At 35.6% G+C, this 72089-nt stretch overlaps 1 protein-coding gene across 2 annotated transcripts; it reads right to left on the reverse strand.

The window, feature by feature from the left end:
* Positions 1 to 1089: 1089 nt before the first annotated feature.
* LOC149933304 (mitogen-activated protein kinase kinase kinase 7-like) lies at positions 1090 to 48131 on the reverse strand. 2 transcript variants are annotated; one of them, XM_090156390.1, is made up of 17 exons: positions 48066 to 48131; positions 38043 to 38176; positions 35987 to 36097; positions 32491 to 32562; positions 32383 to 32428; positions 12880 to 13018; positions 11992 to 12116; positions 10251 to 10379; positions 8818 to 8875; positions 8342 to 8463; positions 8127 to 8287; positions 7495 to 7654; positions 5686 to 5850; positions 4051 to 4121; positions 2422 to 2537; positions 1335 to 1425; positions 1090 to 1274 (listed from the first exon to the last, which is right to left on the reverse strand). In XM_090156390.1, exons 2-17 carry the CDS (start codon positions 38088 to 38090, stop codon positions 1158 to 1160), a joined length of 1731 nt encoding a protein of 576 aa, XP_090012516.1. In that variant the 5' UTR covers positions 38091 to 38176; positions 48066 to 48131; the 3' UTR covers positions 1090 to 1157. The 2 variants fall into 2 exon arrangements, with proteins under 2 accessions (XP_090012516.1, XP_090012515.1); XM_090156389.1 differs by lacking the exon at positions 48066 to 48131 and adding an exon at positions 41729 to 41971.
* Between the last annotated feature and the right edge of the window lie 23958 nt (positions 48132 to 72089).

Here is a 72089-nt window from a genome sequence, read left to right on the forward strand (position 1 = left end):
ATTTTAAGTATACTAAATAATATACTTTAAATTTTTAAACTAGGATATTTCATTTCAAGTAAAATTAATTCTAAGTACGAGTGTGCAAAAAAACTTAACTGAGTCAAAAATAGCCTAGCATCTAGAGCCAGCCATGAAGTCTGGTGATTTTAAAACTTGCAATCCAGCATGGCAGCTGAATAAAGTCATTTTTGATTTAGTGTTTGAGTAGCCAGCAAGAGACTCATTAGAAATTTAGAATATTAATTTATAAAATTAAAACTGAATTTAGTACTTAAAATGAATAAGAGTAATACTGCTTATAAAAACAATGTTGGTGATACATTAAATGGAAATCTGGTAAAGAAAAAGGAAAATTTTGAAAATAGGCACTGGTATGCATGTTTTATGTGCCCAAAATTAGCTAAATATAGCGCACTTCAAGATATTAAAATGTAATTTTTACGCGTAAGCGTTTGGTACCTTGCTTCAACTGATATACAGGGTGTCAACTAAAAAACAAAAATTATAAATAACTGAAAAACTTTTTTTTTAAATTTCTATGAAACATTTACTTGTGTAAAATTGAATGACCTTGAACCATGCCTTAAAGGTCATTAAAAAACTATCTCTAGAACCGTTGGGTTTACAGATTTGGTGCCAATAAGAAAGTTGTTGATCACCATATTATTAGTTCAAATAACTTTGATTTGACCAATCAGAAGCCGAGAAATTGAAGGATAATGAATTGAACCTGATTTCTGTAAGTTTGGTTGTCATGACAATAAGAAAAATAATTAAAGCCTTCTATGACATTTCAATTGAAATGTTGAACAACACATTGAACTCCGTCATTAAACAAGCTCAAGCATGTATCGTAGCCGACGGTGGCATAATTGAACCGTTGTAAACTATTCAGTATTTATGTGATTTAGTCACATTAAAACTAATCAGATTATTTTATTATCAAACACTGAATTCATTCACTTTCAATTTCTCAGCTTCTGATTGATAAAATTTTGTCAAATCTAAGTTATTTATATATTCAACTTAGTATATAGAATCAGAATATTTGATTAAAAATATTTATTTGACTATAGATACACATCGAGTAATATTGTATAACACATTAAAACCTGAATTTTAAAGACCTAATCCAAACTGAAAGTTATTTGTCATCAGGGGTTTATTAAAACCCACTCATCAGAATTTTTAATATTAGTGGGTTCCTGATGTTGTGCTTTTATTAATTCTAATTGTTTCTTCAATTTATGACGGAATTTCAGAAGACTTTCCTGTAAATTTGAATATAAAAATTAAGTGTTTAGCAATTAAACAAGGATAGTTTTCTTTACCTCTTCACTTAATAACTGCTTATGTTCTTCAATAATATCAAGTAGAGGATTGCTTTGCTGAATTAAACCCAATTCATTTTCAAGATAATTACTATAAATGAAAACGCATTCAATTTGAGACATACTTGGAAATGAAAATTTATTGCTCCATATGGTTAAATAAATTGTGTTTTCTAACAGCAAACCATTAAAACCCATCTTTAATATTTGCTCAAATATTTCATAAAAATCTGATGAAAATTGCAAGTAGGTAGAAAGTCAAAAACTGGCAAACCCACCTAGAAGCAATAAACACAGAAAACCCACAAAAGTCAAAAACAACCGAAAGTTAAAACTAAAAATTTTAAATTTTTTGGCGATTGTGGATATAATATAAATACAGTTGGGATTTATCGTTGTATGAATGTTTGACTCTATCTGAGTATTTCTTGAGCATGCTGATAGGGTCTTAGACTCTATTGGGCCCTTTCAACTAGGGTAATTCTTTGAACCTAAAGCCCCTCTTATAAAAACATTTAATTTAATTTTAATTGTTATTAAACATAATATAATCAATAGAAGTTAAAACACTTGGTCTTTCAAACCTGTGCGAGGAGTAATATCCTAGAGAGAACAGAATAATGATAAATTTGTTACCATTTGATTGGCTGCGTAAACAGAAATTGTGAAAATTACATTTCTCATACCTGCCAATTTTTTAGCCTCATTCTAACCCTATACCTTAAGGGTAAGTGCATATTCAGTGCTCGAAATGGACGGAACGCCGTTCCGTTTAAGTTTTTCTTCATATCATTCTGGGTTTGAAAAGATTATTTTTATTGCACTGCTCCCGATTTTCAGGATAAATGTAAGCTTAGAAATGAAACACGCTCTGGTTCGTGAATAAGTCCATTTCGAGCACTGTGCATATTAACCATATATGAACCAGGACTAGAGAATTTAGAAGCTGGTAATAAAATCTTTTTCTTATTTAAAATTGAAATCTTTTAAACTTCTCACCATATAAAAGTACAGATGATTATTTTTAAGTGGCATTAAGTTATTTACTAAATTCAATATTCAATTTAAACTACATTTACTTTCTTACTTCCTTTGTTTGAGTTGAGAAATTTCCATTCTAACTTGTAATAGCTCTTGCGCTTTTTTCCGGTGTCGTTCAAATAACTCTTTGGACTCAGGGCATGAAGGTGCAGGGTGCAAAGGCTGTCATTTAAAATAAAATTTTCTATTACAATAAAAAAGTATAAAAATTTTTCCGTAATCAGTATGCCACTTTCTACTCCATCTCTCTAAAATCTAATTTATTCAATAACCTTCTTTTGTGTAGACTTCTGTCTTAAGAAGTATCGGGGCAAGACTGTACAGATTTTCTCTGACAGCCAGGCTGCCCTTAAGTCTCTTAATCAGTTTAATATCAATTCTATAAGCTCGTTCTTCGCTGTTTGGATCTCCTTTGAGAACTGGGTACCCATAATAGGGTTCAACTCTATTGGGTGCATTATGATAATGAAAGGGCCAAGGAGGGTGTGGAGGCAGGGCCGGATTAAGTGGGTCCAATATACGCGCCCCTAAAAAACCAAAGGAGACTTAATACTTTTGTTTATTTGTTATGTTATATTATGTTCCGAGAATAAATTTTCGTTATTTATGAACACTACAATTCCCAATTAAGTTTTCGCACTTTCGTTTCAGCCCAAAACCAGTATAACTCAATGGTTTCGGTAAAAATGTAAAATAATGCGTCAAAATACAGGGAATTATAGACCATAGATATATCCCGAAACCAACTTTGGTTATTGGGGCCCGCCAGTTATGTTTTTTCCCATTTAAGCTTAAATGGGTAAAAACTTAACTTAAATTTTAAGCGCTTTTTGCCAATTTTTTTGGGGGATTTTTAGCTTGAAAATCTACATACTTGCCATAATTTTAGTTACATTTTGATAAAAACTGTAACTTTAGGAGGCACTTGTCTATTCTACTCCATGTTTATGGTTGTGTTAAGAAATTTAAATTTTAATTGAGATTTTATGTCAATGCGCGGGATCCATAATCCGCATACAGCATATTATGGTATTTGAATTTGGCGAATAAGCATATACCACCATCTATCTCCAAATATATTATATATGGGCAATAGGGATTAGAAGTTGGGCATTTGTTTGGCACTCGAAGGTTCAGTTATAGGTTGTTTGCCCGATCAAAGATTGTGTGTAGTTAAATGTCTGTGAAATATCATTAATCTCCTCCTCAAGCTACTCCACGACTATTATTATTTACATGTAGATTAGCAGATACAGTAAATTTTTTAGTGCCCCCTCCTTAATCCGTCCCAGTGTGGAGGGTAGGTTCTTGGGTGCTGAACCTGCTATTCCAACACAAAATGGCCAAGTTTGCAGTCATGTGCAGGGTGCTATGGCTTAAAGACAGGTCAAGCTTTAGAAAGGCGCCGCTCTTGCTCTCTAAGTGTAGTATCAGTGTGTTTACTGGCCTACTTTTAGGTCACTACCATGCTTAATAGACAACTGCATCTGATTGGCAACAGTGAGACTCCTATGTGCAGGGCGTGCCTTGCAGAGGAGGAAACTTCCTCTCATGTCTTTTGTGTCTGACTTTTATGCGGCTCAAAGGTTTGAGCATCTTGGTATGCACAGGTTGGAAACAAGAGATCTTTCACAACTTAATTAGTTGGGTAAATGGCAAATGATAAAAGTCAAACCTGCAAATTTGGTTCTAATAGTAAATGAGCATTCAGCTGAGATAGATCTGGAGTTTCATCACCTGATCCAGCTAAAAAGATAAAAATTAATATATTGTATTAAACAGTTTCCCTATACATTAAATATTGAAATTTTACTCCCAAATGAATTCCAATTAACTGCTAAATATTTAATTTTATCCAAATACACAAGTGTTTTGATATAATATAACAGTGATTAAATTTAACTAAGATTTCATTTTATTCAAGATTAGATTACAGGAAAAGAGCCATTAATTGTATATAAATCAAAAATTCAATAAAATCAAATCAGATTGAAATAAAAAAATTGATTTGATTTTTTTTTTAAATAAGAAGTGGCAACCCTGGGAAAAACTAGGAACAAGAAGGGCTTAAAGCCCTAGGTTTTTTTCTGCCTGTCCCCCTTTAAATTAACTTAGTGGAGCACAAATACCCTGGTGGTAGGCCGACCGCTGAACATGTTGGCCTAATTTAAAGGGGGACAGGCAGAAGAAAACCTAGGCCTTTAAGACTATAGACAATTTGATTTAAATCAGGTTTTTTAAATCAAATCATTGATATTATTCATGTAATGTCTTTCTATGCAAGAATTGAAAAATGGCACAAATATAAGTTTTGTAACTTATAAAATAGTAAATTAATTTAATCAAGAATAAAATTTACATAACGGAAAGATTGCAATTGAAGAAAAAACGCTGCTTCAAACCTGTGTTTTTTGTTTGCATTTCTTCAGACAGAAAAAGTTTAAAGCCGTAGTTTTAATTCATGAATGGTAAACCTTCATTCTTAGGAACTTATATACCAACCTACATGCATTTCTTATTTTGATGGGTGGAGCATCGCATTTTATTTTAATATATTAAAGCTAGTGGTGGCTTCAAAGAAAACTCTTTGAATGCTTTTCAGCATCACACGAAAAAAACCCATAAAGTATCGCCCACAATCGTTGCTGCAGTGTGAAATATTTTAATTTTATCACCCAACGAAAAGCTCCAGCAATTTCTCAGTTTAACCAGCTAAAAAATTACTCCTAAATCTTTAAGAATAAGTTTAATAAAATCTCTGTTGATAAACATTGTAGGTGTATAAATTTTAATATTTTAACTTGTTTTTGTTCAATTGAAAGGATGAATCTTAATTTACGATGAAAGTGTGCTTTAGCATTGGTCAGTCAATTAGAGACTAGGATCTGAATAGTAATGCAGCATACCCCGTTACAAATATGCGGCAGTCAGCATTCCCTTTTTTAAGCTTTGAAAATCTAATACATAATACACTAGGTTGGAGGAGCTGCAGATAATGACAGCTTTCATACCATCCAGGTAAAGCCACTTGCTTTAACTCATTTTGTTCAGTAAACAAGATTACCATTTAAAGGGAATATAACCTGCAAAGCAATCTTTATGGAAGACCCCTTCAATTTTTCAAATATCCCTGTACAGTGGCGCCTAACATTTCTAAAGCCGAAGGCAAGAGCGGCCAGAGCTGCAAACGTTGGTGTTCCACACCAAATACCTGAGGTTATATTCCCTTTAACAAAATAAAACTTCAGCCTTGTAGTTAAAAATAGCTTTATAATGTACAGCAATGGGTATGATAAATTTTGGTACTCACACGATGAAGAAGGCCAAGATGATTTCCGATTATTATTAGCCTCCTGAAACAAGTTTGGTTGTTTAGATGAAACTTGATGAAGTTCATCAGTAGATTTACTAGGTGTCTGGTTTTGAGTAAATTCATTGCTTAGTGGTGTTCCACATGAGCCTGCTCTTCGGTGACCTATACAATGAAAAATTTTTAAGTATACATACTAAGTATTTTTCTAATTTTTACATTTATGTCTTGTTTTTGAAAGTCACCTGGTAATTGCATTATATTTATAAAACATGCATTTTTTAATAAACCTTGATAAACAAAAGTTTTTAACAGGGATGACATGAGTGCTTTCTGTACATAAATAATTGACCTAAAAGAAATTTCATAAACATGGTCTGGTTGTACTTAAATTCGGGGGTTTGGTAGACCTTCATGTAACTTGAAAAACCCTGAAGGGAAATGTCTCCATAGGCAACCGTTTTGCCATGGTAACCAAAAATGTTTTTGACAACACAAAATGGAAATTTTCCCATTGAAAATAACATGGGAATCTGATCAATTTTACCCCCCCCCCCTGTAAAATTTTTTTTTGAAAATGCTAAAAATAGAAAATATAAATATAAAATAATGAAAAAGTTCGAATTTGATTAAAATTTTTACAGGGGGTAGCCTTAAAATTGGTTAGATTCCCATGTTATATTCAGTAGGGAAATTTCCATTTTGTGTTTTCAAAAACATTTTTGGTTGCCATGGCAAAACGGTTGCCTATGGAGACATTTCCCTTCAGGGTTTCTCAAGTTACATGAAGGTCTACCAAACATCCGAGTTTGATCAAAATCGGTGTGTTACACCTCGGGTAGTCTCCTTGTTAGTGTATTCAATTTTAAATGCAAACTGAAAATTTTACTCATTTTATAATTTTTATGCATAGTCTTACAGATACTATTATTTCTGTGGTGTGTTAATGATATAACCACTTGTAAAATGCATTATTGGATACTTTTGTTAAAATGCCAAGTGACAAAAAAATTTTCTGCTACACTATTTTCATGATTGATCTAAGGAGTGATTTCAAATCGGGTTACAAATTTCAATACCAGTTCCAAAAACTGCTTCCTTTAAACATAAATATTGCCTTTTTTGCAACTAAACTAACTTAAAATTTTCAAAGCAAAAGAAAGTAACAGTTGTTTCTGTTGCTAAAAACTGCATAGTGGATAGTGCTTCAAAAATTTACAATCTTGGTAAGAAACTTAAATATATAAAATATGTGGATTTTGTTCTAAGAACTTTACAAACAAAAACTATTAACTATTGAAATTCAAAATCTTAGGTTTTTAATGAAAATATATACTTTGAGGACCATTAATTCTCTACAGATATGCTTTTGTGCTTTAAAATTTTTGTTAAAGTATCACATGAAACATGGCCAATATATTATTCAAACATCTGATTGAAAAATTCGTCACTTAATGCTTTTGTGAACAACCTAGTAAATTTTTCAGTGACACAACACTTATATGTGTTAGGTAAAAAGAGTATTTACATGCTTCTGGTCCAAAACATGAAACTATATGATTGGGGGGAGCTAAGATACCATTACAAACATTGTTAAAGATTCAGGTTAAACTAAAAATATTTTAGTATAAAGAAGTCCTAATAAAGGAGAAAAATATATTAGCAATAGCTAATATCCAAGTATGAAGCTGGACCTGAATCACTTACTAGAATTAGCAATCTTGGATAATTTTTTTTTTTTACTATATTCTACTGTAGGTAATTTTTGGTAATTCTGACTGTTGTAAAAATTAAATAAAAATATTAAACCTTTTTTGGGCCCAGATTTCTGTTCGAAAATTGTAGACAAGTCTGCAGATCTTCTCTTATTAGCATCTAAATTGGAAAAAATTATATCTTGGTCGGTTTTTTGAATATTTTCTTTGCTTGATGAAAGCGATGCTGGAGCGCTTGTCCGAGAAGGTCGTACCTGTTAAATTAAGAATTACTGCCTCAAATCCAAAATACAAAAAAAAATTGTACAATAGATGTTTCAAACATGTAGACAAATATACATAAAAGCTTTAACTTTTTGGGCATGCACTCTTAATATTTTAGAACACGGTGGCTTTGCATTGCACCCTGGAAATATAAAAACAAGTGTAATTCTCCAGTTTCCTTTTTCCACTTCACTAAACTTTATTACACCCTTTTTTTATCATCACCTCTCGGGGCACCAACACGCCTTGCTCCCTCAGATTAATAGGTTTGTGTAAGCCTATATTAGAGTTCATTTAATTTAATTTCACTAAAAGGAAGAGGTATGAATTAAAATTTCATGTTAATTGGGCTTAGTAACTAATCCAATGACATGAAACAAAAGCAAAATATCTATTTATAGCAAATATTTTTTCACAAAAGGACACCATTAAGCACTTGACACTGACTGCTAAGGAACTTACAGAAACTGACGAGACAGGTAAAGATGGAAGTACCATAGGAGCCATTATATTGGTTGCCATGAAAGTTGACGAATGAGAGTTCATGGACTCTGTGATGCTCGCACCTGTTACGTTCATGTGTTGATTTTCTGATGTAAAGTCATCGTGGATTTCACCCCCATCTAAAAGAAAAAAATAGTTTAATAATGAAAATTAAGACTTCACATTTAACTTACAAAAATGTGAAGTTGGGAAGATAATAGGTTTATCAGCTCCATGGAAAAAGTTTGATAAGACCTTCAGTTTTTCTTCTACCTCGGACATAGATGGTCTCAAAGCTGGGTTTTTATCCCAGCACCTTTCAAAATAACAGTAGTTTCTTATTGATAAATATAGTTAGACAGCTTAGTCTACGTGTTGCTATTGGCCTTCATTACCAAGATATTTTTTTAATCATTTAAGAAGTTAATTTTATCAGAATAAAATTCAATATTTTATGAATTTAGCCTGTTAAGTGGTGATGATATTTACCCACAAAGGGTGATTTTACAAATTTTTTCATGCTTTGTTTCAGCATTAAACAAATAAAATTTAGAGCGACTTTTGCTTTTGAAACAATTTAAAAATACCACACAATCATATAAGTTAAACCCATCTCCACAATCAAGGCTAAAATACCAATAGTTCATGGATATATAGTTCAGAGCCTCACCTGGTCATTAAAGACTCCAGGGGCTTTGGGCAACCTTGGATAAGAGGTGGTCTTATACCTGTTAAGAAATTTTTTTAACTTAATAGAAAACCAAATATAAGAATAGGATTATTTTTTCCGCCACAATATTACCAACAAGGAATCCCCCCGCTAGGGTGGTGATAGTTATATAGTGGTCACTCTAGCTTGGGGAGTGGTATGGTTTTTTTGACATAATTAGGAAAACCCCTTCAGACTTTAGTAGACAGGCGGGAACCCCTCCAGGTTCCGATTGAGTTTAACAGTAAGTAACTTGCCTCTTTCTTTACACGTGGATTTATGTTCGTTACAGAATACTAAATATTTAATAAAACCATGTGTACGGGGATTTTATTTTTAGCGAGAACGCTCAACTGTATTAAAATCTTTGATCCAAAATAGCTGTCATTTATGTTTAATTTTTTCTATTCCATTTAAAAATTTTAACAAAATTACTACAAAGTTGTACATTTATGGTGGATCAAAACATTTTGGTTGTGGTGTTAAGAACAAGTTGTAGCTCATGTTGTGTGCTGATTTTATAGTGTGGATGTTAATATTTTAATTAACAAAGGCATTAAGAGATGGCACACTGGTTTTACACCACAGGCTAAGTCAGCCCCGCTAGCTCCCAATGACAGAAGAACATTTTGAATGATTTATAATTATGGACGGACTTGATAAAGAATAATTGATTTGCACACAACACAAGACAATTTTTTATTTAGGTTCTACAATTTTACTTACTAAAAAATTGAAGGATAATCCAAACAGAATTATCTTTTCTAATAGCTGAATTAGCAAGGTTGTACATATGATTTAAGTCAAATGTTTTTTTAATCATTTACTTATAACTTATGGAAATTTTAAAAAATATTCTCTGTATAAATGCCAATCTAGAGCATGCACACTGACAAAAACTGACAATTGTAAGCTCACTGAATTTTTTGGACAAATTATAAAGTTAGTTACAAAATCATTAATTCATACATCCATAACAAGGATAGCAAGCTATTGAGCTGGGAATAATTAGGACTTTTTCTGAAACCAAATGAGAAAACCAATTGGCTATTGTTCTGCCACAACTGTATAAAAAGTAATCAATTGAAATGTAGTTATGTATTTCTGTACAACTATTAGAATCATCTACTATTATATTAAATTGACTGCTCGCTATAAAAATGTTTTATGACAAAAGAAACATAACTCGAGTGCTGACCTTTATGGGTCACAGTTCAGATTTTTTGACATTCTGTTTAAGGCAAAATTGCCTGTTTGAAGGTTTTTTGCTTTTTATTTCTGCAAATCATTTTTTCTTTGGTGTTTATAAGGGTGCAAAAAGTCTTATGATTTTTGCAACAAATACATTATTCACACCAAAATATACATACCACTAAAACAATATAAAAACATACCACTATGAACTGCCCACATAATTCTAAATGCTGGTCCACCAATTTCATTAAAAGGTTTTCTTCTCGTGAGAATCTGCCACAGGATTACTCCCCAACTAAATACATCGCATTTTTCACTATAATTTCGACCTGCAAAAATTTATAAATAATATCAGACAAATTTTAACAAAAGTAGCAGCTGTTTTGCTCAATAGCACCTCAGTGTAAGTAAGCAGGTAATAAAAAATATTTAGCTTGAGCATAATAATAATAATAATAATAATAAAAAGCTTTTTATTGGGATCATCTTATAAGTTAAAAACTTATTTGCATAAGAGTCCCTATTTAAATTAATTAAAAGTACATCTATGATACACAGTAGGAATAGTCAATTCCAAAATATAGACTTTAGAGATTCAAATAAATTTATCTTAAATATCTTTTAAATTCTGCTATTGTAGTGCTATTTTTTATTTTATTATTTAAGTTATTCCATAATTTTATACCCCTATCTTTGATACTTTTAGACTTATATTTCGAGTACACATTATTGACATAAAAGTTTGTAATCACATCTATAGTTATTTTTGTGGTATTGTGATCTTCAAACCAGTCCAAAACATAAGGTGGTTAAAATTATAAATATTAGCTTTTTTTTAGCTTCAGTAAGCGAGGAATACTTTTATTGTTTTGCAATTAGTTAATAGCAGTATTAATTTGGGCATCAATTTTATCTATATCATTTTTATTAGAGATTGCATAGAAGATTATAGGGCATTCGATAATCGGTTTTATTAGGGCATTATAGAATATTCTTAAGATTTCATTATTTAGATAACACTGTAGTGGTTTAAGGAGCCACATTCTACTTCTAAATTTTTTTAATGGTACAATCGATATGTTTATTCCAAGTTAAGTTTTGTTCAATCCATAGACCCAAATATTTATAATTCATAGTTCTTTCTATTGTACCATTACGGATGTGTTTTGTATTTGCTGCTGTTTCACACATAGCTCGATTTGGAGAGAAAAGAATGAATTTGGTTTTTTCATATTAATGCATAATCCTTTCGATGATAGTTTATTTTGAGTGCGAAAATATCTTCTTCTGCTTTTTCAATAAGTAACTCCAAATTCGGGTGCACAGTATCTATGGCATTATTGTCAGCATACTCGTTAGACATTTGGGTCAGTGCATTGTGGATATCTGGTGTGTAAATATTAAAGAGGGTTGGGCCTAATACACTACCCTGAGGAATACCATGTATCACATGCCTTGTTTCAGAGGTCCTACCATTATGCGATACTATCTGATTGTTTTTCATATTAAGCTCCAGATTCCTCCAGGAATTTCATAACATAGCATAGGGTTTTACGCAGTATTTTTTCACAAATCATTTTAGCAGGGTGAAAATTTATCTCTACTCCAAGACTTAACATGCTGAAAGTATATCAATTTACTATGCCCTAAATGTAGATTAAGAGGTATATAGAACTATACAACGTAAAATTTTTCACAAGTATTAAATTTTCATAACTTTAATTTAAACGTAACTTAAATTTTGAAAATTATTTTATTGGAATTAAACATTGAATCAAATATAAGTTCTAATTAAAAAACTATTATTTTAATGAACAAAACATTAAGATTTAAAACGCTTTTAATGCTATGAATGTTAAACTGCTTATGTTCCATGAACTGAATGTGATGAGACAGATATAAAAATTAATCTTTCTCAACTATACCTTTTTTAAAACTTACTTTCAAAAACTTCAGGGGCCATCCATGCTGCACTTCCTTTGCTATTGGTCATAACTGTTTGCAAATCACAGGCGGTTCCAAAATCACAGATTTTAAGCACAGTTCCACCCATGATCAACAGTAAACTAAAATGTTACAGAATAGTGTAAATTAGAATGTTAAAAAAATATATAAGAAATCAACTTATTTTAGTCGAGATCATTTAGGTTTTGAAATAGTGATTTGGTTTAAATTAATTTTGTCAATGTTAAGGAGTTATTTCATTAATTTCAGGCAGTGTAAATTAACTTTTTTGACAAACACAATTATGAAATGCTACCGAAAACAGAGATGGCATTTATTTTATTACTTTGTAAATTAATGATCAATATTTTCTATTTAAATTGCCTTTTTTTATTTATGAATTTTTATGGAATTATTTGCTCATTTAGTTTAATATATATTCAGATTATTTACTATTTAATAATTTGGCATTCTTCTTGAGCTGGAATCATTAAAGTATTTTCTACCATATCTAATTAATTCCTACATTGAAAGTGTGTGATTTATGAGAATATTTTTAAAATTAATTCAATTTCAAATCATCTAAACTTGTGTTTTGTTTTAAGTCTTTAACAAAGATGTTAAAGAGAGTTAAAGAAGTGTAAGCCCTTTAAGCATAGTCACAGAAAATAAAAAAGTTCATTTTTAAACTAGGCACATAATTTTGGTATTTTCCTTTTTCTTAACTCAGTATGTACAGTAAAAAAGTATCAACACAAGAGAAAAAATTGCTTAAAAGTAATGTAAACCAGTGTTTAAAAAAACGCGGTTTAAACCAAAAATATTTAATCATGGAGTTTTTTTTGTTATATTCCAAATAATTGAAAATATTAAAATATGACTCACTTGGGAGGTTTCAAGTCTCTGTGAATAAGTGCTTTGGGCTTCATATTATGTAAATAAGCTACTGCACTAGCACATTGTAAAGCCCAGCTTATAGCATGAGCAGCAGTATATATTGGTATATCTGGTGTTTGGTGTAAAACTGGAAATAATTTAAAAAAATGATATAACTGCAAACATGTACTAACGTCGTAAGTTGAAAAGGAAAGATGTAATACAATAGATATTTGAAAATTTTTGAATCTGCTCCAGGCCCGTATACGGGGGCGGGGGGGGGCGCCAGGGGATGCTCAGCGCCCCCAATTGAGTACTTGAGCATCCCCAATCTGACTGACCCAAAAAAAATCAATTGCTCAATTACCGAAAGATATGATCTAAAATATTTGTATATTAATCAAAAAGGAAAATTACTTTTACTAGAGAGCTAGTATCAGTAAATATTTGAAACCATTTTACTAAAGTTCATGAAAATTGCTTTCGCGCGTCTCACTGCACCAGAAAAACTTTTCAATTGTAGAACCAGCTGATCAAAGATGTTTCGACGGATATTTTAGGGCTACAAACGGATTAGTATATTTACTAATTTCATAGGTGGGGAGATAAAAATTACTCTAGGTATTGGCACCCCCAAAAAGAATTTGAGCGTCCCCGAGTTTTGGCGGCTGTGTACGGGCCTGATCTGCTCATGTTGCCTTAGCATTAAAATTTATTTTTGCATTCAAATATTTCCCTTCTTAAACTGAGCATAATAATTACCTTTATTGGAGTAGGTAATAATAATAATAATAATAATATTAATAAGAGCTTTAACTTGGATATTCTCATCAGTATACACGGTTTTATGCGAGAGTCCGTTACTTAAAATTAAATTAAATTATATATTCATTTCCAAAAAATGTTTTTTTAACCTATTTTTACAAAACCATGAATTCCTGAGGCTCATTAAATTCACTCTGAAACTTTTATTACTGTATTTGTTAATCTTGTTTTGGACATTAAGGTAAGTCTCTCCGGCTCTTGGATTATAGACAGAGTTTTGAACATGCATTGTTTTGCAGATACCTGAAATATACTTTTGGTAATTTTGGTGGTATATTTTAGGGACAATAATTAGAGTATGGTATTTTGCTCTTTGGGAAAGGGTCATCCAGCCTAACTCGTTGCAGGCTTCTGTGGCTGACAAATTTATTGGTGTTGTGGTGTAATACTTGTAATTTCTTGAGAGGGGTCCATGAAGTTAGCCCCGCCATATTCCCAATTTGAAAATTAACTTTTGCACCCCACATGCACCGTTGTGCACCACCAAAAGTATTTTTGCACCGTCTCGAAAAGGCGGGAAATTTAAAAATTGAATTCAAAAATTATTATTACCAGCCTGGATAGGTGAGAATGTCAGCACCCACATCTGATATCAATAATATTTATGTGTCCCTTACCAAAAAATAAGTTGGTTTTTAGTTGGTATTCACATTTAAGTTGATATTAAGTTGGTTTTAAGTGGTCAGCATATTTCAGTAAACTAGTTAAGTTGGTAATAAGTTGGTTTTAAGTTGGTATTTAGTTGGTTTTTAGTGGTCAGAAAATTACATATTTTTTTTTAAGTTGGTTTTAAGTGGTCTTTATTAAGTAACATTTTAAGTAAGTTTAAAGTTGGCTTTAAGTGGTCTTTATTAAGTAACATTTTAAGTAAGTTTTTAGTTGGTTTTAAGTTGGTGTTAAGTTGTTTTTAAGTAGGTTTTTAGTTGGTATTTGTCTCAAATACCAACAGAGATATCTCATTGTGAAGCAGGGTTTAATAAATACGGAGGATAAAACATAATGTGTTTATTTAAAACTATAATTTAACATAATGAATAAATTAATAAATATTAATTATTAACTAATTACAACCATACTCGAGGGAGAGGGAGTGCAATGACCCAACTGCATCAAACGTAAGCTAGTCAAAAACTGCCATCATCTACGCATGCTACACGATAACAAAAACCGCGTCAAATATGACGTCATCAATTTGGATGGCGGCCAATTTAAATAGACCGTGAGCGTCACTATTTATGTTAAAGCTAATATGTATCGAGGCTTTTGGGCAATTCAGAGTTGTTACAGGACTGTAAGTTTGAAATTCTTTTTGTTCGCAAGATGTGTTACTGCAAGTGTCTCTTATGTAGTTGCAAGTTGTAATAATTTCAGTTCTTTTAATTAAATCTGAGGTGACAAAGTCGCATCGAATTTTCTTCACATTGAAAGGATACGCTTGTAACCGATTTTTTCCCTAACGGGAAACGTTAGGCCAGACGAACATAAGATTATAGAAAAGAAACACAACAGGCCCGTAAGGGAATTCAGTCTCAACAATATTTTATTTGGTTTCAAAGAGAATATCCATTTACCCCTTAAGAGGCGGAGATCATTTCGCATTACCACATATATTTACCAGTACAGACAGAGCCATATTCCTGGAAGCCAATCCAACGTCAGTTTTCTAATCGAGGAGCTCAGCAAATCTAACCCCTCTCTACGAGAACCTCCACCTCTCTCCTCCTTCCACCCCCGGCGCACTCTCTTATACCGGATTGTAAAAAACTAAAACGAAAAGCTGTCTGCTTCGAGGCCTTTGAACAGTTGAAGAACAGGTCTGCCAGGAGTACGGCTCTCTCCGTTGTCTGCGGACGCTCAATTAGACGTTAGTATTTTTTAGTAATAAGAAAGAGAAAAAAAAACAAACGCGTTAGGTAAGTCAGAGTGTTACCTGGTGCAAGGGAGCCTAGGCCCCTCTACCAGTGGTTATGTAGGCTTAGGACTAATACGGCGGTTACACGCTTCTTCATCTTCGCAGATGGATATCAAAATTTTGGCCCTCTCTCGGTACAGGTCGGCAGTGACACCTTTTGCCATTATACTTTTTACAAATTCAAACATTACGAGTTCACTTTGGTCAATTAGTTTTTCATTAAGTCGTAGTCGCAAGACGAAACACAAAGATTGAGCAATCGCGTCAAAAGCGTGTTGCTTATTGAATAGCGAATTTTGTCGATTTTTACGGCTTGAAGGGATTTTATATTAGCGTTTTTTAAAAAATCAATAATTAGAATGTCATGAATTTTTGAAAACTCAGTTCTTCTCATTTCCAGTAACGTATCTAAGTATGACTTTCGTGGCCTTCGCTTCAAAGGGCTTTTCCCCATGTTTCGCCAGTTTTCTTTGGCGTTTCTTTCCTCCTCTCTCTTATTATCCTCCGTGGGTTTTCTTCGCCCAGTACATTCAATTCAATTCAAATTATTTAATTATCTTTAGACATTTTTGTTCAAATTCGAGGGCCAAGTCATCTTGCGACTTATAGCCCTCTTTTTTAGATAGGAGTAAACATTTGTAAATAAACAAAACAAAAAAAATTAAAAAAAAATTAAACAATAAAATTAAACAATTAAACTTGTATTGTTTCTTCATTTTCCTTGGAGGTTCCCGGTATTTCTTCAATAACCTGTAGATCATCTACTAATTCTTCATCATCGTTCCATTGCAGCACTTCAATGTTACCTGCAGGAACTTTATATTTATTTACGCCAAGCTTATCTTCATCAAAGGTTACATGCTTGGTTTCTATCACTTTTCCTTCCTCCGGATACCGTACCCTATAGCCTCGAATATAAATGGACCCCCAATTTGGCACGATTCTAAAATTTGTTTCTCCTGCGTTGAGCCGGAATATGAACAAATGCTAGAATACCAATGCGTTTGAGGTGATTGACACTTGGGTTATGACGCATCCAATATTCAAGTGGTACTATGTCTAATTGTGCCTTTCGTAATCGATTTCGTAAATAAGCTGCCTGTTGTAATTAGCTGACCTTGACCCCCGTATAATACAGCGCGACCTCTAGTGATAACTTATGTCTAAAATATTCCTTGAGCCTGTTGGCAGCCTTGTTGTTCCTCCTTAGTAAGTTGAGATGATAGGTTAGGCTAGAGGACGTTATGCCGAATTCTAAATGTTGGATGTGTAAATATATTGTTTATAGTAATAATTTAATTAACCAGTTTTATATTGCAAAGCAAGTCTGTTGGTAATCGTTTACTTTCTAACATGGTACTTTGTCTAATTGTGCCTTTCGTAATCGATTTCGTAAATAAGCTGCCTGTTGTAATTAGCTGACCTTGACCCCCGTATAATACAGCGCGACCTCTAGTGATAACTTATGTCTAAAATATTCCTTGAGCCTGTTGGCAGCCTTGTTGTTCCTCCTTAGTATGTTGAGATGATAGGGTAGGCTAGAGGACGTTATGCCGAATTCTAAATGTTGGATGTGTAAATATATTGTTTATAGTAATAATTAAATTAACCAGTTTTATATTGCAAAGCAAGTCTGTTGGTAATCGTTTACTTTCTAACATGGTAGCAGAGGATAATTTGGGAAGTAACGATTTCTACCCGCTGGTCGGCAAGGCTTCGCAGCCGACGTCCACATTGTCAGAAAAAATTCAAAATGGCGGATGGCCGGCATACTGATTCTTCCGCAAGTACCTTTACGTTTTTGAAGGCGGACATGCGGATGGTCTTATGTGACTTCAGTCTTTGGGGAATTATTGATGGCACTGATCCAGCACCCACAGGTGAAAGGGTTACGCCAGCCCAGACCAAGGCTTATTCCGACCGTAATCAGAGGGCGTTGTCTAAAATTTATCTTGCGGTGGATAATCCTCATAGGGGGATAATTGGTTCTTGTAAGACTGCTAAGGAGGTTGGGAACCGAAGTCGAGGGCCCGTATAGCGGCGGTAAGATCGGAATTTCTTAGCCTGTGTTATTCCCCACCAGAGTCTATGTCTGCTTACATTGCCAGGGTGCTTCAAGTGGTGATGATGAGATAGCTTACCAACTAATTCATCGATTGCCACCCCAATATGAGAACACCGTAGTCCGGGCCTACGCATTAGAAGATGGCGAATTTTTAACAAAGAATGTTTAAGCATTATTGGTGTCAGAATATGAGCGGCAAAGGCAGATCGAATTGGAAGACGCGGGGGAGCCAGCGGTACAGTCAAGTTTTTCTTCTCACCTACGTTCTAGTCGACGGAATTCTAGACGGGGTGCTTCACAGCAACGGGGACCCGAGTGCTATCATTGTCATAAAGTGGGGCACATTGCACGAGATTGTTATGCTAATAATGAGGGACCTCTATGTACTATATGCAATAAAAAGGGCCATACTTCGCGAGATTGTCGCATGGCCCAACGATATCAAGCTAACAGATTTCATTCCCAACAGAGCCATCGAGGTCAAACTTATAGGAATAGAGGCCGAGTCGCACAGTCATTTTTTGCGTCCGCAACATGTATGGTGGCGACGACCGACAAGGACGGTTTTGCATATGATTCGGCGGCGACACATCATTTTTGCAACAGAAAAGAATGGTTTTATAATTACAGGGATATGGAAGCCCCGATAGACATTGCACAGGGGAGTGCCAAGGCGATGGGTACAGGTGACATTGCCTTGATGGTACGATGCAATGGGACTAGTAACCTAGTTTATTTGCGAGATGTTATATACGTCCCAAAGTATTTCAGAAATTTACTCTCTGCAAGAAGGGTTGATCAATCTGGTTTTTCAGCCGTAATTGGGTCCCGCTGTATCAAGGTTTACGATAAAACGAAGAAGTTATATATGACGGCATCTTTACAGGCGAACAACCTCTACATTCTAGATGGTCATGTGGTAACCGATCTGGATGATATCCCACCACTTCAAAAAACATGGGTAGACAAGACCAGCCTTATTAGCATTACGGAGGACACAGAGCTTTGGCATCGTCGGCTTGGTCATCCGAGTATACAGAGATTGCAGGATATAGAACGAAATTATATGGTTGAAGGTATCCCGAAGATCAGTCAGACCATGCAAATATGTCATCCTTGCAGATTCTCAAAAGCAACACGATCATCATCAAATCCAATTCCAGCGATCACAACTACTCTACAATTGGAGCTTGTACATAGCGATGTTTGGGGGCCAGCACCCGTTGATTCCCAAGGGGGAGCAAGATATTTCATAAGCTTCATGGACGACTATTCCCGGAAGGTTACAGTATATACGATGTGCAGAAAGAACGAAGCATTTGATAAATTCAAGATTTATCGGGCATGGGCTGAAAAACAAACTGGACAGGCTTAGAACCGATAACGGTTTGGAGTATTGCGCACATATCTTTGAACGTTACTGTGAGGAAGAAGGAATCCAAGTCGAGAGGACAAATTTATATTAGCCGGAGATGAATGGCATTGCCGAACGCCTAAACCGAACTTTAATCGAAGGAGTGCGAACCCTATTAGAAGATGCTCAACTCCCACAACCCTTGAGGGATGAGGCATTATATTGTCAAGCTTATTTAGTCAATAGACTTCCACATACAAAGCTCAAAGGCATTGTCCCAGAAGAATGATGGTCGAATAGGAAACCCTCGATTCGTCACTTGAAGTGTTATGGATGTCTAGCATTCACGGTTGTTCCAAAACCATACCGAAATAAATTTGCCAGGAGGGCCAAGCTAGGGATTATGGTTGGTTACGCGTATAAGACCAAGGGCTACCGTATTTGGTATCCGAGCGAGAGGCATGTCATTGAGACCAAACATGTAAGGTTTTGTTATATATGTAAGGTGATGAAAGTAAAAAGCTTTATCGACAATATTAAATTAAATTTATTAAGTTAGACTAAATGAATTGAACATGGTTAACAGAGAGAACAAAAATTAAAGTCTATATCCTAACACGAGTTATCAGAGCAGCCGGCCCTAGTTAGTTGATTACCGGTTTGCCAGGCATTGCAGGTCTGCCGGGCATTAATACCGAAATAGCAAAGACTAAAATTTCATAAATATATTTAACAGGTTAGAAGAAACAAAGCTTGGGATAAAGTCACTAAATGAAACTAAGGATGTGAATTACCAAAATCATTTCAACGTTTTAGGGGAAGCTGCTCCGGTAGAGGAAAGCATCCAGGAACAACCGCATGCAGAAGCCATTAAAAGCAAACCCAAGGATGAGGTCCAGGGACACCCTGGGGAAACGAAAAACCCAGATCAGGGACGACAGATAGCGACCGATGAGTCCGAGGAGGATGAGGGGGATGAAGAAGTTAAGTTTCAAATACCAAGAACACCACACACAGTTGATATGACAGCCTGGACACGGATGGAGAAGAAACGAAAGACTGGGAACAGAATTGATGTATACTATAAGAAGGATAAAGTAACATTACGTTCTCCCAATGATGTTGTCCGGTATTATGAAGGTAGTAATGAGATCTATGATCCGCAGCTATTCGATTTTAAGCCCAAAGGGCAGAACGGGAGTAACATAGAGGCTCATTGTTTGGAAATACCACTGTCATACGATGAAGCGGTACAGATCAAGGAAGTTGATCAATGGAAGCATGCCATGCAGGTTGAATATGATACGATAAAAGAACGTGAAGTTTGGAAGTTAGTACCAAAGCCTCAAGATAGAAAAATTGTGGGCAGTAAATGGGTATACGATATAAAGCGCACAGCTGATGGAGCGGTGGCCAGGTTTAAAGCTCGATTAGTGGCTCAAGGCTTCACCCAGAAATTTGGACTTGATTTTTAACACACCTACGCACCGGTGGTCAACTTCACTTTGGTCAGATTGTTTCTGCTCATTTTTGCCGTTTCACTGGGATGGTTCAACCGACACCTAGATGTTAAAGGGGCATATTTATATGGCACGTTAGAAGAGGACATCTTTATCTCACAACCCAAAGGTTTCTTAGAGGCCGGGAAGGAAGGCTTCGTCTGGCATCTCCAGAAAGCCATTTATGGCCTCAAGCAAAGTGGTCGACAGTGGTACAATGAGCTGGACGCGACCCTGTTGAAAATGGATTTCAAAAGACTGTGTTGCTGTAACTGTATATATAAGATGGGTACTAACGGAATCCTTATTGTTTACGTTGATGACATCATTGTCCTAGCAAGAGATGAACAGACCATGCAAGACATTGTAAAGATGCTGAAAGCACGTTTCGACATAACTGACCTAGGAGAACTTAAATATTTTCTCGGAATTGAGTTTTAACACACCAAAGGGCGGATGAAAATACATCAAAGCGGGTATATAACAAAGATCGCAAAAGAATATAACATCACTAAAGACCCCACATTGACAATGCCTTTACCCACGGGTGTATCATTAACTAAGAGAGATTGCCCAGAGAGTGACTACTTGGAAACATCGTATAGAAGAATTGTTGGAATTTTATCATACCTTTCACAGCGGACGTGACCTGATATCGCGTTCATCGTGGGAAAATTAGCATGTTTCTCGTCCAACCCCGGTAGAAAACACCATAATTATGCGTTGCGCGTTTTGAGCTACATTTGCTCTACCAGCGAATATGGACTGAACTATCGCCGCGTTAATAACTGTGCACTCGAGGTCTATTCAGACGCATCATAAGCCTCAGATGAAGATGACAGAAAATCCACCAGTGGGTTATTCGTCTACATCCAGGGGAATCCAGTGAGTTGGCGATCAACCAAGCAGGATACAGTGGCTCTAGCCAGTATGGAGTCCGAATACGTGGCACTAGCCGAAGCCGCAGGAGAACTGATTTGGTTAAATAGTATTCTCATAGAAATCAATCCTTTGTGTAATAATTTAGGTGTTATTAAGAAATCATTATTGTTGTGCGATAACCAATCAGCTATTTATTTTTCCGAGAGTCGAATAGAAAATAACCGAACTAAACACATAGATATAAAACACCATTTTGTGAGGGATCATTTCGAGAAAGGTTTATTTAATTTAGAGTTCGTCCCCACCAAGAATAACTTGGCCGATATATTCACCAAACTCTTACCACAGAAAATGGTTATAGATTTCTGCTTAAGCATTAGATTAATTTAACAAGTTTTGTACCAACCAAATTATTAAACTACAGGGGAGTGTTGTAATTAGCTGACCTTGACCCCCGTATAATATTAGAACGACCTCTAGGGATAACTTATGTCTAAAATATTATTTGAGCCTGTTGGCAGCCTTGTTGTTCCTCCTTAGTATGTTGAGATGATAGGTTAGGCTAGAGGACGTTATGCCAAATTCTAAATGTTGGATGTGTAAATATATTGTTTATAGTACTAATTAAATTAACCAGTTTTATATTGCAAAGCAAGTCTGTTGGTAATCGTTTACTTTCTAACACTGCCGTTTGAATCAATTCACCCCATAGATTGATAGGTAATTTTGCTTCTTCCATCAGTGTTCGGACAATTTTCAACAGTGTACGATTAGTTATCTCAGCAACAACCCCATTCATGGGGGGAGAATAAACATTTGTTTTCTCATGCTCAATGCCTTCTTTTTTACAATGTTTTCAAAAATCTGAGAACAATACTCAAAACTGTTGTCTGTGTGTACAGATTTAATTTTTCTGCCTGTTTGTCTCTCTACAGATGCTTTGTACCTCATGAAGCGATCTATGGTCTCACTTTTCTTGCCCATGGGAAATACAGTTGTCGATCGACTTTTGTCATCAATAAAGGTCATCACCTTTATTGATGACAAATACCTGGCTCCCCCTGGAGTAGTAACTGGTGATGGCCCCCAAACATCCGAATGTACCAAATCAAATAGTTCAGCACTTCTTATTCCATCAGTTTTCTTATACGGTTGTCTAGTGCTCTTGTAGCCACATTCAATATAAGGTCAGGGTAACGTGGCCCAGGAGGTTTAAGATGTGACTACACAATGCTAAAAGAACCAAGTCCAAGTTTCACCGTAAGCCTAGACTAGAATGTATAGGTAATAATAAGGAATTAACTCACAGCTGGTATGATAAACATGGCATCCCTTAGTGCTGGGCACGAACTAGTAGACATGTTGGGCGAGACGCGACAAGAGCTGCTATTCAGGACGACTTCACGACCCGGAATGAATGATCTACCTCGGCAAAGCAGCCGACGGTAGATTTGATGTAACAGGGCTGCCAGCCCACCCCGGACTACCTCAAAGGGTGCTTGACATGGCTACACTCTTGGCATCAAATGGACTTAATCCATTTAGCATTTCATGAGTGGCCATATATTTTAAGTCTGCTTCGTTCACATGGCCCATTCTCCTGGGCCATAATTCAATACCTCTTAATTTGGCATTTTGTGGGCTCGTAGAAATATATGATGATATTTGAGGACTTCCCTCTTGGGACTCTTGTCGTACTTCAACATTAATATTATAAAAATTATCTTGCGTTAACTAGGCTTCCTCAATCCAAATTCCTAAATCGCCAGTCAGTGTGTAACGGGTTTTGTGAAAACCAACGTTATCTTTATGTGTAAATGCTACACTTTCGTATAATTTAAGCCCTTATCCGAAGTTAGATATTGAAATATTTATTAGTCATGGAATAAAGACTAAAGGGAATCGAAACAAGTACATATATTATGATTATGGTACAATGGTATATTTAAATCTCTTCACTTTGCCCGTAATGACCTTCGTTCTTGGGGGGGGGGGGGGGGTTCCGAGGCTACGGCCATCGGACCAATGGCAAACTCTCTTAGTCATGGATCGAGACTTCCCAGTTCGGATGGTGTACTCTCCCCAGATTCTGAACATTACTCCCCTGATTGACCAACGATCTTCCGCTATCCTCAACTGACTACCATCGCGGAATCCCTTTACAGACCGACAATCTTCACCAATCCTCAAATGTCAGACATCAGACTCCCATGTTCAACGTCAGGTCTTGAACTCTCGATCTTACTTCCAACAGGTCGTTCTTTCTTCTCCCTGGGGAGCTTCATCTGTTTTCCCGCCAATCCTGTCAACAGCTAGATTACACTTTGCACCCCTTTATCGTTTATTAGCGGGAAAAACCAGTTCATCACAAGTGAAGGCGATTTATCTAAATCACCAGTCAGTGAAGGCGATTGATTTAAAGTTAAATTGCATTCTAAATTATTAAAAAACCATTTATACTTAATGTTGCTATAATAATTCTGTTGCCCTTAATGTTGTTATCTATGTACTTTAACCTAAACTATGTCATGATCAAAAAGGGAGAGAGAACTAAAACAATAAACCACGCTTGGAATATGCTCAACAAGATCTAATCATTTATTCATTCTCATCCATACAAAACCAAAATACATAAAGAAAGCAGACGACGCTTTCATCTGACTGCCAGAAACAAAAACAACGAAACGGCCAACTATGTGAAGGACCATATGATAATATTTAACACGGCCAACTATGTGAAGTACCATATGATAATATTTAACATACTCCCCTACTTCACATAGACAAGCAAAATATTACATTCCGGAAACATTATAGTCCAAATACTTTGTTAATCTACACAAAACTACAGTTGGTAAAGCTTTGGTGAAAATATCAGCTAAATTATATTTGGAACGTTCAAAACATATTGTGAACAGTCCTTCCTTACACTTTTCACGAAGGAATTTTACACGTAAATCTAAGTATCTAGTTCTTGCATTATCGATATGGTTTTTAATGCATAGAATGGCGGCTTGATTGTCCATCTTCAGTATAATACGTCCTGGAACATGTGGAATTATTGGTTTACACTCTTCTAAGATGCGTTGCAGTACTATAATGGCTTTTGTTGCTTCAGTAGCTGCAATTAGTTCTGATTCCATGGTTGATAATGCTGTCAGGGTCTGTTTAGCTGATCGCCATGTGATTGGGTTTGTACCGCACATTATTATACAACCAGAGGTGGATTTTCTTGTTTCGGGATCAGATGCAAACGATGCGTCACTGTAAACGTTAATTTCCAGATTGCTCGTACGTTCCAGCTTTAGGCATTTCTCTTTCGTCGTAACCACATAATTCCAGAGGTGTATCAACTTCTCCCAAATATTCATATCATACTTTGTACAATACTGGGCTAAAGTATTTACAGCGTATAAAATATCTGGACGAGTATGGCGGGCAATATACAAAAGGCATCCTATTAAATTTCGATAAGGGACTTGCAGTGGATGTTCTTCTGCCTTCACAGGAGTATCAATTATGCTTCGATATCTCATGGGTTCATAACACCGTCGAAAAGGAATATCTTTAAATTGATGGTTCTTCAAGTTTTCAATATATCTTGTTTGTGACATCATTATCCCATCTTGATTGGTTTGAATGTCAATTCCTAGAAAAGTCTTTATCTCCCCTAAATCTTGTAACTCGAATTTAGATGACAAAAGTTGCATTATTTCAGACATGATGGATTCGTTTTTCGTTAGGATAATTATATCATCAACGTACACGAGTAATATGCACTCCCAACTGTAACGGTACACACATTGACAAGACATGAGATTTGAAAAACCTAGAGTTTTTAGTTCCTCGTCCAACTTATCATACCAACATCGACCTGCTTGATGCAAGCCATAAAGGCTTTTATGTAATTGCCACACATATTGGTTGTTGATCTTGTAACCCTTTGGAATCTCCATATATGTTGTTTCTTCTAAGTCTCCGTAAAGATAAGCACATGTAATATCCACATGTTTGTGTGACCAACGTAATAGGACCACAAGGAACAATAAAAATAAACGGATGGATGTGAAATCCACTACGGGTGCATAACTCTCTTGATAATCGGTTCCTTGAGCTACAATTCGTGCTCTATGTCGTAAAATAGTTCCTTTAGCATTACGTTTACGTACGTATACCCACCGACTACCGAGTACTTTGTGATTATTTGGTCTTTTCACTTGTTTGAAAACGTTCCTTTCTCTGAGCGTGGTTATTTCGTTGTCCATCGCTAAATCCCAATCAGAAACATCTTCAGCCTTCAGCGCTTCTTCAAAAGTTTTAGGGTCATCAACGTTTGCAAAACAGAAGTTTAAGTTGTTAAAAAAACCAATGACGTTAGTGTCAACATTTTCTTCTGTTGGAGGTTCTTTTAACGCTAAATCGCAGATCCCTGTGTAGTGATTGTTCTATTAAATCTGGGTTAATTGCTATTCCTTTTTCAGAACAGAACTCAATTACTTCACGGCTACTTCTACAATCTTTATGCTCCCCGTATTTGTAATAAATGTCAAAAGTACCAGCTGTCTTTCCTGATTGTCGTTGTCTGACTTTGCGAATCCAAACAGTTTGAGTAGGTACTATTTCTCTTTTATCTTCAGCATCTGGTTGGTGTTTTACTGTTGTGTCAGCTGTTATCTTTGTTACCTCCTCCGATTGTTTTGATACTTGTTCCGGAAATGGAATAGGAACTGGTAGTTCTATGGCTTGATCATTATCTTCATTCGTGATAGGCAAGTGTACATAGTTTCGTTCGTCCCTCGTCAACGCTTTTTCATAGTGCATTGTTTCATTGAATTTTACGTTGTCACATTCCACTATTTTGTCTGTTTCGGGGTTCCAAATACGATAACCTCGTGTGTTCAAGGCGTAGCCCACTAGGACACCTTTCTTAGATGTATCAGAGAATTTATTCTTCCTAATTTCTTTCGGTACGAAGTAATGTGCAAGACTACCCACTCTTTTTAGGTGCTTTACGGATGGGGTCCAGCCAAAACGCATTTCAAAAGGTGTTTTGTTGTCTAATTTCTTTTGTGGCATACGATTCTTTAAATAGTTAAATGTATATAGCATTTCGACCCAAAACCGAGGAGACAGTTGACTATCCTTTAGCATAGCTCTTATGGAATTTAAAGCTGTTCTATTGTATCTCTCTGCTGTTCCGTTTTGTTGGGGTGTATATACATTCGTGCGTTGGTGTGCAATACCCATTGAATTGAGGAAATCTTGCATCTTATTACTGCAGTATTCCATACCATTATCGCTTTTAATACAGATAACTTTTTCACCTGTTTGGCGTTCCATCTTTACTATGTACTCTTTCATCTTATCGAACACCTCCCATTTATTTTTCATTGCTGCTACTTCTGTCCAACGTGTATTATCATCGAGAAATGATATGTAATACACTTTGCCTGATCCTGATATGTATGCAGATGGACCCCAAACATCAGTATGTACTAGCTGCAATATTTTTGTTGTTTGTATTGTAGGTATTGCTTTCCTTTCCATTCTTGTCATTTTTGTTTCTTTACATATTTCGCACTCATGTTGTTGATTACGAAACTGAGGTAAATATCTCACACTTCCGCTGTTTGACATCCTGATAATGGTATGGACACTATGGTGCCCGAGTCTTCTATGCCATAAATCCAAACTGTCGTTCGCTTTTTCGGTATAATTAACTACCGGTACATCTTCGGTATATGGCTCACCAAACATCCTATATAATCCACGGTCACCTTTGAATATCATTATAGTGTCGCCTTTATCATTTAGAACTGTCAATGTCTGATCACCACCCCTCCACTTGTGTCCTGCCTTATCACTCTGAAATCCGCTAATGAGATTTCGTCGGCCATTTGGAGCAAAACCTACATTCTTCAATAATAAGATCCGTGTCTTATCTTGTATCTGATGTTTGATTACTACATCGCCTATCCCTGTTACGGTAAACGTGTCATGATAGGAATTCATTGTTAATGGAGCGATAGATTTCAAATTTGTGAACCACCTCATATCGTTGCACAGATGTGCCCCTGCTCCAGAGTCCCAAATCCATTCATCTGTCCGTGGTCCATATTCATCGGGCTTTGATACTGTAGCAACATCATAACTTGGTCTGTCTCGAGTATTGGTATTTCTCTTTTGTTTGCTATAGCTCTTCTTTGGTTTTCTACATCTTCTAGCGAGATGTCCAGGTATACCGCAATTGTAACATGTTCTACTTTCTCTTCGGGTTTGTGACTGTGGTGTCGAAGTTGTCATTACATCTAGCCTTGATTCGTTTACATCGTCCTTTAATCTCAAACGATCGGCTTCAGAAATAATAGCATGTTTTACTTTCGCTGATGTAAAATCCGCATCTTCCCATTGATATACATTTAATACGACACCATTGAATTCCTGAGGGAGCTCACTGATCATCTGGTACGATATTTCATTGTCGGGAATAGTCCCCCCTGCTTCTTCTAGAGAAGAAACAGCTTCCAAAACTCTGTTTAGGAAAATCTCTATCCGCTCCCCTTTCTCTGGTTTGCATGTAATGAATGTACGACGTAACATGGCTATACGTGCCCTGGATATGGGTTCATACGTTTCTTTCAATGTGGTCCATGCCTTTAATGGATCAGTAGCATTCCTTAATAGACGTTTAATCTCTGGCTCTAAAGTCAAATATAAATAACCCAATGTCTGGGACTTCTTTTCATTATGTAGTGCCAATAAATGTGGATCTTGTGGTGTGGTTGTTGTAGAGTCAATGAATTTACTTAAACCCTTCGCAGCCAATGCCATTTTAATATCTATTTTCCAATCAGCATAATTGGTGCCGTCTAATTTCTTGAAGGTGAATAGTTCCTCCCCTTTGAAAGCCATGTTGACTTTCACCTAAGCCTTGCCTTGCTATAACTGCTATACCTATCGATCATTTAGGCTCTTAACCTTTGTTGCCCTTAATGTTGTTATCTATGTACTTTAACCTAAACTATGTCATGATCAAAAAGGGAGAGAGAACTAAAACAATAAACCACGCTTGGAATATGCTCAACAAGATCTAATCATTTATTCATTCTCATCCATACAAAACCAAAATACATAAAGAAAGCAGACGACGCTTTCATCTGACTGCCAGAAACAAAAACAACGAAACGGCCAACTATGTGAAGTACCATATGATAATATTTAACACGGCCAACTATGTGAAGTACCATATGATAATATTTAACAAATTCAATATTAATTAGTAAAACGTACCTTTCTCTTCTTGTCTCGATGATTCTACAAGGTTCATTCCACCATCCAGAACTTTTATGTGTGTTTTCAAAAAAGCGTCAACTCTTAAAGGTAATATCTCATGGGAGAACACTATTTTTTAAATTGATGAAACTGTTTTCCACGAGAGCGCTGCCATCTGGTGACTCTTCAGCGGATGGTTCGCCAAAGTTTGAAACAAGTTGATCTAGCTCTTCTTGGGTGGTGGTACCTGACGTTTTGGCAATTATCCACGGTTTTCTCCTTTCACATTTGGTAATTAATCCGGTTTCTTCATTTTGCCCTTCAGTTTTGCTCAGTGAAACCGTTATTGTTGCAACAAAAATGTCTCAGTTCTTTAATACTCTGGCACTGAATCGCCTGTCCCAAAGCGCGTAGATAAAAATTGCGAGTTCTCACTCTACCAGCAATGCCTTTAAGTTGGAAGAGTAAGTTAGCTACAAATGAGATGTAGTCGGTTAGAAAACGGGCAATTCTGAAGACCCTGGCAGCTGCGTTTAAAAGAGCAGTAGACTTGTCGGTAACTACTTCTTTAGGCGCAAGAGCTCCTGAGTGGCGCCAAAACATTAACCAAAAGTAAATGAGTTCGAATCGTGTGTTTCGTTTAGCATTTGGGTCACTGCATACGTTTTTTTGGTTTTCGGATCATTTACTGTGGCCTCGTACAAGAAAATATTCCCACTTTTGGTACCATTTATTTCCAATTTCCTCTCAAGGCTCAAAGTGGCCAGAAATATTTTAAATTAAATTTTGCCTGACCGGATAAAATAAAATACAAATTTTGTCCGACCAGGCCCGGAAAACCGATCGAACCGGAGTAGACCCGAAGAACCGCCTAAACCCATATAGAATGAAGCTTTTTTTGGTTTATGATATAGTGTAGATATGCAGCGGGCTGGGGCCGGGTCGATCATAAAAAGACCGACTCGTCTCTAACAAAGCGTGGTAAAAGGGAATACACCCTCCAACGCGAAACCTTTCGAGGGCCACAGAAACACCAGAGGTTATGCACCTTTAACGTTGCTAATCTGTATGATCCTTTTGTTCACTTCGCCGTCATTTGTGCGTTCTCATGTTATGCTGTATTCAACGTATGCTCGCTCTTTAGCCAGAGTAAAGTTAAAAAGCAGCAGCGAAGTCAGACTTTTGTCAAGGAGGGGACGGGTTCGAAATGTAGAAATAAAATTTAGTACAGTCAAAGCTACAAACTCACGCCCTCTCTGGCTATGCCACTGCTAAAGTTAGCCACTTTTTAGTACTCCAGGAAAACTATTTATCCTCAACGACACGAGATAAGTTAAAAGGCTGGCCATAGCAGATATAGGATCGGGGTTCGCTTCATATGAGCTTGACTGGAGAGGGTAAAAACCATAGGAGAACAATTGACAATATTTAGTACGGGTAAAAGAGGGTAGTTAAGCTGCAAAATTCGTTCCAACTTGCAACGTGGCCTAAACGTTCTATTTTGTTGTCTACTTAAAGGATGCGATGAGTCCGCAACGATGCGAGGTGGACAACATATTTTTTTGGGGGGCAAGTGCGTGCAGATGCACCAAAATTTGCGCGTTCAACGAATTGGACCATGTTTGGGGTTGTTCCTGATGGCAATTATAATGCTGAGTCGAACGCGGCTATCCACATGCATAGTTGCACGGGCTCGTCTCACGCTTCCATAGACGTAATCTAACGCGAGCCCTTCCTATGGAAAATTAACAGGCGGGCTCATGGGGCTCACGAGCCCGTGCAGCTATGTCCACATGGCCGTAGAACGAACCGTTTTCGAGTTATGCCCGATTTTGCACTGAATGTGGTTCTTTTTCTATAACAGACCAAAAAAAATTAAAAAAATTTACATTAAGCAATAGGGTTTAGTTCAGTATCGTTTCTGTAGTAAGTTTTAACGCCGCGTCGAATGTGACCCACCACGAGTCGCTAGTGCTAATAGGTTCTGAGTTATATCTAACAAGTCGGCCAAGGCCATATTATTAGTTCCTCCAACGCGATCTGCATGGAAGACTTCCAGAAATTGAGATTACCTCGCCAAAACCTCTAAAGTCATAGGGAGCGGCCAACAGCGAAACTGCGTTGGAGGGTGACGAAATATAACCAGAGGTTATATTCCCTTTAATTTGTTTTATAGTTGCCTATAAAATTAAGGTGTTTTTTTTCACTTGGCTTTAAGTGGTCTTCCTTAAGTTAGTTTCAAGTTGGCTTTAAGTGGTCTTTATTAAGTAAGTTTTAAGTTGGCTTTAAGTGGTCTTTATTAAGTAACGTTTTAAGTAAGTTTTAAGTTGGCTTTAAGTGGTCTTTATTAAGTAACATTTTAAGTAAGTTTTAAGTGGGCTTTAAGTGGTCTTTATTAAGTAACATTTTAAGCAAGTTTTTAGTTGGTTTTAAGTTGGTGTTAAGTTGTTTTTAAGTAGGTTTTTAGTTGGTATTTGTCTCAAATACAAACTTAAAACCAACTTAAATTGTTCTTAGACCACTTATTTTTTGGTAAGGGCCCTTAACTAACGAGGAGACTACCCGAGGTGATAATCACCGATTTTGTTGAAACTAGGTGGGTATGTAGACCTTATGGTAACATGAAATTTCACCAAGGGAAAAGTTGCAATGGGGTGCAATCGGGTGCAAAAGCTAATTTTCAAATTGGGAGTATGGGGAACTTAATGGCCCTTTCTTGAGCTGGTTGGACCCAGTATTATTGTAGAATAAATCTGCACAGTCTAAAATGGGCTGGACTAAGGCATTATATAAGAGGCAGAGATTGTGTAAGTTCGAGTTAGTTAAAAATGGTTTAAACAGCCATAATTTGTTTGACTTTGTTTAACGTATTGTCAGTATGTGTTGTCCAGTTGAGTTGCTCGTCAAAATATAATCCAAGGTATTTAAATGTATAGACCCTCTTTATTCCCACTCTTTCGAGTTCGGTAAGAAAGTGTACCTCAAAGGAACTATTGACTTTCAACTTCCTACTATCAGCTAGGAAGACACCAGAGTACAGTCAACCAACTCTCACCTTAATTTATCCGCAAATATGCTTTGCCATCAACCATGCTAAGAAGTTTTTTATTCCCCTCTTAGTCCTCCAAATTCAGTCAGCTAATTATGCTCTAAATGTTTATAGTAAATTGTTTTTGTTATGTTTAAAACATTCTGGTATTCTTTATAAATAATTCAACAATTGCCTTAGTGGGATGTGCCTGTTCTATATAAACTAAGTTAATCTATTTTATGATGCTCTAAATGACACTTTCCAACTAGCCTCGCAAGAACAGCCAATTGTTTATCCTCAGGCCAATTGGAAACCCACTTCTTCCTAACACTGGTTCCGCTACACAGTAGTGACAATGCCATGGTGTGGAACTAGATTCATTGTGAGTTATAAACTTATTACATTTTTAGTTGTTAAACTTAGCAATTTATTATTCATTGACACATTTTTGAGTTTAACACTTATGGGCTTACTTGCCACATCACAAATTTTATTTTCCCATCAATGTAGTTAAATGGGATCACCGCTCATCGAAAAAAAAGTCACGACACAAGATGCATCCACAATTTTTAACTTTTAACATTGAAGCTGCAGCACGTATCAATCCAAAATTATATTTGTGTCTAACAAAGTTAGTACCATTTTAAAACTGTTATAACCATTTATATTTACCATTATATAGAGAACCACCTTCAGCATATTCCATCACCAAACAAACCTGAAAGTTGGCCAGAAATTCTATGAAATTTATTGTTTTTTTTTGTAATACAAACTTATTACCATTGGTAGTGCTGTACTAGCTCCATAAAATTTCACAATGTTAGGGTGACATACCCTGGATAACTGCCGGACCTATGTAGAGTAAAAAATTACAATAGCAAGATAACATTATAATGATATTTATTATTCCTAATCAATTAAGCAAGTTTTGCGGCTCCCAATCAAAGGCTTCCGAAAATATACAGAAAATAATAAATATAGGACACAATAATTTCAAAATAATAGATTTATAGGACTAAAATTACTGATTTGATAAGGTTAAAATATCAAAATATAACAGTTTTATACGATTATTACTCAGGAAAATCAGTTGTTTAAGACAGGCTGGAGATAACACAAATTTCATCCACATGCAGCAAAACTTCTGTTGTCACCGAGAAAAATATCTAAGTAAATATTTACTGTCAATGTAACTAATATGTTTAAAATGTTCTTAGTTGAATTACAACCCTTATGTTACAAAAATGGGAAATGAAGAATAAACATAGAAGCACAGAATTATAATATTTCTGGAATCCCTTAAGTTTTAAATGCTTTAATTAAGTCAGTTATAGAAAACTGACAAAATTTAAATTACTTTAAAAACTTCTGCATTATATTGTGTTATTGGCTCTTTTTAAAGACGTCCCAGGTAGCAAAATGTGGTTAAAAAACCGTTTTAAAACCGTTGATAAATAGTAGTAAATCAAACGTTATAATAACGTAGATCATGTCCGGTGATTTATACTATAAAAAAACCGTTAGAAATACGTTTAGTTAACGTTAGTATTTTTCTAATCGTAACGTTACTTGTGCAACGTAAATAACACGTTATACAAAAAACCGTTTATTAAACGTTCAATAAACTACCATAAAACGTTTTTCTAACGTTAGTGCTCTAATTGAAACCAACTGTAAATCAACGTATTTTAGGAGTTAAAATAACGTCGTTCTTATACTAGAATGTATGCCTTTTACATACTAATTAGAGCAGGCGTGATCTCCGAAATGGATCAATTTGTATTTAATGCATCTCTCACATAAAAATTTATTGATAGCCATAAAAATATAAACAGACACTGGAAAAAATTTAAGTTAAGAAAAGAAAGAACTGTACTTTTTATAAAACGTTTGGGTTACAATGCAATATGAACTACTAAAACATATCAGTTAATTAGATTAACACAAATCACTTTTTTGGAAAATAAAAAATTGGATCTACTTAAAACTTGAATATACGTTATTTAAAAATACTTAAATCGTATTTCCAATAATCGAGAATATTTGAAATTAAGCATTTAATTAACGAATTTTAAATATTAATTTCGATGTATACAGCGAATATAATATCTCCCTTGTTTCTAAAATATCACAAATCGCTTTTTACGGAAAATATACACGCTATTTATTGCAATACTGAATCTAAAATCTCCATCAGTTTGGTCAAACATCTTAAAAAAGTTTAATCTTACTTGTCGTTACTTCCTAAATATTTAAATCTTATTCAAATTAATCAAAAATACTTGGAGATAATCTTAAATCCCAATTTTGAAAAGTATAAACATATGGTATTACAAAATCTATTTCATTATTGAAGGTACACAAATCACCTTAACTCAATGACAACAGAAAAAAATATTCAAAATATAACAATAATGACATTCCTCAAAATTATTTAGTACTAACTAAGCAATATAAATTTCTCTATCAATATAAACAAACTGCAGAATTGCAGATGAAGATTGATTTTTATTTACCACAGCTGACTATTACAAAACTTTTTTATTGTGAATTTGTGATGGCCTATAGTATTTAAGATTAGCAGTAAATATAGCCCTAATGAAAATAATCCCTTATTTTAGGGTTAAGAAAAATGTAGAATGTTTCCAAATTTCAACTCTCAACATTGAATTAAAAAGCATTATTTCTATTTTTTTTTTCTAAATCACTTAATGCAAACATTGTGAACTAATGTAGAGACATCAATTTGGGAAGGGAATTATATTTTATCACAGAATTTAAAATTTTCACATTAAATACACTGGTATTTTGTTCACCCACTGTATCGTGTACCAAGAATCATGTAATCAGAGCTAAATATTTGAATTTTTTTGTCACAACTGTCTATTGCTAAACTTTTTAATTAATAATATGAATTTGCGATGGCCTATATTTTTCAAGATTAGCAGTAAATATAGCCCTGGTAATAATAATTCATTTTTAAGATTTAGAAAAATGTAGTTTTTCTCAATTTCAATACTCAACATTCAAATAAAAAGTATCATTTCTAAATTTTAAACTTATTGGAAACAAATTGAACCTAAGTTAATTTATTGCATACAATGTGAACTGATTTATAGCTTGAATAAATTCATAAAATCATAGTTTTTAAACCAAGTTTGTTAATGCAAATGAGACTTTGGAAAGTGATACAAAGGCTTAACTGCTGGGTCACGATAATCCATTATTAAATACTAAGCGATCATGTCAAATGACATTTAGTAAATACCTATTAGTGTTTTATAAGCTTATCATTAACTTGATAATATATTTAATACTTATAATTACCATATTCATTCAAATTACAGCACTATCTATTGATTGTTTAAAACCGACCGTGCTAATGCCTATTGCCTAATGGCGCGATACTTTTACCACTGCCTATAGTACAAATGCGTAGGTACTGCTTTTACTTTCACTTTAGATAATCTCTACCTGTGCAGAGCCACAGCCGACTTCGATTGGTCGCATGTATAGGGAGTTGTTAGTCCACGTGCGCGTGGCATGAAGGGCTTGCTACGGTGCCACCACACTCCTACGCGCATTACAATTGTAACATCTAGAATCCCGTTTCGGGGTACAAAAAGTGTTCAATCACTTTCTATACCCGAGAATAAAATTAATTATTATAACACATCACTTGAGCTATGCTTGAGCTAGGGGATGAAATGAATTTTTTTCTATAGATGGATAAATTACGAATAGGCAACTTAATTCGGCTGAAAATATGGTAAATGACAAATTGTAAGACCAAAAATAAGTTTTAGAGGTTTTGCTGTAGTATTTCTAACAACGATATACTAAAGTATTAAGTTAAAATTTTAACCTTTATCGTTGAATTAGTATCTATAAGAACGTTTATATGGTTATTTATCCTTAATGAAAAAATAGTTTTTAACAAAACCAAAAAGAAACGTTATATTTTCGTCTAAAAATAAACTTGGACGAAATTGATTAAAAACAACGTTATTTTAACGTTAAGAAGGTTATTGGAAAATTTGGTTCGAAACAGTTAAATTTATAAACTACAATTCAACGTTAGTAGAACGTTGAAAAAATAACTCATAACGATATTTCAACCAGATAACCAAAATTTAACCAAATTGCAACGTTGCTTTGCTACCTGGGGTCGGTCACTAGATTAAAAATGAATTAATTTAAAACAAAAAGTAAAAAATGTGTAAAAAGAGTTAAATGTAATCGGCCTTATATTTAAAAATAATAAATATCAAATAACCTCAACCAAGAAGGCATTTTTTTCTTCTTCAGTTTCAATCAGTTTAATAGCTACATCTTGTTCTTTCCATTTTCCTTTTCTCACAGTACCAAAAGCACCTCTACCAACAACCTGAAACACAAATTTAAATTTTTATTGTTAAATATTACTTGTCAACTCAAGTAGTTAGAATAGTCTTCCATCAAATTAGATAGAACTAAACCTTGGACAATGAGGATCCTCCTTGACCTAGGATAAATAAACTACCCTGAATTTAGAATGCATGCTTGGTTCATTCAGAGCACCAGTGTCCTATATTGGAAAGATTTCTACCCAAATATTGAATAAGTGCACTACAAGTGAACATCGTTAGCATGAATTTATTCATATTAAACCATGAATATAGATCTCCTATGACACTGGCGCCATCACGTTCAAAAAAAGGCTTAGCTTTTAAACCACACCCACAGTGGCATCACCGCATACAGTCTGCCTAAAATTTTGCGTCCATAAATATTTTGAGTCCGTTTGATAAGATAAATTATGGGTTAAAAAATCGCGAAAGTTGCGCGTGAAATTAGTTTTAGTTAATCTAAAATAAATTTAGCGAGTGAAGAATTAACCCTAAAGGTTATTGCTAGGTTAGCCCTTGATAAGGAGGAAGCAAATTTTAAAACCATAAAGTCTCAAACATTTAGACCATTTTGGTTTACGTTTGTTACCAGAAGTGAATGAAAAACTCAGTCTTGACTTATCAATTAAGTATTTTGAATGAATTTAAAATGATATTTCAAACATTCAAACAGAATTCCTAGCTGTAGCCGAAGATATGAAAATTATTCAACTTGACTTCAAATGATGCTAAGCCTAGGTTCGATAAGTTAAGTAAATGAACTAATGATAGATTCTTAAAATTATCACAAGAGGTGGAATGAATAACTTTCAAAAGATCCACTTTTGAACTAGTCATATTGGTAGAAACAGACATTTTAAAAGCACTTTTTAAACCATAATTAATATAATTAAGACTTATGGAGTCTAAAAATGAAACGCAAAACACAAAATGGACTCACTGTAACTCCAAAGCACTAGTTGGATTTTTAGCGTTATTTCCTTTCATCTCTGATTGACTCGTTTAAATATCATTGTGACGTAAATTGGCAGAAAATCCAGCCTTTTTTTTAATAATGATAGTACCAGGTATATAACCTACTGTTTCATGGTCGAATATGAATAAATTCACGCCATTAGACGTAATAACTTTCACTGGTCATCTAACATTTTTACACACGGGCTATTTATTCGGGTGGAAGAGTTTAGCAAATTCTCTATGTAGAAACACTGGCGAATAATGCAATTTCATATGGGTTTTTTCCTTATGATTCAGATCCAGTATTCTGTTCATCCAAGAATAAACACCTCGAGCCTTGGTAGTAATATAGTAGAATAAATCTGATCTAAAGTCATTTTTCATTACCCTATTTTTATAAATATTGGTATTGCATGTCTTTTCATATTTCATTTTACTATATATTTCAAGTAAAAAAAAGTTTTAAGTACACGATGATGATTGAGTACTTAATTGCAACCACTCAATCTTTATTATTTACAACAATACTCATCAAGAAACTAATCTACTAGGTGTATCACGACCCGTTAATTTTTGGGAGTGATCACCTTGTTTTTTTTTCAATTTTTCTCTTTTCTACCCTCAGTATAGCCATCTAGGGGCCAGCTCATAATAATTTTTCTGTCTGTATAATTAATATAGTCTATTCTGGTAGCCCCGTAGTTTGTTTAAGTTTACGTAACCTGATAAGATAAGGTTTATTTAGTATATAATGCCTAGTCAGCTTTAATTTAACAGTCAGTTTTATTTCAATCGATTCTTCAAGTTTTTAGTGAAAATACTTTTAAGCCAATCTCGTGTAATATTTAGTTACCATCAGTTTCTCATATAAAAACCTCAATTATAATTTATTTTTAAAAATTAGAAACCGAATCACTGGTACTTAATAAAATCTCGCTATTGACCTAAAATGTTTAATGCGGGTAAATATCGTAAATTTATTCTTACTTGTAAAAGTGTTATCTCATTTGCATCAATTTCTTCCACGAATTCCATTGTCAAAAAAAATTTATCATCAAAAATTCATATCCTCATTCATGAGGGCTAAGCTTCACTTAAAATGCCAATCAATTACGAGATTACTGTAAAAGAAATGGTTTTGAGGAGCACAAAAAGAAGAGAAGCCCTTTAAAATTATGACTCCTTTATACTGGAAGACAAGTCATCATGAACAAGAGTAACAAAAATTCAAACCACATTTAAAAAATTTTATCATATTTTGCCTAATAGATTCAACCAAGAGTGCATTTGGTTATCTAAGAATATGGAAGAACAGAAATAACCTCTTGTACCACTCTCACAAATTTTGAAGACCACTAGTGTCACAAAAAACTAGAATTTTAAAGGCACATAAAATAAGAAAAAGCTGAGCTTCTATGGTGGCCTGTAGAAACTTACCACTTCAGAAGATCAACAAATGGCACTATCTTAGATTATTTTCTTTTTCCAGCGCTTGAAATTAAAGCAGATAAACATTTACTAGAAGGATGGGTTTAAAATCTGTCTTTCCATATTCTTAGTTATGCTAATACAACTTTGGGTCAAGCCATCAGGCATACAAAATGTAACCCTGATGTTTATTAAAATATGCAAAATACCCAAGGCATCACCTTAGAAACAAATCAGGTAGCAACTTTTATTGCCTTTAATTCAGGTGGCCGGTTATACTGTGTAGGAGGGTGGTGGAAAGCTCTTCATATCACGTACCTCAACAGGTCCTTACACTTACTATTAACGTAGAAAAAATTAAAACCAGAAATATCAAGTCATTATGTATAATGCAATAAAATGTTTCACTTTTGGTGGTACACTACTGCTTTCAAGGTAGCTGTTGAACTGTACACAAAATTACATAAAAAGTCCCTCTTTCCGATAAATATACACGATAGTACTAGAAAGAGATGAGACTGAAATTGACATTCAATTTCAGAACTGGGTCCAAAACATTATTTCGGTGGTGTTAGTGCCATCACTAACAAAGGGTCTTTCTTGATGCTCCCATCTCCCTTTTCAACTCCCTTATGCCACTGGCTAAGCCCTCTTAACTCTCAAACATTAACTGAACGTCAACATGCTGTCATGTTTTGGAACATAAAATGCGTGTTTGTAATGACTTCTCGCTAAGAAGCAGGGTTCGAATTAAAAAAACCCATGGGTATAATGAAAAAGAATCGTCACAATATTGCCTGCAACTTCATAAGGCCCTGTATGGATTACCACAAAGTGGACGAAGATGGTATGAAGAGCTAGATCGCACATTTAATCTACTCGGGTTCAACAACGTCCTTGGTACTAACTGTGTCTACAGTGTCCCTGGACAAGCAATAATAATGGTCTATGTGGATGACATAGCGGTCTTGGCTTGTAATCAGCAGGTACTGGATGAGATACAGAAAAAGATTGCAGGTGCCTATGATGTTAAATGTCTGGGGCCAATATCTACATTATTTCGTGTTGATTTTGACACAAGGTGATGGAAGCATAAAACTTCATCAGACACGATACATCAGGAAAGTGGCTGCAAAATTCGACATTCATCTGGAAGAACCCGTCAGTTTACCATGAATCCCAATGTAATATTGACGAGAAATGATTGCCCAGAAACACCGGGAGAAGTCGATGTCACCCAATACCAAGCGTTGATTGGCAGTCTCTTATATATCGCGCAAAAAACAAGACCGGATATTATATTAGTAATAACAGCTCTCTCGCAATTTAGCAACAATCCGGGTTTTCTACATTGGACTCTTTTGCATCAAGTTGTGAGATATTTGTTATCCACAATAACTTATGGACTAAATTACATGAAAGAAATTGAACCAAAGCTAATCATGTATTCTGACAGTGATGGGAGCACAGATCGTGATACAAGAAAATTCATCAGTGGTTATGTCTTGTTTATAAGTTCCTGTCCGTTTTCCTGGAGGTCAGCAAAACAAAAATCAGTTTCCCTGTCGACCATGGAGGCACTTTCGGAGTCAGTTAAGGAACTAAAGTGGGTGATCCAAATACTACAACAAGGACTTAGACAATTTCAATTCGGTTCAGGATTTCTGACACCCACTGTGTATTGTGACAATCAATCTGCTATATTTTATAGTAAAAATAATGTTGAAAATCAGAATTCCAAACATATCGACATAAGGTACCATTTTGTACGCGATTATTCATCTGAAGAGTTGTTCGTGTTAAAGTATGTTACATCAAAAAAGAATGCCACAGATATTTTCACAAAACTATTGAGCAAAGATCGGTGGATAAATTGTTTACAGATGTTGGGATTGAATAATCAATGAAAAAAAAATGTTGTTAATGATTAACCATATGTCTAACCATGATATTATAATGTCTAAGTGGGGGAGTGTTGTTGTTCGGTTATCAGAGGATACTTAGCCATAGTAAGCTTTAGGTAGAGTCAGAAAGAATAACTTTCCATCATGGGAAATATATGGAACCACAGGTGTAGTGTGGGGTATTTATAAATACATTGTATAGGTCTGACAGCCCTGTTGGGCAGTTATCTCTGTTGCCTGGCAGTACTGCTCCCTCACACTGCTAAGCTAGTCAGTTGCTATTACATTGTCACAGAGTTTGCTTTATTTTTATATCGTTCACTAATAAATTAACTTAATTAATTAGTTCATTGGTTTATTTATTATTCCAAAATAACAAAAACAACGAAGAATTTATTGAGGATGATGAACAATTGTCAGATTTCGTTCTTCTGACCGTAGTGATGAGGAAGAGGTTCCAAAAAATATTGTACCTGATATCAGAAATTGGGCTTTAAACCTCAATGTAAACCATCTAGCGGTAAATGATCTCCTCAAAATATTAAGAGATCACGGCCATGACATGCCTGCTGACTCACGAACCTTATTGAAAACACCAAGAGAAACAAATGTTCTAAATATAGATGGAGGTGAATTTTGGTATGTCGGATTGAAGGAGGGACTAGCGAATTTCATTAACGATAATCCAGATTATCATTATGAAATATCATATTGATGGACTACCGTTATTTAAAAGTTCTGCAAATCACTTTTGGCCAATCCTGGCGGCAGTATACAATTTTACTGAAGGTACTATAGGTCAACCTTTCATTGTTGGCGTTTTTTATGGTGAAAAGAAGCCTGGTAGCCTAGAAGAATATTTAAGTCCATTTATATCCGACTTAGAAGAGCTGACAAGAGACGGATTTACGCACAATAACGGTCGTACATATATGTGCAATTCGAAAGGTCCCTTTATATTGGACACTCCAGCCCGTGCATTTGTTAAAAACACAAAAGGTCACACTGGGTATCATTCTTGTGATAAATGCGTAATCACTGGGTTTAGATATAATAGGCGTTCTGTGTTTTGGAGTGACAATGAAGTCCCGCTACGAACAAATGAATCATTTAGAGCCGAAGAAGACGAGTTTCACCATTTAAGAGGAGGACCATCGCCATTGACTAGCCTAGATATCGATATAGTGCGCCAGTTTCCTTTAGATTACATGCACCTGGTTTGCCAAGGCGTTATGAAAAAATTAATTATAAACTGGCTTAGCCGTCCATTGACTGTCAGGATGAGTAGCCGAACTGTTGATTTGTTTTCTGCAAAATTGCTAGAAATTAGAAAGTACATACCAGCCGAATTTGCTCGAAAACCACGGTCTCTAAGACACATCGATCGTTGGAAAGCAACCGAGTTGAGGCAATTTCTCCTTTACACTGGGCCGGTACTCGCTGCTGATTTTTTGGAAGAAAACGTTCTGAAACACTTTAGAGTACTTCATTGTGCAATTTATATTTTGGCTCATCCAGAACTTTCCAAATCTCAATCACAGTTCGCCAACGAACTCTTAAATTTCTTTATATCTACATCCAGGAACCTATATGGGATGGAGTTCATAATAATGAATGTGCACGCACTTTCTCACATGACGAGTGATGTAAATGTTTTTGGAAGGCTTGACGCCTACAGCGCCTTTCCCTTTGAAAATCCCTTGCAATTTTTAAAGAAAAAACTGAGAACACCTAATAAACCTCTTCGGCAATTAATAGATGTCAAGAAAACGCAAGGCATATTTTTCCAAGAAAAGAAAAAGTTCTATCTTTAAAAAGACAATACCAATCTGACAATACTACTTTACCTCCCTTAGTCATTTCATATAAGAAACTACAAACTCCAAAGTTTTTAGTGTCATCTCTTTCCGATGGAAACAGTTGCTTTAAATTAGAAACCGAACAAGTTGTGGTTGTTCGTGAAGTTTACCAAAATCAAGACCAAGAAATATTGGTTCAATGCAATATTTGCAAGAAAGTAGACGATTTGTTCGATTATCCTATGAATTTATTTGAATTGGGTATATTTAACGGTAGAATCACTCAAGAAAGTTTCAATTTTCCATACACTAGTTTAAAACAAAAATATTTGAGGTTGCCAAATGACACTTCTGCACACTTGTATACTTTTATTCCTTTGCTACACGATTCCTAAACTGCTTCGTACTATAGTTAATTTTTTTACTTAATTTTGTATATATATCTCACATAATTCGGCTTAACGATTTCTACGTAATTTTTTAGATGTTTCTGGTTGTAAACTTCGAAGTTGATAATTCTGTCGAAGTATTACCTGTTTCGTGGTGCTTGAATAAAAAATTATGCTATTGGCCGAAACATTTACGAACCTCAGAAATATCTAAACTTGTTCAAAAACAAAAGAACCCGGATAAAAAGTGGAAACAAGAAAAGATTAATATTTTAACCCGAAACCCAAGTATATAAATATATTTCGATAAATAAATCGTGCTTTTTTAAAAAAATTTAAATTTCCTTGTTATAATATAAGTTGAAAATATTGAGAAAGCCCGACAAAAATGCAAAATGGCAGAAGAAACATAGGATTTAGCGACAGACGTGGATATGGGAAGAGGCAAAAGAAAACGAAAGACTGCTAGGAAGTATAGCAGTGAAGAAAGTGATAAGGGCAGTGAAGACGAATTATCCGACAAATATTCGGAAAACAGCGATGACACTGAAATGGTATTATTTGTTTCGTTTGTATTAAATGCCAAACAGAATTAATTAATTAAGAGCCAAGTTTATGAAAATTATATACGTATGCGATTTCAGAACCACTAATCCCGAAAAAGAAAAACCAAAAGCTACTGAAGAAAAAAAGCAGTGGTACGAATCTTAATCTTTCATATTGTAAAAACTTGTTTAACGTAATTAAGCTTCTACAGATCAGCAGCCAAAGAAAAGTAAAACTTAAAAAAAAAACAAAGACAGTTTGAAATGCCAGATCCACCTACATTCACTAGTAAATAATATTTTCATTACCATATTGCTTCCAAAACCATTTCGTTACATATATGTGCTAACTGCGTAGGTTTTCAAAAGGAAACTGAAGCAAACCATGATGTGAACAAGCCTGGATTTTTGTCGCACTCTTCTTGAATAAATCAGGAATAGCTGGTATAAAATTAACTAAATAATGGCAACTTGAATGATATATTGATAAAACGCTTACGCTTATCTTGCCAGGAAACAATTATAGTCAAGCAAACACGTGCAACCAAGCGCAATTGATCGAAAAAGAGAAGATACCAGACAAGGAAATTAGTGTTTTAGATGGACAAGAAAGCTCAATTTTGTCGGATCGAGGAAGCCTTACAATTCCTACAATTCCAATTAGACGTAATTAGTTTATTCGGTTTAAAAGACGGAAATATATATAAATATATACATCTTAAAAAAATGTGGCAGATTTCAACAAAAACGAGAAAAGCTCTAAGGAAACGAAAATTGTTAATGAAAATTCGAATTTTGAACCAGAGGAACCATTTGACTATGACGATAAAAATCTAATTAACGGCGATGGAGGTAAAGCTTTGTATAAATTAAACTTCTTAATCTATATTAATTTTTTTTGGTATAGAAATGAATTCCCAAGCATTGAATTTGACGAATTCTAGATCCGTTTCAAACCCGCTGAATTCGATTTCTGATAATACGCCATCAAGATGGAGCATAATGTCGAACCATTCCATTGGTATTTGAATTCATATCCAAATTAATATTTAATAACGCCTCTTGATAATTTTAGCTGCTCCAAGTCAAAGTTATATACTTGAAGACAATCTATCACAAAACGTGTCAGCTGATTTACAAAACATCAGAAGGGCTGCAGAAGCTTCACGTAATAGAAAATATATCTTAAATATAAAATATAAAATTAAATATATCTAATAAATTTTTTGGAATAGAAACCAAGACGCATTCTGGTTCCCTATCAAACCCACTGCATTCTATTTCTGGTACTGCACAGTCGAGCTGGGGCATTATGTCGAATCATTCAATTGGTACTTTCAGTTTATATCCAAATATTTATTGTCTTTTAATAATTGCTATATTTATGATTTTATAGGTTCTCAAAGTCAAAGTTTTATACGAAATGTGTCACCTGATTTTCAAAGCAGGACTACAAAAGCTTCATGTACTAAAAAATATAATTTAAATATAAAAATACATATATAAGGACATATTTCAATTAAATATAACAGCTTGCTGCGCTAAAGATGAAATGTTTCGGAGAGCAGTGTTTTCAATCTGAGTCGTAAACTAATTGATGTTCAGCGGTTGCTTTCCAACAACAATGCTGGTGGTTTTTTGGATATCAATGGTTTGCCTTCTTTACCAATAATATCACCAACGAAGCTGGAGGAGTATGAGAAGGTGTTAGAGCGTGAATCAGAAAGAGTAAAAATTGTACGTTTGAGTTGAAAATTTACAATAGCAGTAGTATTTATTTATTTTCTTCGTAGGTTTCGCATCTTGGATCTTTTGGTGGTCGCACGCTCGGTGATATAGTAAGAAGAATTTTAAGAAATTCATTTCACCATAATCTTGTGCTTCAAATGAATTGGAGTAGGAAACAAGATTGCATTGCCTTTTCCAAACTTAAGATGAAAGATGCGATTATTGGTAAATTGAAAAATACTTTATAAATATATAGCTTGACTTTAAGAAATGTTCGATAATTTTCTTTCGTTACAGATGCTGTTCGTCGAAATAGCAAATTTGGAAAATCAACTACTTTTGATATCGAAGAGATAATCAAAATGTGGCTGAAGCATAAAGCGGATCGTAAAGGAGGTAGACAGCAACGAGCAGTGAAACAGAAAGCACTATCGGAAAAGAAACAAGCCGAGAAAGAAAACAAAGAGGAAGATACAGGAACCGATTCTGAATGAAGGAAATATGTTTTTAGGATCGTTATTAAGGATATAACGTGCTTGATAGTGCCTTAAGTGCTTTGAAAATTTTTATCTCTGTTTAAACAATAACCATTTTTAACCATCTAATAGATGTTAAATAAGTTTTTACCTTTTTTAAAGTTTAAATGCAAGTGGTATTTAATTTCAAATCAAACATTTCGATATTGTTATAATAAATATGTTCAGATTTCCATTTTTTGGCATCGAATAAGATGTTAAATATAAAAGTTCCTGAATATGTATGTTCCTATTTTTTGTACTTTTAAATACAAGTGGTATTTTTGGAAGTAAACGCTTTGTTATTTTAGAATAAATGTACTGTGCATTTCAATAAAAATTTATTGTTTGATATTATTGTGTGCTTTATAATGATCTGTCAGAATTGAGTCGGGAATAGTCATATTAGTACAGTCGGCCCAACGACGTTCCGTAGCCGGGTAATCAATACGTTTAGAGTCGGCAAAGTGTCAATTTTCCAAGGTCGGCCGACTCTTGAGACCCTAGGTCATTTCGACTGTAAAACTAATAGTCGGCCGACTTCGCCATTATAATATTTTTGCCGACGTTGGCCCGACTCCAATGTGCTACAGGGGTATATTTAATAAACATACTATATTTAATAAACATAATATATTTAATAAACATAATATATTTAATAAACATAATATATTTAATAAACATAATATATTTAATAAACATAATATATTTAATAAACATAATATATTTAATAAACATAATATATTTAATGAACAATAATAATTTAATAAACATAATATATTTAATGAACAATAATAATTTAATAAACATAATATATTTAATGAACAATAATAATTTAATAAACATAATATATTTAATATATTTAAAATAAAAAACCCAATAAAACCCATAAATACCCAATAAAACCCGAAAAAAACCTAAAAAAACCCACTGGGCTGGGTATTTTAAAAAAAAACAGGTGTTTTTAAACCCTTGCTAAGAAGGCCAATAAATAGGTTTCCAACTAGGATTGCCGTTTAGAACCGGAACCGAACTGAAAATCCCGGTTCAGTTCCGGTTCCAAGAAATGGGAACCAAAGCCACTTCGGTTCGGTTACGGCTCCATGTAGACCCGAACCGGAACCGAAGGAGAACCAAACTGGACTGAACCAAAAGAACCGAATACTATTACTTTTGAAAAAGCCACGAAAAGAAAAAATAAACCACTGCCAACAGTGACAAGTGCTATTACGTCTATTGTCTCAATTGAAAGGAAAAACCGTTGTATTTAGAAATCACTTAATTTATACAATATTATTTTACAGCCCAGTGTTACTAGGGTTTTAGCTCTATTAGCCCTATAAAAAAATGCCTGGGTAGGGTTGGATGAACTGATCAAACTATCACTCTCTAAATAATTTTATTCCAATTCTTCATAAAAAATATTCTGTCCATTCCCAAATTTCCAACAACAACTGCCTTTTTCAAAATCCACGCGTGCACGTTTTTAAACATCGCATTATAAACAAACTTACCTCATGGAAAACAAACGTACCTCATGGAAAACAAACGTACCTCATGGAAAACAAACGTACCACATGGAAAACGAACGTACCTCGTGGAAAACGCACGTACCTCGTGGAAAACGCACGTACCTTGTGGAAAACGCACGTACCTCGTGGAAAACGCGCGTACCTCGTGGAAAACGCGCGTACCTCGTGGAAAACGAACGTATCTCACTGAAAACGCACGTACCTTGTGGAAAACGCACGTACCTCGTGGAAAACGAACGTATCTCATCGAAAACCAACGTACCTCATCAATCACGCACTAATTTTTAAAAACTTGCCCATCACAATTTCTCAACAATAAATTTAGATAATAAACCAAATTATATACAATATTATTTTACAGCCCAGTGTTACTAGGGCTTTAGCTCTATTAGCCATGTAAAAAATTGCCTGGGTAGGGTTGGATGAACTGATCAAACTATCACTCTCTAAATTGTTTTATTCCACTCTTCATAAAAATATTCAAGTCCATTCCTAAATTTCCGACAACAACTGTCTTTTTTAACCATGGCAAAAAAACGTACCTCATGGAAAACAAACGTATCGCATGAAAAACAAACGTATCGCATGAAAAACAAACGTATCTCATGAAAAACAAACGTATCGCATGAAAAACAAACGTATCGCATGAAAAACAAACGTACCTCATGAAAAACAAACGTATCTCATGAAAAACAAACGTATCTCATGAAAAACAAACGTATCTCATGGAAAACCAACGTATCTCATGGAAAACAAACGTATCTCATGGAAAACAAACGTATCTCATGGAAAACAAACGTATCTCATGGAAAACAAACGTATCAATAAATTTAGATAATAAACCAAATTATATACAATATTATTATACAGCCTAGTGTTAAAGGGAGTGGGCGAGCTCATGAGATTCATTCAGGACAGAGAAAACCCTAACAACAGTATGGCCAACCAACAAATAACAATAAAAGGTGGACTCCTTAGTCCTGCACCGCTAAAGACAGAATCCACCAAATACAACCATGTAGAAACTTTCTAAACCAACAAACAAACATAATAATAAAATTCATTTTCATTATCATAGATACCCTGAGGAAGAAAAACACAAAATCCAAGCTTCAAATCCATATAAAATAAAATAAAACACATTTTAGACAAATAGCTTATTTTCCTTACGATAGAACTTCCATAGATAGATTCTTCGAATAGCCAATCAACTACTACACAGCTATGTGGACAAGTGGTCTACGAGCAGACAGCTGCAAGGTTTTTTTTTATTATTCAAAGAAGAAAGGGCTGATTGAGTCTGAGAAGACCGCGAGCCCGGCGAAGACACCAGGGCGAGATATGTGTAACGGCCACGCCAACGGAGGGATACGTGGGGACAGGGGTGGGGACACCGGTGGCGGAAGTATTCCGACCACCCGTTGGGGAATTGGTAGTCGTCCTCACACGACCATCCACAAACTCTGCCTCCCGGACGCCTGGAATTACAGGAGGGAGCCACTACTCCCGGCAGCTGCAAGGTTTTTAAAAATTAAATGCATGCAGCTAAGACCAGGGCCGTGCAGAGGGGGGGCAGGGGGGCAAAATCCCCGGGGCCCGGGTGAAAAGGGCCCACGAGGGGGGCCCGTAGCTGTAGGGGGGGGTGCAAATCCAGATAACTTGAGAGAAGTTTTCAGGGCTCAAGGGGGGGGGGGTGCAAATCGAAGGGGCCCGCGAGTAACTTTGCCCGGGCCTCAGGATACCTCTGCACGGCCCTGGCTAAGACCAAAGATAATATAACTACTTACCCTAGATTCTAGTTATATTATCTCTGCTAAGACAAATGAGTTTAAATTATCTTTGATTAGAGTAAATAGAATTTTTTAATATGTAGTAATGGTGTAAGAAAAACAGCTTTGGCGAAAGTGTTTTAAGCAGTTTCAAAGTTATTAACGTCAATTTTCCCTGTACCATTTTATTTTTTTGACATGTATAAAATTTTCGATTGTGGAAATTGATCAATTTGTAATTAAATACGATCGTCGTCAGGAATCGAACCCGGGGCACATTCTTAGGACGCGGACGTTTCACCGATGAGCCACTGACGTTCACATCTCTAAAGTTTAAATACTAGTAAAACCGGGATAAAAATAAATTTAATAATTTTTTTTGGTCTTGAAGATTATAAACACCTTATGTAGATGTCTATTTTGTTTTTAAAGTCTATATTTTTTACGTTTGAAAATTTAAAAGTCAAATCTTGTTTTAGCGCAGTCAGCAGATAAGATGATTAAAGGGTAGAACCCGTTAGTTATTTGTAATTTATTTAGTTTTTCAGTCGTATATTCTTATCTATTGTGTTTAGCGTATTGGTTTTCAAGCTTAATAGTTCATTTATGAAGAAAATATCGAGTTGGTCTGGTTTTTAACTGGGTAGTCATTACTTCGTAATTTATTTTAAACTTTTTCTCGACTGTTTAAGACCATTTACACTTGGACTGCAATGAAGATAGGCGTTGTTGTTAGGCTAGTGTCGCCGCTACCCCAACGCCACCATCGTTATTTAGAGGCAACTCTCGTCCACAAGGGAATTCGGGCGCAAAAAACGCGTTTACTTCGCGCTCCTTTCGTTCATAGCGTCGCGGCCTCCTCTCCCGACATTTTACTCGGTCGCCCCGCGAGTCGTGAACAATTTTTGCCCGTTATTTACGGCGTCAAGGCTTAAGTGGAAACCACATGGCAAAGTTTATTGAAATTCCACCAAAAACGTTTTGGGAACTTGTTGAAGGAATGTTTAATTATGAATTATTAATGCGACAAGCACACGTAAAATCTTTTAGGCTGGTTGTTCGAGTATCGACTCTCCAAATCTTTCATTGTAAGGTCTAACCTACCACAAGCCTTGACCCACTTATCACAGTGACATTTGGCACATTCCAGTTTTACACTGGGAAACTTAATTAACTTAATATTGTCTTGAATATACCGCTTATCGTTTTGCATGCACCATAAGAGCACCGAATAGCCGCCATTATTGTGGCCTAGGGCCCTAGGCTTAACCACTTAACGGCCGAGAAGTTGCAGACCACCGGAAATTTATTTAGACCCCCGCTAGAAATTAAGACGAACTCCGACTACCCGAGTCCGAGAAAAACAGCGGAACTTTGGAAGAGAGTGCGAACCGTTCGCCTCTTAAAGAAGGGGGATCAAAAGGGGGGGGGGGTTGCTGCATGCTTGTGGATTACTTTCGCGGATTTTCTCCACTTGGTGGTGTTTTGTAGCGGACACTCTGAAATCGGAGTTATAACGTTGGCATTGTAGTCCAGGTGTAAATGGTCTTAGGTTTAATGCAGTTCATCAATTGGGTTCGTTTGTTTTTATTTATAAAGAGCCCTAACTATTCCGTCTACGGTCATTTATTGATATAAGAGCTGTCTTTTAGTCCTTTTAGTCAAGTGGCTTTCTGTGCTTTGTGAATTTGGTAAGTTTTTCGCTTCTTGTTAATAAATTTTTTGTTGGTGTGGATATTTGGACATCTACGATTCCTAATGCAGTCATTGATTTCCTGGGTGTGCGAGTCATTATATGATATTGGAAATTGGACGGTATTGGTCTTTTTCATGCGGTATGTGTCACAACGTCCATATAAAGTCTACGAGTCGTCCATTACCAGATATCGAAAATAGCTATTTTACGGTATCTTCATCAAGGGCGAGTGTTGAAATAAAATGAGCGTTAAAGATGCGGCAAGTATTTCGTAAGCGAGAAAAATACAAAGACCCTCTGTAGATTTTTCTTTCATTAAAATTGGCTTCGTATTATATTTAACTGATAACCTTGTTCTGTAAATAGGGTTAAATTCAATTGTGCATTGTTTTAGTACGTCTAACTCACTGTTGTAACTACTTAATTTAAAATATTCTGAATAAATTAAACTCGGTTGTTTCGTCTCAATTATTTTAATTCTAATTAAAATTTTATACCAGGCGGGATTGAACCGGGATTAAGTTTTTAGTAAATAACTCTGAATTGCGGAAATATATCTTTAAGGGTCATCTCGAGAAATTAATACCGCTAGGGACAATAGGCGCTTAAATAAAACATCTTCCCAGAAATTGCCAAGAAGTAATATTTCCGACAGCCAGGACTCATAAGTTATTATTTATATAGTGCTTGCTGAAATATTAGAAAGCTGGAAACTTTCTCGAACGTAACATCGGTTTTTTGCTAAGCTTTAACATTCCAAAAACGTTACCTGGTTAAAAGGAAACACTTGTTGCATACCGGACTGCAAAATTAATATGTTTAGTTCTAAATGAATGAGTTTTCATCTTTTTCCAAAAGATAATTTTATACGAAATGAATTAATTCTGCCTCCATGAGATGCTTTAAAATTGTCTGGTATTATAAAAATATTACATATAATTTTAATTATTTATACCATAAGAGGATGATAATAATAACAATATTATCTTCTTATACTTAGTTTTAGTAATATTATATATTTTACCTTAAAATATATTATCGAAAATTAACATTAATTAGTATGTTCCTTATTCACGTGAGCCGACGCGTTTCTTATCTGACACAAAATTATCATGAGGGCAAATACGCGTCTACATTGGCTTAAATATGACTTTTTGGCTAGCCATTCTAACCGTTTAACCGACCGACCGGAAATAGCTCCTTCCCAGATGAATTTGGAGAGGGGAGTAGAAACCAAGTATCTTTTATTGAAGCGTCCATTCTTCCGAGGAGAGGTATATTTTGGCCGTTGCCATACGTTATTATAGAGGCCCGTGCACGGGAGATTTCTCTTATTTTTTTCTGGCATTTTAGTTTGCCACATCTCACCGCTAGGTTCTCTCGAAGTTGGACTCGTTGCCTACGTGATCGCCAAAATCTATGGTAGGGCCATTAGATATATCGGAGGCAACAGCTGAAACAATAACAAAATGTCACTAACGAGTGGCAATGCGATGTTGTTAATGATTTTAAGATCAAAATTGCCTTGGTATTTAACTATTTTTTCTCTTTTTTTGTAACTTATAATTTCTTAATGCGAAAGGAAGTGTCATGTATTTCATTTACATAAATGGTTTTAGTATAAAACGTGGTATTTCTATTCGTTTTTAAATAACAAAGGTTAACCCTAACCACATCATAAAATTAAAACCAAGGCCTACTTAGAATAAAAAGTAAGATAACCTGTTCACAATTTATAATCGTGCTTTACCTAATTAATGATCCTTATTTATGTAGTGGAAATTTTTAAAATGGTAATCTGTTCTGTTCCAATGTGCAATGAAAGTGAAAAGAGAAGGAGCAGAAAACGTAAAATTGAAAATGAAAATATTCTTCCACATATTAGTTTCCACACATTCCCGAAAGAAGATGAATTAAAAAGGGAATGGATAAAATCCATATTTGGTCCAACCAAAGATAATCTAGACTACTACGTCCAACGGCTGTTTCTCATTACATAGAATTAATAGAGTCTCAAGCAGATGCAAAAGTGTGTAGTAGGCACTTTAAGGATAGCGATTTCAGCTTATCTTGCAAAAGGAGACGTCTTAATCCAAATGTTGTGCTTTATGTTACAAATTGTGATAAATCAATTATAAGTAACTGTGATACTCCAACTGTGATAAATTATGATACTCCAATTGTGATCAACTTTGATGAATCAAATGGTGTGGCAATATCTCAACCTGACAGTACAAATATAATATCACAAGCATCAATGATGGTCTTTCTCAAAACAGAATACGTCAACAAAATGATTCTAAACTAGAGTTAACACCAAAAGAAATGTTATTTCCTATTCATAACAGTATTATTGTTAGAAATCTCTCTCCTCAAACTTCTGTGATAAATGATATCAATGGTTTTAACTCTCCTGTTAAACAATTTTATCATGAACAACGTAAACCCTTATCAAATGCAAGAGTATTGTCTCCAATTACTAATATAAAAGTCAATATAAACAAATCAAGAGAGAGATTGAAGCAATTTAAACGGGCATTTCGAAGACGATGATAGTCAAGTAGTGGTGAAAAAACGTTTATTTACAACTACAGATATCACTCAAAAGAATGATACAGATGTTGATAAAGGTGTTCCGGCGGCTACACATTATACAGTTCCTAGAGATTTTTTTGAGACAATGGCTACAATTAACGTACCTGAAGTTACAGAGCTTACAGATACCATTGCTGAAACTGACTTAACAGTTCCTATAGATGTGTCAACAAAGAATACTAAGTTTATGGTCTCTATGCAACCAAATATTTCTCTAAATGACCTCATTGAGCACGATGAAACAACAGATGAAAATAATCTAAGTGAAAAGGTTCAAACTAGTGATGCATCCACACAGACATCACTTTATGTAAGAAAAAGATCTTGTAAGAATTTAACTAGAAAACTAACCAGAGTAGTTTACAAATTGAAAAATAAAATTAAGAAAATGCAGAAAAACATTAAAAACTTGACTATCACTGCCAAAATGCTTAAAGAAAAAACCAACCAAGCAGAAGTAAAACAAATTACAAAAATTATGGAGGCTGCTAGTACAACTGATGAAATGAAAGCAAAATTTTTGGCTGAACAAGTTCTAGCGTACGGAAAAAAGTCAGTGCCTTATCAAGAGTCAACTTTAAAAAATCGCCAGCAGCATACAGTTACATGCGTGATCTCGATGTCCTACATTTACCTCATAGAACCACTTTCGAAAGGTTTATTGGACATGCAAGTGGAGATGATGGCTTAACGGAACTTGTAAAAGAAAGATTAGCGGCAGAATTCTCCAAAGTTAAAAACAACCAAGAAATTATGGGTTCATTAATGTTCGATGAAATGTCTATTCGGGCAAAATTAATTTATGACAGAAATTTGGACAAGTTCTTTGGGAAAACAAGTAACAGTATCCCAATGGAAAAAGATGAAGATCCGAAACTGGCCACCCATTTACTGTGCTTCGTTTACCAAGGACTTTCAACTAATTTCAAACTTCCTGTTGCTTTCTTTTTCACAGCAAATTTAACTGGAGAGAAATTGCATAAGATCGTTGTGGATGTAATAAATGCAGTTGAAGAAAGTGGCTTTAAGGTTTTAAGGTTGGTCTCTGACAACGCAGTATTTAAAATATTAGGAAATGGTGTTCTGAATTATGAAGTGCAGCACCCGCTAGATCCAGAAAGGGTAATGTTTATCGCATTTGACCAAAGTCACATAATAAAGAACATTAGATCCCAGCCAGCATCAAATACACCACTATACAAACAAATCAGAGCCCAAGATAATGGTGGATTAAAATATCCGAGTAGATTATTGGTTTTGATTTTAGTGATGGTTACAGAATTTGTCCAAGCATTTTTAGGAAATGTACAGGAAGATAAAATACAAGCTACCCTAGTACAAATAATTTTGCCACATTTCACTAAACCATTGAAGTGTAACTGTGGCGATGTAAAATTACCTAAATTGTTATTAGAAAAATTTATACGTCCACTTTTATATAACCATGCACGAGATGTAACAGATACATTACAAATAAGAAAACCACTTAATTACATACCTTTATCAAGGAAAGTTCATAAAGTGTAGATGAAATAAACCATTAGATATAATAAACCTCTAAAACTTTAATAATATTTCAATTCTTTAAATACATTGAAATTTTAAATTTTGATTATAATCTATATTGATAAATGACCCCTTGCATAAAAACTTTATGAAAATCCCTTATTTGAAAGATGAAGGTCCAACTTGACGCGACATCTTACGGGGATAAAAGGCTTCTACCTCCTCGAGGTTTAAAGAAGCCTTAATGCGCTTGTCTAAAATTTAAACACTTAGATAATATATATCAAACCAAAAGCCTTTTTAAAGGCTAATTAGTTATTATTTTAAATAGTCTTTTTGAAGACTATTAGTAGCTACTTTTTGAAACAGCCTAAGCTTTTTTCAAGGGTATTAGTAGCGACTAGCTACTTTTTAGAACAGCCTTTTTCAAGGCTATTAGTAGCGACCAATTACATTTTGAAACAGCCTTTTTAAGGCTATTTGCACTTTTTTCAAACAGCCTTTTTAGGCTCTTTTTACTTTTTCAAACGGCCTTTTCAAGGCTATTTGTAATTTTGTATTTTTTCAAGCGGCCTTTTCAAGGCTATTTGTAATTGTGTACTTTTTCAAACGGCCTTTTCAAGGCTATTTGTAATTTTGTACTTTTTCAAAAGGCCTTTTCAAGGCTATTAGAAGTTACTTTTTAAAAAAAAAGCCCATTTCAAGGCTATTAAAAGTTACCTTTTAAGACGGTCCTTTATAGGGTTTAAGCCCGACTTCTCCTAGGGCCTCTACGGGCTTTTCAACTATTTGCTCTGGATCTCTGGTTAAACATTTACCGTGGTTGGGGAAATATTTTAAAGCCGCTCAGCCCGCTCTTATAAAGTTAATTTGAATGGTTAGTTTTAGTGTGGAGATTAAATATGAAAAGATTTAATAACACTCACGCTTCAGGAGCCGAAAAGCGAAAGAAGAGAAAATAGGAACAAAAACAAATTGATTCTCAAAAGGATACACTTCGAAAGTTTTTCTAAATTAAAACCAATGAACTTATTAAGTGGGCAAGGAGACTTTGTTGAGGATCAGTGTATTTTAAACGACTCCGAACCAAAAAACGAAGAAATAATTAATAAAAGGGCAAATACTATTGGTGAGATTAACTTGGCGAATTCAAGGCTTGACAGTCGATTAGCATTTACTGTTTTATTGAGTAACGACAAACCAGCAAAAGATGAAAATATAGACAAAGCACAGATACCAACAATAAAACCGGTTAAAGATATTAGCTTTAGTAAAGACGATGACCCAGTTGAGCCTAAATTGAAAACATTTCCACAAACCGATTTTAATGGGCAAAAAAGAAGTTTCAATTTAAATTGGTATGATAAATTTCCAATGCTAGAATATTTGGTGGAAAACAACAAGGCGTATTGCTTTTGCTGTCGTCATTTTTCTAGTACTAAGAATTCTTTGACTAACGGTTATTCAGACTGGAAAAATACAGACATGAGATTTAAAAAACACTTTAGCTCAGATAAATCACCCCACATGTTTGCATACGAAAAGTTTCAAATGTATCGTCAGAGTAAAAATAACGGATCAGTCGCGACGAAAATCGATAATTAAGGAGAAAGCGATGTTACGCGGAATCGCGACGTTTTAGCTACGTTGGTTAAAATTGTTATTCTTTGCGTTCAGCAAAATATTGCTTTTCGGGGACATAGGGAAATGAGTGAGGTAACTTTATCGAAATTTTGGAGATGGTTAAGAAGATGTGCCCTGATTTAAAAAATAAATTAGATAAAATGCCCTATAACGTGAAGTACACTAGTTGTATAATTCAGAATGAATAAATTTCTTTGAGTGGTAACGTAATTAAAAAATGATAAAATCAGAAATTGATTATTCTGGTGGATACTAATCTGTAATTGCGGACGAGTCGAGAGATAAAGGTGGATTAGGGCAATTGAGTGTATGCGTCAGATACACTGTTAATGGGGCCGTTAAAGAAAGGTTCATTGGATTTTTAGACCTACACTCATTTGACGCCAAATCAATTTCTTCTGGTATAATTAGTGCTCGGAATTCGTGTAATTTTTACCCATTAGATAAGGTCTATTTTAATATTCATGGGTTTATCCATTTTGAAGAAAATAGACATTCTTATTATCTACCAATTCAGATAAAACGAAAACGATATCGAAACGTGTAATTTTATACGTTTAACCTTTGGCCCCTCTTATCTATAAAACGTTCAAATAATATAAATAAAGTGTGGAGTATGTTCACAGTTCCGTTATCCATGGATAAATCTAAATGAACATCGACTAAGCTTATCTGATTAGGAGGTCTATCTTAAAAAAAATATTACTCGTTGGATAAATTATCCAATAAATAAAGTAGACATATCCTTTCAGTTTCAAACAAAAAAAACTTTATCTAATTCGTTTCGTAATGTGTACTTTGTTTTTTCAAATGAATATTGAATCGGTTAATCTATTGGTTTTATCCGATTATTTGTTACGGGGGCGGTCACGTAGTTTGGAAGAATTCACTCGTAAACTCAACTCCGAAACGGACGGTTTGGTTTCTTTTCGCAAACGGAACCATGGCAGGCACTTCTAGACTGCGAAGAGACGTGTGGAAACATAAAGTGTCGCTTAGATCGTCCGCGCGGATTAAGTAAAAGTAAAATTATACAATTCATATGAGAATGGTATACGTCGCTCTGTACTGAGACCATGGACTTATTAAAGTGCTTCGTACAGGGACAACCAGCTACAATGATATCGCAATGGCCGATATCCATGTTGAACTCTCAAAGATAGTTATTAAATACAACAGTGGCGTAGCAAAAGGGTGGCCTGGGCGGAAAATGTCGCGGTCTATTGGGTCGTATCTACGTATATGGGCCCAAAAGAAATATTTGCCACGGGCAAACCTAATCAGTGCTACGCCACTGAAATAGAACCTCTTTTTGAGCCCTTCCTTCAAAAATTTTATTTGTTTAAAACGCCACAAAAGGAAACGTGCCTAGTTTCACTTTCGCTATTTTTTATCTTCACCGCCAGAACTTGCATTTTAACAATCAGCCGGCGAAAGTGTTTGGAAACGGTGTCACTGTTCCTGTGCGAAATAATATATTTTTAAACGCTGACGTTTTGTACTCACAACATATACGCTCGGGTCCCCCCTCGCTAGTTATTCATGATTTTCCGAAATGAGTTTCGGAATATTAGTTAGTGCGGGTTGATAGTACGTGCGCTGGTATCGGCTTAGGTCTTCAATTTTTACCAAAACAGTGGGTGCGGACAGGTTCCTTACAAACATAAATGGACATGTTCCGGTGTACGGTACTAGGCCCACGGGCTGTTTTCAATGCGGGCCGGAACCCTACAAACTCAGACTGGCATGCCAAGGGAATGGATGGGATCCCGACTACGGCTTGGGCTCTATTTCGGGCCGCTTATATCGGGCGCAAAGCTGTAAAATGACCTTAGACATTACGGTGGGGAAATATTGAATTAACCCTGCTTAAAATATTTTTAAGTTATTAAATAGAAGCTGATGCCTCAATCCAGTGGCGTAGCGAATGTTTCTGGCGTCCGGGACAAATAGCTTGAATGGCGCCATTTTTGCGTTAAAAATTCCTAAAATGCAACTTTGTTCGTTGAGAAAAAGGTCAAACAGTTTTTGGTGCCATAACTTGGGCACTGGCTGTCTCGCGTACCTTTTGAATTAAAGGAAAATTGGGCATCAACCGACATAAATTCCTTGCTAAACAGACCAAACACTTCACAAATAGAGCATAGCTCTACTTCAAGTAGGACTTGCGAACTTAAAATGCATTTCTTCTCTGGTTTTAAAATTTCTGCTTATGCTCAGTCTTATTGGCTTGATATTTTCTAAAGCAACACTCGTAAAGTCAATTTTCAAAGTTTAGCTGAGGTAGCCCACGTGAAGATTGTGTTTCGAAATATAGCCAGTTCTAACTGATCTTTTCATATAATCAAAGATATATAGTTCATTCACTATTGACAATGGTTTGTAAAAAACCGTGAAATGAGTTGGATTTGAATCTGAAATTAACCAATTATAGCTAAAGAACTAGGTTAGAAGATTTGCCAGATAAACCTTTTTGAGCCTCCCTGACTCGTGTAAAATCCGTCCAAACCTTTTGCTTCTATATACACAAAAGTAAATAATCACATAATTAGTATTTTATAGCAGTGTCTATAGTAGCAGCTACGCAGTAACTTTATTATTCTTATTATACTTAAAATGGCATTCTCGCTCAAAGCCCACGGCTCACGAATAAACCCCAAAGAATACAGGCAAAACGTTTTAAACTGTGAAGTGTCACGGTGTATGTTTCCAAAGTGTTGGTGGTCACGTGTGGGCTTAGGCCCATTGAAATCTGCCTCGAGACGAGAGTCGAGCTGTGTAAATTAATTTCTTCAATAAGAAGAGTGATAAATATAATTAACTTTTGATAAGACTTTCCTAAGTGGTAATATATTGAGAAAAACTAAAAACCTTTTTTTAACTAAGCAAAGCACGTCATATCATATAGCGAGGGAGCAAAATCGGGCTTTAGCACTGGGAATTTCAAATATCACATTCGAAAGAAGCATCTGAAACACTTCAATGTTCCTAAATCAACAGAAGTAAGTATTTACTTGATAGTGGTCAACGACAAGTGGCGATGGAAAGAATTGTACAATGATTTAATCACTTAAAAACCCTGACTTCACGATTGCCTACATGTAGTGGCGTAGCTACGGTATAGAGACGAGTCGGGCCCCCAATTGAATCGGTCTTTTTATACCCGACCCGGCCCTCCCGGAGCCCGCTTCGGAATCCTACCCTTAAGAAGTCATTTTTAAGACTCATTTCCCCTCCGTCAAAACGTGTTCCGTTCCGTCCTCAACCATTAACATAAGTTAATGATACCCCTAAGTAGACAAATAAGCCTTTTCAAGGTGGAATATTTGTCCAGAAAATGTGATGTCAAATGTTGTCTCCGATTCCCGCGAAAATGAAAGATTTGAAAAATATCTCGGACCCAGCGCCGCTGTGCGGTCGAGAATGAAACTATATTGGGCTGAGATAAATAAACCAATTGCAAAAAAAAACGTTCTTTTGCCTCTGTGGGGGGAACGAATTTTCTAAGGGAATACCGAAATTTATCTCTTTTGGGGAAGTTCAAGCTAGCCTTGCACCAAACGGGATTAAAGAAACGTCAGCTTCAGAAGTTCCAAGTGTATGTTAAGGTTACTTTGATACGCAGTACGGAGAGACATAGGTTGATTTGGACAAGCATATCCGCCATAGGCAGCATAGCCATTTGTCTACTTAGAGGTATCATTAACTTATGCCATTAACCATAGACGAGTGCGGGTGAGACGACGGGTCACGGACCAGACTACGTTTTTACGTAGGGGTAGTAAATCTTCGCTTCACATGAGAAATAAAACTCACCCAATGACTCTCGTAATTAACTTATTGAAAAAGTTTAAGAGCAATTAAATTTCAAAAGTTACAATTCCCCATACCCCAAAATTATGTCTCTTATCCAAGGACCTACATTTTATTTTTCGCTTCATACTTTTAAATTAGCCAAATAATCTTGCAATATCCATAAATAACAATGAAGTAAACATAATTTAAAAGATAGTAACTTAAAAAAGGTACAAAACTGTATGTTCAATAGATAAAAAATATGAATAAATAATAAAATAGACTTATCTGATAGATAAGTTATTTTGCAATTTGGAATTGTTTTTGGTTAAAAAAATTATTTATACGCCACGTTCTTTATACGTAAATACGTATCTGTGGATAAACCCCCCCCCCCCGTAGTCATTTTATCCATTCCTAAAATGTTATGAGCTCTCATCTAAACGAATAAATTGGACACTATCTGTTTCGACAATGGATAAAGCGTTTATCCGTTATTCATTTGTTTGATAATCCAAAGTTAAAGGTAGGTGCACTTTATTCATGGATGCTTATCCAATAAACAAATTATCGAAATTTATACGGTTTATCTATATTCATCTTGTTCGTAATTCCGAGCACTAGGTATAATTAAAATTGTTGAAGAAAGTGGACTTCGCATTTACAACTGCGTTTCTCAAAGTTATGATGGTGCGAGTGTTATGTCAGGAAATATAAGTGGTGTAAACATACAAATTCAAACCGCTGTTGGTGGCCCTTGTCCCTACATACACTGTTACGCTCATCGTTTGAATTTAGTTTTAATAGATTGCTCAGTAGCGGCGCTAAGGTTTTTTCACAGTTGGGCTAATTATTTTGTGGCCTCTAAGAATTTTGTGGCCCTTACAACCATGGAGTGTAGCTACACTCCATTTTACAAATTTAGTGACCCCTTATAAATTTTCCAGGAAGCGAGAAGAGCAAGGTCATTTTCTTGGTGCGGCTCTCGTCGCGTTTACTGGACCCCCTATGACCTTGTATCCGACCTGGAGGGGACATGTGCATGCCCGGGGTATTTCCTTAAATTCCCTTTCTTTTTCTATTGTCCATTCAACTTTCTCTCAACTTTCTCTCAATTTCCGCTCCCTTCCTCCCCAATCTATCTGTTTATGGTCTACTATCTTATTGAGTAAACAAATTGATTTTGAAAGTTTTTTTCCAGAAAATTTTTCTTGGCAATAAAACAAATTTCTAGAGATAAAGAAAATTCATAAATTCAAATATGTGGCCTCTTAATTGTAAATATGTGGCCCTTTTAATATAAATATGTGGCCCCTCTTAGAAATGCAGGGGGGCTAAAGCCCACTTCAGCCCACCCTTAGCGCCGCTACTGAGATTGCTGTTCGAAGTTAGGACCCGTTAGAGAACTTCTTGGACTTTTTCAAGCAATTTACAACTTTCAGTGCAACTCAGAACTTAGATCCGAGTTTTTTTAGAATCACAAAGTGCTCTCAATTACAAGGATGTACTGAAAATGCCCCAGAGTTGCCATACAAGGTGGTCGATTAAAAGAAAAGGGATTAACTACTTCAGAAATAGATTGGATGCCATATTATTAGGTTTAGACAATATTATTGAAAATGGTAAATCGGAAGAGTCGGTGGAGTGTAGAGGGTACATTTCTCAGTTAGAAAACGTTCAAAACTTGGTACTGTTAATTGCTTTAGACGAGGTTTTAGGAACAACAAATGGTCTTTCGGAATATTTACAAAACTCCAAATTGGCATATTCCCGAGCCGTTGCTTTGTGCAAAGCTACAGTTAGTGAACTTAGAGAAATGAGAACTGATACTAAATTTACTGAAATATGGGACGAAGCTTCCAAGCTTGCCAAAACAGTAAATGTTTCAATACCAGATCCAAAGAGTGAATTTGGTCCAAGGAAAAGGGTAGTTAGTAAGAAATTGAAAGAGTTCATAGTTTACGATAGCTTAGGAAACAGGGAAAATGAAAACATGAACGTGAGCCAGAAATGAAAAAGTACATATTTCGAGATTTTGGATAAATTTAGCGCAGAAATTAATAGAAGATTGACCGATAACTCTTCTGTATTAAATTATTTATTGGCGTCTGATCCTCAGAGTGTTCAATTTCTAAACGAGGCTGATGTTATAATTTTTTTTAATATTTTTGAGAGATTTCAGTTCAATACAGACATTAAAGATGGAATAAAAGTTGTTAAACGCCTTATGACAACCGAAAACGTTGTATCAACTCAAGACTGCCACAAGAGTACTTTGGACATCAAGGATAGCTATCCAGAGATTGTGAAGTATTTTAATGTAATTCAGTGTATCCCGATTTCCAGCGTGGCATGCGAGAGGAGTTTTAGCACCGTTAACAGAATAAAAACTAACACACGAACGACAATGCGAGAAAATCGTCTTTCAAACTTATCTTTGTTATCTGATAATAGAGATCTAAGTAATATTTTGAAAGATAATCCCATGAAAGTTGTTGATGAGTTTTCTAAACAGAACAGAAGAACCGCGTTTTCTTTTTGAATTTTTTTTTAAATAAATAACTTAATTTGTCTCACTTAGCACATTCAACAATTTTATAAATTTAACATTTAGTTTTTAGAAAAATATGTGGTTGGGGGCCCACTTTTAATATTCTAGCCTACCTCGATAAAAATCCTGGATACGCCACTGGCAGCGATGGATTAGGAATCCTGATTTTCTCTCCTTGCTCGTCGCGTCATTGGCATACGTCATAGCTAAGCTCCGCCTTAAAACGGCCGCCATGACATTTTACTACGTCACAAATCACGAGGCAAACACCACCTGACCATACTAACTGTGAGAAAATAATCACGTGACCACCATAGGCGTTCTAATGTCGTGGCCAACCAAAACTCGTTACCAGGGCAACGAAAATAGGCCACACCCACGTGCAAGCTACGAATACAGGGTGTTTCAAATGGTTATGCCAAAATTTTAAGGAGTTGTAGGGGCTGAGTTGAGATGTATGCCTGTTTTTTTCCCATTTTCCTACGATGAGTTAAAAGAGCGCCAGAGAGCTTCAAAGTTTGGCCTACTAGCCCCTGGAAGTAGGCTGCAACAAGCGCCAAACCAAGCAGCAGGGAATGCGAACATTATGGTTTGGGTTCGTGTGATAGGTCAAAAATGACTTTGTAAACAAATCGAGGTAACCAGCGTAAAAAAGTAATCTTAAGCAGTATTTTAAGTCGTGATGGACCGCGATTTCTCATCACTTTCAATCTGCAACAATAGAGTTCCCTTCGGAAGAACTGGCGGATATTCATTTCGTGTATGGACTAGCGGATTGGCAATGCTTTGGCTGCTCAACGTCTCTACCAGGAAAAGTACCCGAACCGGCGCATCCCCGTCTCACGGACTTTTACCAATGTCCATCGTCGATTACTTGAGACAGGCACATTCTCGGTACGTTACTTAATTTTTTACTGGAACTTCTCTGCGACTGGTTCGTTACAAACTTATTGTTCGTTTTACAGAACAGGAACGAAGTAGGTCGACCACGGGTTGCCCGCAATGTTCAGTTGGTTTTGTGCTTGTTGCAGCCTACTTCCAGGGCCTAGTAGGCCACGCTTTGAAGCTCTCTGGCGCTATTTTAACCTATCGTAAGACAATGGGTAAAAAATAGGCATACTTCTCAACTCACCCCCTACAACTCCTTAAATTTTTTGTGTAACCTTTTGAAACACCCTGTAAAACTAAGGACATTTTCTTTGAGCATGTTGGTACTTTCAATGGAATTACAAATTTCTAAGTCTTCTTCAGAGCATTGCCCTTGAACTTGTAAGACTCGATATTTTTCAAAATCAGATGAATCCTCTTCTGGTCCTGGAGATGATGCCCTAAAGGAATCGGTTTCAATTCAGAATCAAATAATTACTTAGCAAAAGTGACATCGCAAATATTTTTTACTGTATGCCAGTTTAACTGCTTTTTCGTTTTTAGGATTTTTGAATTTTTCTTAAGTGGTTTAAGGAGTCTTAACTCTCTTTTGGTTCGAAATCCATTGGTTTCAACTGACTTATTATTTACTTGCTTTTCCGAAACTACAATTTCTACTTCTCCTATACTTGGTACTAGTGTAATAATTTAGGTAGTTTAGTGAAATTAATTTCAATAAATATCAAACTTTTTATCTTACCATATTCATTGTCATTATATGAATTGTAGCTTTTATTTGGATGGTTATAATTGTGTTCTATTTGAATGCGTTTAGTTGAGAATATCATTTCTGATTTTAGATCCAAAATTCTTTTGCTATTAAGTTTATCTACTGAAATGTATTCTATATTTAAATCTAGTGTTTATCTGGGTTACAACTTCAAATGTAAATTACCATTTTGACAATTTGATTCATTAGGGAAAGCGTAATTGTGCATTTGGAGAATTGGTTTTGTCCTGTTTAACTCTGACCCGTGTGTAGCCAACGTCTTTTGTTTAGATATCTTGTAACCCATGTTTATTTGTCCTGTTTCCATTTACTACTTGTTGGAATAACTAATTATTTATAAATATTAAGAAGCAAGTTCTTCTGGTAGATTTTTTTCTACCTTTAATAGGCGTAGGGAAAACTTAAATTAGATCTTCATTATTGCAAAAAATAGTTGTTAGTCTATTTCTGGTTTTAACATTCTTGAAACAATCGTCATTCGTTATCTTGATTTGTATACCCCCGTACCGTCAGTAAAATGAAGAGAACAAAGTGTATGGTTTGTGTACAAAAATATTCAGTTGCTTTATGTAAGAGTTTTATTATTGTTGACATTTGTCAACCACAATGTAAAACTAAAAGTTTGTAAGAATATAAGCTTATCTAATAAAAACGCGTATTCACCGGTCTTTATCCCTTGAAAACTTAAAGGGGGGGGGCGGTCAAGCTTTAACCAGTTAGATAGCCCTATAGCCCATTAAAAATTAAAATTTATGGCGAAAACCGCATCAAAAAATATTGAGTGGTTAATTTTTAATAAAATAAAGAAATTTCGGGAAATCGAAAAGCGCGCGTCCGCCGCGACACCAGGTGAAAAGTCGGTGAGACAGAAAAACAACGTAAAAGCGCGCTGCTGAAGACGCGGCGCGTTCCAGTTAAAAGAGACTTAAGCCTAAATTGCGCGATTTTGAAAGTTAGGATAGTTCGCAAATCGCTCATACGGGATTAGGGGCGCTGGTGGCAGCCCCTAAGATGGCGGCGAAAATTCAAACCCAAACACCTGGCGTTATTTTTTGTTTCAACTTTTTGGAGCAAAAGCTATTTTTCTAGACAAAAAAGGTACGTGTTAGTATATTGAACGTCTTGTTAATCTTTTGATACGGAAATAAGGCCATATTTGGAAGAGCTTGGCCGATCCCCTTTAAAAAAAGATAAACGAGACTTAATTTTCTTAGTTGACGGACAATTTCTTGCCGAGCAATACATATTAATAGATTTTTTTTATGCTAAATTTTCCAACAAATAGAAACCTTTTTGCGTCGTTCTACGCCTAATATTAAGTCACGCGCCTCTCGATTCGAATGGAGACAGTAGCACCCTCAAACGTCCAAGACGAGTGGACTTTTAGCAAAAAAAATTATACGACGGATTTTTTAAAAAGAGGCGCCTCACTATAGCGAAGCAACTTTACACTCTCTGGTTGGGCCTAACTTTTGGTTTTTGCATATTTTTATGTCGCCACTCTTCCATGCCCTGTAGGTTCTCCCCACTGAGGCTCCATGGGTACGTTCAGTTGCTATAAAATGTAAAAAGCCTATGCGAAAAAAACTCTGTACGATATTTTTTTATAAACGATGCCATCGATGGATTTCATGAAAGGAAGTGACATCTAAAGGCGACAGACAGACGACAGTACTAAAAATTTAACATTATTGTACGCCTTCCCCCCCCCTCATCGATGCCATCGATGGGCATTACGACTAATAGGGACATCTATACGCAGCTGTAAGTAAATTAAACCTATTTAAATTTTTCAATTAATCAATTTCTGATAAGCCGGGAGTTGTGGCGTCTGGGAGGCAGTTTGTGGATGGCCGTTGGAGGACGACCACCGATCCCCCGACGGGTGGTCGGAATACTTCCGCCACGGGTGTCCCACCCCTGTCCCCAAGTATCCCCCCGTTGGCGTGGCCATTTTACCCATGTCTCACCCCTGATTAATCGCATATCCGTTAGTGGACTGTATTGTCCCATCTACTCAAAAATATCTGTAACTTCTATTTTTATAATAAGGGATAGTGTTACTTATAGACCAATAAAAAATCCGGAGGGTTGCAATGTTGACATTTTATAATCTCATAATGTAGTCATTATTTAAGTTTCCATTCTCTAGCCAGAGACAGTTGTAGTTTTGGCTCCCACCTAACGGAGATCCATGGTCCTCCGCTAGGGGGAAACCGTTGTATTAACCCGGTAAAGCCCGGGATGGAGGAGAGACTTTTGGGCGGCGTTACCGAGCATTTAGGACTTTTAGCCTTAAATACCCCTCCAGGTATTCATTAGAGAAAGTATTGTAATAAAGAGCTAAACGTGAGTAACCGCCTTATTATTTCTTATGCGATTTAAGTTCGTTACACAGTTAAACACTTAATTACAAAAACATCTTTAGATAAAAAGCTTGCACAAATGTATTGACTAGTAAAGAATTAAAAATGAAGGAAGTGCACAAGATAGTCTTAAAAATCAAACTAGTTTCGGAAACATTTTTGTTCCATCATATGAAACTACTTGTTTCTAACATCATTTATCCCTTCCAGCAGAAGGGAGTAACAGGTGGGGGGGGGGGGGGGGGGCGTGGCGGACTGGGTCGAATATTTTGGGCCGCCCGAAGACAACGGGCCCCAGCTTTAACAACTATAACGCTATCATGTTTGAGGTTAACGCTATGGCCAGTCCGCCACGGGGGGGGGGGGGGCAACCCTTCATGCTGGCCAGCTAAGGCTCTGCTTCTTCCTTAAGCCAAGGTGTCAAGTATCGTGCTGAGGGCTGAATGGTCCCTGCTTAGCCAAAATACGGTATCATTAACGATCCCCTCAGGGGATCAAAATGGAAACACAAAACCAAAAACACAACAAAACAACTTGGGCAAGGGTTCGTCACAATCCGGCTCAAAACAAGGGAAGGTTATCCAACCAGGCCTAGGTCCAACCCCTGATGAGGCCAAGCGCAACCTGCAAGGCAGCCTCTGCAGTAACCTGCAGAAAGTTTGCCAAGGAGTGCTTCGATGTTGCACTCATTCAGGAGCCTTGGGTTGTCAGTGGAAAGATACTTGGTCTCCAAAGCGCAGGTAATATATTATTTGATTATAACTATGCTATTCCCAGAAACTGTGTGTTGATACGCAAGGGCATACATGCCCTTCCGCTCTCACTACATACCTCTAGGGATATTGCCACGGTTAAACTTACCACCTCCTCTATAAACGGAAACGTGGAGCTGACTCTGGCATCAGCATACTTCCCATATGACGATCCTCTTCCCCCCTCCCCGCGGGAGGTGGCCAGTCTGGTCAACCATTGCGAGTTGACGCGAAAGAGGCTGGTCATCGGTTGTGATGCTAATGCTCACCACGACATCTGGGGCAGCTCAGACTGCAATCAGCGTAGAAATGAGCTTGTGGAATATCTAGTTAGCACTAAACTTAATATTCTTAACAAGAACAATGAACCAACTTTTTTTACAATTAACAGAAGTGAGTTACAAATTGGTCTAGTTATAAGGAAGATCTAAGTTTCTTACTGACGGTTGATAAGCCAAAGCTTTCATCGGTATTGGATTTCTATTTTTCTGTTGATCGTATGCAACATGCCATTATCGACTCCTATCACCGCAACTGTCCGGCGAAGACTACCAGCCAGCCAAGTCTAGTTCCTTAGTGGATTCATGAGATTGGTAGACTTCGCAAAGAAACTAATAGGCTTTTCAACACAGCTAAGAGGTCGGGAGATTGAGCTGCCTGTAAGCAAACCCTCACTGCCTATCATAAGACTATCCGCGATGCTAAAAAAGATTCGTAGAGGAACTTCTGTGAGAACATATCAGATGTTCCCAGTTCAGCCAAATTAATGAAAATTATGGCACACGATAATACTAAACATCTTAACACCATTAAGTTGAAAGATGGTAGTTTCTTTACTTCTGGCCAGGACACTTTAACGCATATGTTAGATGTCACAGATAACTGTGACACTGATACGCTCCCTTTAAGGATCAAACGTACCAAAAGGGAAGATTGGGCAGTGGCGAATAAGGTTGTCACGCACTCTAGACTCATATGGGCTATAAAATCATTTAAGCCCAATAAAACACCAGGACCCGATGGGATCTTTCCGATTCGGTTACAAGAGGGCATTGAGTATCTGTGCCCTTTGCTGCTAAGGATCTATAGGGCTTGTATTGACCCAGGGCATATACCAAGCACTTGGAAACTGTCTCGGGCCATATTCATACCCAAGCCTGGTAAGTCATAGTCAAATTACCTGGAGGCGAAAGCGTTTAGGCCAATTTGTTTAACGTCTTTTCTCTGAAAAATTTTGGAAAAGTTGGTGGAAAGTTATATTAGAGAGGAGGTTATCTCTCAAACTCAGGCCCGGATTACCCAATAGGCTGACTAGGCCTGGGCCTAGGGCACCAAGCCTACAATGGGCACCAAGAAGTTTCAAAAAAATTAAAAGTACAAAAATTCATTCATTTACTTTCAAAAAAAAAATATTCCGGATTCCATGTAAAGCAATCATTGATTAAAGTCACGAAAATATACGCAAAGTCTACATTGAAATTGTATTTTCCATCCATTTGTCAATGAAAGGGGGCACCAAAATTAGCCCTGCTCAAACTCCTCTCTCCACTGCACAGTTTGCTTATCAGAAAGGCAGGTCTATGGAGACCGCCCTTCGTGGCATAAGCAACTGCCTCGAAAAGGCAATTGATTTCAAGGAAATAGCGTTAGCGGTTTTTCTTGATATCGAAGGGGCCTTTGATAAGGTCTCTAGCGCAGTCATTATTGTGTCTTGGAATCAAATCCATGTTAACAGACCGGAAACGGATGGTCTCCCTGCTCGGTGACTCCCTTATAGTCTCCAGCAGCACAATGTACCTAAGGTGGGCCGAGGCTTAATGTTTAATACCTGAAAAATGCGGAAAAATGGCACATTTTCGGGACCGGAATACCGACGCTTTTTACACGATGGAACAAAACACCGCGAGGGCATTTTTGTAAATAAAATACTATTAAAAATATTTAAAAAAGTTTTTAAAAAACTTGTCATTCGCCGATAGTATATAAAGAATTATCAAATGCTGTTTCTATGGTAACGTAATTAAAAAATAATATTGAGCTGGGTGACGCCATGGAGCTTGACGCTAAACTCTTGGCAGAACCACTCTTTGAGCTCCGATTGGCTGAGATCTGGCTATCATCTGCCACCGCGTTTGGTTCATTTGCCAGTTACGCGGCAGCATTCTATGACTAAATCACACGGTTGAGTCTGATTGACATTTGACAATGACATTGACAACTGACCTGTAAAGGTATAAAATTAAAATGAAGATACAAAATATATGAAGGATAATGAATTTAAATGCATATAAATACATAAACATTCAATATTAATTATTAAAATTATTTTTTACTTACGTTTCAATTAGATTTAATTTGTAACTTCAACTGCCAACAGTCACGTGCCAAGTCCCCATCTGAATTCTGGACTGTCTGCCAGTCTCTCCTTGGAGTCGGACACAAAGCCAAAAGCAAAGACTAATAGCAGAAGGAGATAAAGGGGAAGGATGGCACTGCCTATATGCTATAATGCTTTACGAGTGTAACAACAGTTCGACCAACCTCGAATTTCGTGATTTTTTCTAATTGGCTGACAAGCATATGCCGTAATGGTGACATACGATGTCGTCAAAATCGTCAGCTCACTCTACTGACTGACGTCGCAAAAGAGGCGAAAATAGATGGCAAAGGATTGAACTATTTCAAAGATTGGCTTCTCGATTTAAGAGGTAAATTTAATTTTTCCAATTGCAGGAATATACTAGGGTCATAAAATCTGTACATTAATACGCTTTGTTTTTTTTTTATCAAATCCTTAGTTCCTACCCTTTTCAGCTTATCTTTTAAGCGTCAGCTTAAAATTTTAGGGCATTTCAATTTCTTTAAATATTTTTTTCTTCCTATATTTTGTGGGAGCCCTGCAATTGGCTTTATGATAAAACAATAAGAATCAAATTTATTTGAAATTTCATTAAATCTAGGACGTGATGTAAAATTCAACATGATGTATCCAACGAAAGATTTTTTGGCATGGCAGGTAGACTAGAAATGTTGATTTTCCTCAACTAGAGATCTAGAATAATTGTAATTTTTTATAGACATGGGATCTTTTGAGAATCATGGTTTTTGGCATGAAAGCCTTAGTAAAAGACTTAACTAGAAAGTATCCCGGCTATTATTTGGCACCTCTCCGTCTCAATGGAAGTGTAGTTGAAACTTTGTTTTCTCAATACAAGTTCAACGCTAATGGAAAATTGTCTGGGGCTAATTTTGCGCATGCACGGAAAAACTTGCTAATTAAAGTTGAAGTACACGGTCATCATCACTGCAACAAGTATTACAGAAGTGAACGGTTGTATGTGAACCATAAATTTACAAAATTCCATCATGGTCGTGTAGTTAAAAAAAGCATTCGAGAAAAATTAGTAAAAAAAGCCATTCAGCAAAGTTTAATGAAAAAATAAATACCTTAGATAACATTTGATATTTATACTAGTAAAATTTTGTAACCATTTCATAAATTTTTAAAATATCACATTAAAAATCACAACTAAAATCTTGTAAGAACTTTGGTTTTATTTTCTTCCTTCTTGAAAACAGTCCAGGTTCAATCACAGAGGGTGAAGTTTCAAATGACGCCTGTATCACAGTTTGATTTTGAGAGCTGGTTTTTTTAAGTTTAGCAGTTGGTTTTGATGTTTGTTTAGTTTTGACTATTTTTTTAAGTTTCGAGGGTCTTATAATACCTGAGGTAGAAGGAGAAAGTATAGATATCACAGGTTTCTTTGGCTGCCCATTAATTTTTTTTTGGAATATTAGACTTGATTTTAGATGTCTTGATCATTTTCTCACTGACTTCATTTAACGGTTTATTGGATGCATTTGATGTTTTGGAAATTATATAAAGTTCATCCCGGAGAGATGCACAACCCTTACTCATTTCCTTTTGGTTTTCACTCTGTTGCGAGTCTCGAGCCTTTAGCCAATCATTGAAAGTTGCATGTACTATTTTTCTAGTCCATTCTTTATAAAAGAGAAGCAAATCTTTTTTCACACGATCAGTAATGTTTTCGGAAATTTCCAAAAATAAATTGACTAGGCTGGCATCTTGAAAAATATTTTCTGCCAGTATTTGGATAATATCTCTTCCATGTTTAAAGAGAACGTCATTGGTAAGATAGCTTCGAACTTTCGAGTTTAATTCCCTTAAAAATGGTTTTAACTCTTCTTTAGGAAATTGCATTCCTCCGTCGTCTCTCATAATAAGACCAGAGTAATCTAAATTAACTTTATCTGTAGATTCCATGCTGAAAATCCAGCTAAGTTCATATAAAGTTTTAGCTTCTTCAATCTGTTTAGAAGATAATTTTTTATCTTTTCCAAAACGAACACGATTTTTAAAAACTCTTCTTATACTCGATAAGCAACCACCCCCAAAAGTAATGTAGCTTCTATCATACTTGTCAATTAGCTCTTTCTCGCTTGTTTCAGAATATTTATGTTCCATGTTTTCAGTCTGACTAGATTCCATGAGATCATTGGAAGGCTTATCACACTTGTCTTCATTTATTTTATTAAAATTAACATAAGCTCTATCACTTTCACCAGCAACTGGTGATTCAGGGTCATCACATGGGGTCGCAGTTTCATTGGAATTATTTATATCTCTTCCAATGAGCTTTGTTCTTGATACCGAGAATACTTCATAACCGTAGGCATGAAATAATTGTAATTGGTCAAATTCTGATACCTTTGTTGAAGAGATTGTTGTTAGGGACGTCTTTAGCAAAACTGATACTTCCAAGAAATTTTGCGCGATAGCATCATACCAGTTTATAATTAAAATTGAGGATTTTTCTGAGTTAGTCTTGTTTTTTTTCTTTT

This window comes from Leiobunum rupestre, chromosome 8 (genome assembly GCF_980474605.1).
Source record: "Leiobunum rupestre chromosome 8, qqLeiRupe1.1.hap1, whole genome shotgun sequence".
In the NCBI taxonomy this organism is placed as follows: Eukaryota; Metazoa; Arthropoda; class Arachnida; order Opiliones; family Sclerosomatidae; genus Leiobunum; species Leiobunum rupestre.

Excerpts from the sequence above, each read along its gene's own strand:
- LOC149933304 (XM_090156390.1), bottom strand. The coding sequence starts at position 38,090 with ATGGAATTCGTGGAAGAAATTGATGCAAATGAGATAACACTTTTACAA. Across the intron at positions 5,851-7,494 it reads GAAATCTGGGCCCAAAAAAG|GTCACCGAAGAGCAGGCTCA; the intron begins GTTTAATATTTT and ends TTCATTGTATAG. Across the intron at positions 2,538-4,050 it reads TATTAGAACCAAATTTGCAG|CCTTTGCACCCTGCACCTTC; the intron begins GTTTGACTTTTA and ends TTTAAATGACAG.